Raw genomic sequence first — 60,244 nt, 5'->3', positions numbered from 1 at the left:
TGTTCATTGCTTCTAAATAAATACTTTTTGAACCAGACCGACTCTACCATCTCTACCTAAGGAAAAAGAACACGACATTACACACAAGTGACCAAACCAAAGTGGACTGCAACTACCACAACACCAAAAGGATCCAGGTTGCCAACACACACTATGCAACCAAGAAGTGATTCAACAAATGCAGAGAGCAGTTACCACAACACAAATGGTCACATACACAAGATACTGGAATCAGATGCATTAATCACAGCTCCACAACACAGTGACCACACAAAATGGAGTCATCTCACAAGAGATCACAACCCAGGTGCTGTGCTGAGGGGTCTCAAACCCCATCTGCCTAATGAGATGGCTAACTAGCCTAGCTAGTCTTCAGTGGCTCCCCAGGAGGCTTCTTTAAACGTTTAACTCAGTAAGTGGGCAACAGACCCAAGACAAAGTCCCCTGCCACACCCTGAGAACGTACCCACACCCAGGTATACCACTAAAAATAAGAAAGGCAAGATAATAAAGTGGCAAGGCCCAATGGCTAAATACGTGTTAGGATGCGCTCAAACACCCAGCACCCAGTCAAAAGCATTTGCACATTGCAAAAACAAGTGATCTAGAGAGACGACCCCTTTACTAAAACAAAAGGTCATTAGAGACAAATATACACACGCATTTACATGTCATTTCATGTCATGGATGTTCTATCCAGGACGAACCCCAATTTGTTACGCCCGACGATTATGTGGGGCTATGAGGCGAACAACATGTAAGATCACTGACACGAATCAACAACACCAAGCCTTTAAAAGAGCCCAAACCACGGGATTTATTAACATTAAACAACACAGTACATACAATGTTTAAAATCCCAGGCTGCAGCCCAGCAGCACCAGCAGTCCCCACACTGGAAGCCTCTTTTCTGAGCCTGAAACAGGAGCTTTTAAAGAACCTCAATCCACTGGCCAGGTGCCCCTCATTGATGACTGATCGGTTTAATCGGGGTGGAGCTAGAGGAGAGACAAGAGAAAACAGGGACACAGAACAGGAACACATACAGCCGCAACAATAACAACATAACAGACCTCACTTGTCCTCCTCATTGGAGGCTTCCATCATCAGCAGTTTTTGGATGATGTGGAATCATAGGACAAATGTTATTCAACAAAGTGTTGTATAGTACACCCATTATTTTAACTGATGAGGCTGCCAGGAGCACGTCTGCATCTTCACTGACCTTCACCAATCACACTCAATAACTCAAACTGGTTTTATCCGTGACCCATTTATCGTAATATAAACAGTTTCAGTTATAAAGCTGAGAGAGTAATGATAAAAACATCCCATCAGTTTTAATATTAAAAATTATTTTCAAATCTTTTAGAAGAAGAAATTAAGCTCTTAGTTCAGACATGACAAGGGGATGATTCATGCCACTTAATGACTAAACACCACAATCGAAAAATGTTTTTGATTGTTTATCGCATTACACTACATCACATTGAGGAAACACTAGAGACACACTGGGACAATTTCTGTATTTTGTTTGCTAGTTCTCAGGCAGACTGTGCAGCAGAGCCCCCTACTGCACATTTTATGTACCTGCAGAAGTGGCTGAACTCCAACTAACATCAGTAGTTGTTTCAGTTAAGGATGGTTAATGAAGCTGTGATATCGCATGTCCTCACCTCATGAAGGACAATACCTTTAGGACAAATCTGGTGTTTATATTTTTCTGTCTGTCAGCAGATCCCAAAAGAAGACCAAAGCCAATGTATTGCCTCTCAACTTTCAGACCTCCCTAACCTTTCCTGTGGCTCTCAGCCCCAAGACTGTTAGCTCAATGTTTAAAACTGGATCACAAATATTATAAAGTCTTAATTGAAATGTCCTGTAATTTCCTTAATCAGCTGGAAAACGCTTCTGAAAGGATACTACACACTTGTTGGGGTCTATTTTCAGCAGCGGATTTATACACACTTGGTGCTGCAGTGAATATTTACAGCAGCAGGACATGGTACGAGAGATCAACTAAAACTACAATGCTCATGTTCATCATTGTGAAGGAACATGTCACCCAGGGCAAAAGTGTGGCTCATCAATGTGTTTTAATAGTTTCTGGACAACAATGAATAGGACTAAAGGGCACAGAGGACACAGCACACAGACAATACTTTGGTTTACTAGTTTTTGGTCTTTCGATGGTATTTGATGACAATGAAAACACATTGAATAGCATTTGATTTTTCCTTTGAGGTCCAGCTGTATTTTTTTTACACTTTATTAAGGTTCCTCTCATGGGTTTATTTAAACAACCAGTCTGTGAAGCAATTCATATTTTTTTAAATTTCCAATGTACCATCTTCAGTTGAGCTTGACATTTTTTTGATCAACCATTCAAGGGCATTTGTATTGATGACGTGATATCTGAATTATGTCGGAATTCTGGTCTGTTTAAATGCAGTAGTTTATTCCATGTTTTAAAAGAAATTATTGAAACTTTCATATTCAAGTGTTCATGTTTGTAATGTAAAAAACCTAAATCAGACAGTCAAAGTATTCAGTTACAGGTATTTTCCAACTATTTAACACACCTTGTTTAGCCTTTCGAGAAATGGACCATATAATGGTCAAGTGCAGAAATCCACTTACCATTACAGTACATGTGATTATCTCCAGACACTGATGCAAGAGAAAGCTACAACTTATACAAGGACACACACGTGGATTTAACTGACTTTTTAAAATTAGATTCATCCTTTGAATCTCAACATTAAAACAATGTAAAGGCTTTAAAAGTGGTGTAAGCGTAATAAAAAATGTTTTACAATGCAAGTGGAAGGAGTTTCACTTTCAGTAGCAAAAAAAAAAAATCCTCCACACGATCTTTCTTTATAACGAACACTATATCCTTTTCATGTAACCACGGAGATGCCATCAATGCAGTTCGATGAATTCCGTTTTAAAATATAGCCAAGGAAAATCTGTTGAGGATTATCAAAAATTACAGTAACCAGCAATGGAGTCCAGAGGAACTTAAAAAAAAATCCTGTGCCTGAAGGCCATGTATGAAGTCAGTGATACAACTTTACAACTCTGACGCTTTATTGCTATAATGCTGGCCGTCCGTTCAGTTTGTCATGCATGAGCGCAATGGCTCCACCTGTGAAGTCTCTGAGAACCTGCACCGTCTCCCGCTGGAGCTGCAGCGACTCCCGCACAAACTCCTGCTGAGTCTCCGCCAGCTGCTGCACCGACTCAGACAGGAGTTCCAGGGAGCGTGAAACCGTCTCCAGCAGGATGTTGGTGGCGTGTTGCTCTTGAAGGCTCAGCGATGCACTATGCAGGATGCTGTCCCTCATGTTCTGTGAGGGCTGACCTGGCAGCGAAGGCGTGGCTGTTGAGGTTGAAGGTCCAGAGGGCGTCTGAGGTCGTCCTTGTTTCTGGATGCCGTTGTTTACTAGATGGTCCTCTGTTGGTTTTGATGCCTGAGTGGAAGGAGGTGCGTCATCCCTTTGGTCATCGTCTGAGTCTGCAAATGCAGCTTCAGCGTCTTGAGTGACAGAAAAAGGGCTCATCAGTAATTTGTCATTTGTAAAACATGTTATGAAAATTCACTAACTTCATATGTATCCAAAACTTGACATCTCACCTTCCGTGGCAGGTACTTCATACTGCACATCGAAGGAAGGTTGTGATGAGTCTCCTACAACATTCAAATAAAACAACCTCAATGCATTTCTCCTCAATAAGCAATTAAAACAGTTAAAATTAATAGTTATTCTAAATCTGTCACCCACAACATGTACTTTCAAAAGAAAGGTGAAAAATTCTTTGTTATTAAGTAGACATATCAAACTTCAGTGGTATTTAACCTTTTGACAAAATTATCCATTTAGGTTGAACTATTCCTTTAAGCACCCATGAATTAATCTTCTTTGTTACCTGACTGTGCAAGTCCACCAATGGAGTAAGAGGTTGGTGGAGGCATAGATGACATGTCCAACGCGCCGTTAGGAGAATTCTGCATTCCCATCATATCCTCCTCTTCCATTTCTTCTTCCTCATCTGGCACATCGTCATCATCTCCCAGAGGGCCGAAGTCACCCATGTTATGGTCTTCCTCGCCCATCTCCAGGATCTGAAGCACTATTTTCTCTGTCTGGTTAAGGTCTCGGGAAAGACGTGAGTTGAGGCCCCTATTGGGCACTGTCCCTGACCGCATGGCAGCCACTTTCCGCTTGGTGTCACACTTGAGGTCCGACCATTTCTTGATGACCTCAATGACTTCACGTTGACACTCTCCAATCTCATTGACACGTGCGGTAATCTCTGCCCATGTGTGCTTCTTCACATCTGTTGGTACACCACGGTTGAATTTGCCTTTGGAGGGAAAAGATCAAAATCAAAAATCAAATAGACCTTATAAGTGCTTGCTTTTGAATGTCATTAGGTCAATGGTTGGGCCAATTTCAACATTTTATCATTCAGAACGTCACTGTAACTTTCAGTATACAGTTGTGTGCCAAACTATTTTATATTCAGACACAAAACCTTGAGGCACCATCTCTACTTTTAGAAGACGAATGAAATCATTGGGCAGCTAACGACACATACCCACAACAACCATTCGATGCTTCCTCACTTCATCCAACAGTATGTGGACTTCGCTGAATGAGAACCGGGCTTTTCTCTTCTTGAAGCGAGTGACACTGTCTTGGTTGAAGAATAATGATGATGATGAAGAAGACATCCTCCACACACACAGTCAGCAGCTGCTTTGTAGTCTCCTCTGAGCTCTGCTGTAACTCCTCCAGCTGCGTGTCAGGGCTCAGGAGTCTGATTAACAGCACAGTTAAAAGAAAGAAGACATTTTCAATAAATTAAACTATGCAGTTGATCTTTGGGACTGAGAAGCTGGGGTGAGTATCTTTAATGCTGTGAAACACTCGATCAGCCTCAGCACCTGAGCAATAACTGTGTGACAGTCAAAGTGGGTGATTAACTAAATATTAATAAAATCAATATTATCAATAGTTTATTTGTAAGGTCGTTACTTGTACATGCCCCAGGGTTCTCCTACAGTTCAGCAGATACATAGTGCAGGTTTAGTGTGAACATTACACTGTTAGCACTGGCACTGATGAGTGAATGAACAATGGACGATGCTATAGTTATTACTACACATTCGATAGCCTGATAGCTAGCTACATCTGGAGAGCATTCGTACTTATACTGAATTGATGCATTTCCCAGCGTTGTCCTGGTTATTTTAGCATGAAGCGGCCATTTAAATCTTCTCATATACAGCAACATACGTGTATTACGCGGTGTTAAATGTAACTGGACATTTCAGCTAACAGAGGGTTAGCTCTCCCTGCAGCAGGACGCTAGCTAACGCTACATACCAGTCAGAAATGGCTAATGAAGCGGCTAGTCCACGTAACCTCGCTGGAAAAGGGTGTGCGGTGATGGCAAAGATGTCTAACGAGATGGTGAACATACCACAGGACAGAGAAGTTGGGATTTGGTCCAAAAACGTGAAGATTAACTTCCTTATCGCCGGGATAGCTACCGTCAAGCTAACCAGCGTGAAGCTAACGCTAAGCAAAATATGTCCGGTTAGCTTTAGTAAGGTAGCATGTTTTACTTGAGTGCGTAGCTCAAATATTGCCGACTAACATAACATGAATGTGACACCAGCTACTACATGACGTTTAATTATTAGTTTGACGTGTAACTTATACATCAATGACCACGATGATCGAGTCATTTCACTAATTAAGTTGCCGTGTTTGTCTTAGATTTATCACTGTAATATGTGGTTTTATTTTGAAGGAGCAACTCTAACTTCCGGTACAGTCGGCTGACTTTACCAAAACACACACAAACACAGATATGAGTGTTGGTATTTATCACTATACAGCATTAGCAGTTTGTACGCTGGTGCTGTACAAGTTATGCAGATTCTGATTTTATTTCAGGTTTCTCAGAGCAGGGCACCATCACATTATTTTAGCTGTTTTTCTTTCTAATCAAGGTTTACTACTAGTGCACAAGTAGTCTGACTCTAGTTCTCTAGATAAGTATATATAGATTACAAAGGGAGAATGTGATTTGGTTGTTTTGAAACATCATAACATACAAGTTGTAAGTTGTAATTCAAAAATAGCCACAGAAGCACATTTAAGTTACCATTTATTTCAAATATGGCACATATATGTATTTTACCAAACATTTTCAGTAACAGTTAAATGACCACGGCTTGGTTTAAAAAAAACTTTTGCAATCCTCTTTTCAATTGGCTGCATGCATTAGTGGCATACACATCTGTTATATATGATAAATTCACACAGTGCTGGCACTATCTGGCGCAGGCACAGTAAACAGTGAGAAGTGATAATGTGATCAGGAAGTGAAGACAAACAGAATGCTATTGCAAAGTTGCACTGCTAGAATCAATATTAAAAAGCTAAATATCAGCCTGCCCAACTACAACATTGTCCCTCATTATTATTAGAAAGAAGATATAGATGTGGGTAAACTGAAATATATATTAGCGTACTGCCTCTAATATTAGGTGACTTTAAAGAACATTTGGGATTTTAGATATAACTTCTTTGTTAAGATGGTCTACTGGCTGTAGAAAGCATCAGTATCACTGTCCACTATGCATTTATTATACCAATGTAACTGATGCACAATAAACATGTGTACAAATAATCAAACCAAGATCTGCCTGTGACAGGCTGTGGTGCAAACAAACCATAACCCATCACCTTCTTCACTTAATTTAAATTAGCAGACTCGAAGGTTTTAGTGAACTATCTCTCATTCAGTAGTATTGGGCCTGGTTTCACAGAGACTTAATAATGAGGTTTAACAAAAAGTAAGACAGACAATTTATATATAATTTTACATGGCTGTCTCTCAACTATTCTAGTCAGGGTGGATGGACCACAGGGACTTTCACAGAGACTGGTCAAAAGCAACACAGCCATGTAAAACTATACATGAAGCAACTGTTAGTACATGGGATTTGGTGACCTCATGTAATTCTCACAATAGGGTCACCCAACTTCAGCTTCTACAGAACTCTACCTCCGGCAAAATACCTGAAAACACCTGTGGGTGAGCAGAGCCTTTAAACTTAAAGGGCACATTCTTCGAATGTTTAAATCAACAATCTCTGTAAAGACCTGCACACGGTCATAGCTTGTTCCATTTGGTGAGGAAACTGGTTTGTCCACAGGTGGAGGTGGGGTGGAGCTTTTGTAAGGCCAATAATTTCCATAAATTTTGCATGAATGCTACAAATATTCAAACTGTCCTGCCCCAACAGGCGCTAACAGTAGATAGACGGAGATATCCATCATGTAGTTTACATACACCCACAGTCATGAGCCAATGAAGAAAAATAGGTGATAGCTACTTGATCTACAAAACATGGCCGACCAAGCTTGCAGCTACATACCCTAAAAAGGAATCATTCACCTGAGGTAACCTCGAGTGTGCCTTGTGGAAGATTTTTGAAAGTGATGAGTGTCGTAGCTTTTCCTGTATTTCAGCAGCTGACACAGCGTTGACAGAGGATGTGAATGTTCCTTAACCCATCTTTGTAAAACCAGCCCCAGCTACATTAGAATGAGAGATTCCTGCTTTCACATTAGATTTTCAAATTTTGTTGGTTATTAGGCTGATTTTGACTTGTGGGAAGAGGCAAATCTAAAGGCTGAACAAAAACCAATTCAACATACTACCATATTTTAATTGAATTATATTGGCTTCAAACTCGTCCTGAGTATTCAGCTAGGGGTACCTTTGTAAGTGCAGGTTTGTACCTTTTTCTGGCAAGTACTACAGAACAAAGAGTCCCCCAACACTCATTGCATTAATATTCCAAACAAGCACGCACAGGGGATTTTCTGATTATCACAGGAAGTATGGAGTAAGGATAGTTGATAAAGTATTGTATTGTGTAGAGAAATAAAGTGGTTCCGTATAACAAGCAGGAGAGACGTCGTCTGGACTCAAGAGTACATGGTCAACTGAAGCCACTGAAAAGACACAAGAGCAGAGAAGATGACTATTTGAAAACAGCTACTTATTCCAAAAAACAGAGCCACTGCTTTTAGAAAATCTGAATTCCAGTTAAAACCCACTAATGTTGAAAATATCTGAGATGACTTTACCTCCTGGACATTGACTTTGATAGTCCCATTGTTATCTTTATCCAGGGTTTTGAAGGAACCTGAAACAGAACAGATATTAAGCCTACTATACCTTCAGGTCATGAGATTAAATCCCAGGTCAGTCATTGTTATCACAGAGATAAAGCTGACTTACTAATAAAGAGATCAATTGATTTTAGGACTGGTCTTTGAAACTTACGGCACATTGCATCCAGCCTCACAAGGCAGCCAATGTAGTTATCAAAATCCATGTTGCCATTTTCATCGCTGTATCTGCGAATTATCATCTTGAACAGCTGGTCATTGAGGGGGAAACCTGATAAAGAGATGAACAGATGAAAGCACAGTCATTTTAATATTAAATAGGAATTTAAGTTATATGTACATGGGCTCCATGCTCCCCATGCTGCACTCATTCATACAAATATATTCAAACAACTGGATAATATTCAAAACATTAACCCTTTATACAGCCACTCAAACCCATTTGACTGCTCATGTCTGTCAAGGTGTTTACATTTATATAACTATGTGATGAGAAAAAACACACACATTTGATAGAATAAAGTAGTTTTCTGGCTCATGAAACTACTTAAATCCAATATATTCTTTGTTGAAAACATGCACCGACTAATAGTTAATAAAATCCTAACTGCGTTTTAAGTTAGTTCGGACCCATCTTTACAGTAGTTGGGCAAAAATTAGAAGATCAGTTAAAAAAAAAAGGCTCACCTGCAGCTCGGAAAGCATCGGGCAGCTCATCTTCACCAATGACACCAGATCCATCTGTGTCGTAAGTCTTATACACTCCCTAAATAAGAACAATATAAGAATTTAAAACATCATTGGCATCTGAAACATTTCCTTTTAAGCTGCGTTACTGCCTAGAAAGACTACAAGTAGAAAAAGATAAACTAACAGTTACTTTCCAACAAAGCAAATAGCTGCCAATATGGTTGTAGCAACTGAATAATCAAAAAGCATTTAAGTAAAAATTATAATAAATTCATCATCTAATTCAATTTCAATAACATTTGAGTCATATCACTGACAGAATATGTTTGACAGGAAATAAAATGTCCTGCAATGTAGCCAGTTTAATGTGTGGCCATCAGTTAACATAGTAACAGATTCAAGTTAACATAAAACATGGCAGTTCATTTTAATAAGGACAAAAATGGGATGCTAATCCAAGTTATTTTTAACCAGAATCAACAGCTGATATGTATACACTTCACTGCAGCTTCATCTGTGTTCACTGTTACACAAGACAATTGACCACAGGAATGTCACTGAGCAACTGCTGTGTAAACCCCCCCCCCAAAACAAATTCAAAATGGTCTACTTGCCTGCCATTTCTTTATGTTGTTCCAGAGGTGTTTGAACTCATGAAAGCCGAGTCTCCCTGTGCTGTCACTCTGAAGAAGCATTAAGGACAACACAACAGTCTTCCTTCTTTCCTCCAGCTTTGATCAGCTACTGCATTACACGTGGGCATGCTGTATTTGCCCAAGGAGTATTTTTATATGCCTTCCTCGTGACATTCCCTCCCTCACAGCAGGGAATCTATGTCAAACTTTTCATCTAACATGTTCCTACACTACATATGACAGGGATCACATAACACCCATTTAGTTTCACACAGTTTTCAATATACTATTCATGTTTGTTACTATTGAAAAATGTAAAGACTTTACTTCAAGCTTACAATACAGAGCTATGAAGCCCCGGTTTCCAAAAACATGATGTCAGAGCTCTTTTATAGCACGGCCCCTTGCTTTTAGTGCAGTACGCCAGAGGAGATCTACTCATTTAACCCGCACACATTTCAAGGTCATTAAACCTGACTATACCGGCACAACAGGCAAAAATGAACGCAGGCTTAGCCCAACTTTTAAAATCTGTCAGTTACTTCCCTCAACATTTCGATGTATGTTCTCAGCCTTAATGAGCTGTGGGGTGTGATGGAATGTGGTGAGTCAACACAGCTCTTTTTCCCCCCAACCAAATGCTGATGTATTTGTTCTGTGTATTTAATAATAACTTCACTTTTATAGCACTTTTCTAAGCATGGTTACAAAGTGCTTCACATAATACATGGCAAAAAAACAAAAATCAATAAATTGTATTCAATTTAATTTTAAGCACCATATAACGTATTATGATCGGCTTTCTACTCTGCGGTCAACTGTCAGCAATTTACTGTCGACCATACAACTCAACAAATAAAACCTACTTATGATAGAAAGGATACATCCATGACTGCCACCATGCTCCTGCAAGACTCAATGCTGAAACCATCTGTCTTCAGATCTCCATCTGAAATATGATAATATACACATACAATGAGATCATATAATGCGGCAGATACGTAAATCATTTAAGGACTGAATCACAACAGAGAAAGGCAGACTACACAGAAGTATAAGAACTACACACAGGGCTGGTTAAGAGAAATGCAAATGCAAACGTGTCTTACGCTTTCCAATGATTTTATTCAGGATGTCCTTGAGCTCAGTGGGGCTCACTTCCATGTCCTGTATGACAAATATTATTATAACAGTTAGGACTTCAGAAAGCTGTACAGACACCCAACTGCATTTTTTTTTTTAATAATTCAAATTACAGATCTTCTTGTGTTAATTTAATGGAGTAAAGGGTGTGGTTACTGCAGAGTACAGCAGAAATCCAAAGTACAGGTAGACTCACATCTCCAGCGAGCTGCTGGAAGACCTTGCGGAACTGTTTCTCCTCATCATTCTCATGCTGCTCTGCATATGCAAGTGGTCTACGTGGAGGAGGCTGGGGGACAGAGACATTGGCAAATAGAAATTAAAACTGTTCATCTACAGTACAGTGTTGGGCAGATAGAGCTGGTAATGTAATGTGTCACTCACAGGCTCAGAAGGCACAAACTGGGCTGGGTCGATGTTGCTAAAAAGACAGGACGAAGACAAGTGAGATGAAAAGTCAAAACACAAGCCACAACTCTTGGTTTGAGCTGGTACTTCGGGCAGATTCTTACCTCACAACATCAATGACGCCTTTGAAGAGTGCTTTGGCAAAAAACATCTTCTACCAACTGTGAAAGTGCAACATAAGTCAGAAGAAATTATTTACACCACAAATTCAGATTCTTGAACATGCTCCATAAAACCCCAGGCAACATTAGAATCTACTTCTATAAAGGAACAGCTAACAGTAAGAGTTTAAAAGCAGGAGTAAATGGCTTATAACATATGAATAGAACACGGGCAACGCAAAACAAACATGAATGTCAACCTCCACAAACAGGAACTGGATTCAACGTCATTGATTAGTATGTAGCTATCATGCTAATGCTATGTTAGCAGCTTTAGTGTTTGTCTAGCTAGCTACAGCCGCACCGGTTGAGCTTGTTATAGATCAAGCAATGACATGCCTTGTTTTTGTGGTTTGAATTACACAGTCCCATTAGAGGCGGAAGCACACCCACTAGCCCCTCTCACATTGTTTCCTGTTATGGAAACATTTAAAGTACAACAAAGACTGGAGATAAATGACACTTGAAGGTTGTGTCAGTGTGTTATCGGCTGTTCCGATAACATATTAGAAGTTTTAAATACCAAGTAGTTCGTAAAAAATGTCCTACTTTAACGTCACTGCCAAGTTTGGGTGAGCTCGCAACGAGCTCTACACCCGACAGAGCTAACGATGCAGTTGTAACGACACATTGTGTTGTGGTGTTGTTACTAAAAACAGCTGCTTAATGTCATTAAACACAGTGGAACAGTGGCGCTTCAAGCTAGCACGGAGTGGCGTTAGCTTGTAGCTTTGAGCTCATAACTAACTTCAGCGTTAGCTAAGCTAACATCGAGCTAACGGACATGGCTAGGTGCGATATCTGTCAAAGTGCGCAAGACTCAGAATAAGCGTGATGAGCAGATATCTAATCCCACAGGCGAGGCTCGTCTTTACATCTGACATTTATATTTACCGTGAGGCGACAGCAGCCAGGGAAGTAGTGGGAGGATTCGGGCTGAGCAAGTTCCACTAAACTACAGAGAGAGAACAGGAGGCTCCGTCAACAGCGACACACCCCGAGACGGACGCTGCGCACAGGAAGTGAGGAGCCGGAGAGGAGCTCACCTCTTCATATACAGTCTATATCTTCATATACAATCTATAACTTCATATACAATCTATATCTTTATATACAGTCTGTATCTTCATATACAGTCTGTATCTTCATATACAGTCTATATCTTCATATACAATCTATAACTTCATATACAATCTATATCTTTATATACAGTCTGTATCTTCATATACAGTCTGTATCTTCATATACAATCTATAACTTCATATACAGTCTATATCTTTATATACAGTCTGTATCTTCATATACAGTCTGTATCTTCATATACAATCTATATCTTCATATACAGTCTGTATCTTTATATACAGTCTGTATCTTTATATACAGTCTGTATCTTCATATACAATCTATAACTTCATATACAGTCTATATCTTTATATACAGTCTGTATCTTCATATGCAATCTATAACTTCATATACAGTCTATATCTTTATATACAGTCTGTATCTTTATATACAGTCTGTATCTTCATATACAATCTATAACTTCATATACAGTCTATATCTTTATATACAGTCTGTATCTTCATATACAATCTATAACTTCATATACAGTCTATATCTTTATATACAGTCTATATCTTTATATACAGTCTGTATCTTCATATACAGTCTGTATCTTCATATACAATCTATAACTTCATATACAGTCTATATCTTTATATACAGTCGACTTCATATACATCATTACACTTATATCTTTATATACAGTCTGTATCTTCATATACAATCTATAACTTCATATACAGTCTATATCTTTATATACAGTCTATATCTTTATATACAGTCTGTATCTTCATATACAGTCTGTATCTTCATATACAATCTATAACTTCATATACAGTCTATATCTTTATATACAGTCTGTATCTTCATATACAATCTATAACTTCATATACAGTCTATATCTTTATATACAGTCTGTATCTTCATATACAGTCTATATCTTTACATACAGTCTGTATCTTTATAGACAGTATATATCTTTATATGCAGTCTGTATCTTTATATACAATCTATAACTTCATATACAGTCTGTATCTTTATATACACTATATATCTTTATATGCAGTCTGTATCTTTATGTAGTCTATATCTTTATATACAGTATATATCTTTATATACAGTATATATCTTTATATGCAGTCTGTATCTTTATATACAGTATATATCTTTATATACAGTCTGTATCTTTATATACAGTCTATATCTTCATATGCAGTCTGTATCTTTATATACAGTCTATATCTTTAAATACAGTCTGTATCGTTATATACACTCTATATCTTTGTGAAAGTGGGAGGGATGAAAACAATAGGGAAAAACACTAGAGAACAAACAGTTATATCAAGGCTAAGAATAGGACACACAGGACTAAATAAAACAATGCACTTAATAGGGAAACATCCATCAGGACAATGTGAATGGGGTTTTGGGGAAGAAACTGTAGAGCATGTCATCTGTCACTGCCAGAAATATAACACACAGAGAGGAAAACTACAGAAGGAGCTGAGGAAGTGTGGGGTGGAAGAGTTAAACCTGAACATTTTGCCTAAGACAAATATAAAGTATTGTTTGAGTTTTTAAAAGAAACTGGTTTAATAAAGAGGATCTAAGTTTAAGTTAGGGTTGTTTTAATTTTTTTTTTTAATTTATGTATTTCCGCAGACCAAACACTCTGACCCACACTCCAGCATAGTAGGTGGCGTTAATGCACCTTTAACGTTAGGTGCCACCCGCCATTAAACAACAAAAAGAAGAAGAAGAAGAAGTATAGCTTTATATACAGTCTATATCTTTATATACAGTCTGCATCACCTCTCAGGACTGTGTGGGTGCGACTGGTGCTTCACTCGTGCAAACGCTGCTGTTCGCCACACAGATCATGGTCAAATACCTTCATATGTGTGGACCAACATTTATTAGCAGAGACCATAGACTGCATATAAAGAGGCAGTAACCCCGCTGTTTTCATGTCTGTACATTCACGTGCTCCTCGGAAGATCCCTGTGTCTTCTGAATGTGGAGACAAAAACATGGATGTGCTGTATTTATGTTTGGAGCATTGAACCCCGTGTTTATACATAGCAACGAAGAGCAGAGAACAGTGGCCATCAGGTGTGACTGACATATTAATCATTTAAACGTACGCAGGCTTATTATAAAAACGTGGTTGTAGGCTAAAAGGTGATGTTAAGTGCTTTTGAGTTAGGGTCAGTTTGCAACTATCAACAGTGTAACATATTATACCAGTTTGGAAAAATGTTTTTCCGATTATTGCGACACCATTGAATGCATCATCAATTGATTTTGCTCAGCGTGTGTGAACTGGTGCAAAGCGTGTTCCTGCCACCATGTGGTTTGGAGTGCCATCGACTTTGCTACAGTAGTTAGCTGCAGTAGATAGCCTTATACGGTTATCCAGTATTTACTACAAAAAGATTTGATTATGTTTCTCTCCTCTCGGTCCTCTGAGTGTACCGAGCCAAAAACATATTTACTTACATACTGTTTACAGAGGCTCTAAGTGAACATAGCAGTCCTCAGTATGAACATATGGCTGCAGTATATATGAAGACATTTGTTTTGTGCTGTGATAACCGTCATCTGGGCACAAAGTTGGCCGTCTACAGTCAGTTATAAAATAGTCTAAAGGGAAATTATTACCAGGGATCAGAGAGAAACAGCATTTCAATCCCAGCTACGTCATACTGTACAAATGGCACAATTGACAATAAAGTTGAATTTGACTTAGCAAATATATTCATATATACATGTCTATGTGAAATGTATGGTCTATGTCTACTGCAGGTGTACGACAGAGAGTGAGTGCTCTGGCCAGGGGGGTCATTATCTCACCCAGCAAACCATCACTGAATGCTGATATAGCACAATCACTCTGATCTGCATTTAAACCGAGACCCTCAGGGACCCACTTCAAGAACCCAGGTGGGTCCTATAGTTTGACAACCATTGTATTGAACGACTAAGGCCCCACTAGAGCGACAGCAGAGCCTTGCATCCAGGCATGTGGCTATTTCCTCCCATAAACCATTCAATTTCACTCTGCTGTATCCATAAATGAAAGATTTCTTTAGAGAAGCATATTTTATGGCAGTTAAACAATTTCACAGAGAAACTGGAGCACTGTTAAGAAGCCTAACAATCCCTCAGAAGATTTGCCAGTGGACTTGGGGCATGTTTAAAATTGATAGCACAGCACACTGAATAATTAAACACAGTTTAATGAGAAGGGAGAGAAATTTGTGTTGTCATTTATTTTGACAAAATCCTATTCTCTGATAATTGGATCTCATAAGTACCATTACCCCAGACTCAGACGTGAGTGTGCCAAACTGACATGAGAAGTGTTTTTTTTCTTGTTGTTGTTAGTGATCAGGACTATGTGGAATAATATCAAGACCAAGTGCTTTTGTTTTTAGAAGTAGAGACGAGCCTGATGTATTCACAGATACGACTGCCAAGTCATAGGGTCTGAGGTGCAGACCGTGTTCCCTATGTCTGTCCTGTCATTTCCAGTTATCTCTCTCAAACACCTCATTAATAAAGAGAGATAAAATAAAAACAAGCAATACATTTTCATAAAAAGTTTTCATTCACTTTACAGGAAGATAAATCAGGGCACAGTTGATTAATTGCAACCTTTACAGGATGATGTATCAGAGACCAAACCTTGTAAGCTGTTTTCTATTTTTAAGCTTTTACAGAACATGTTACTAAAATTACTGATTTGGCATGAAAATGTGTGAGTGGGAATCATCTGAATACTGGCACAGGGATCAAATGTTGGCTCTCATCACCTGCCTCTCCTGCCACAGCTCTGCACAGGCCACAGAACAGCGCCTCCCTCAGGTTGATCCGGCTCAATATGGGAGGGAACACGGGTTGAAAAGATTAGAAATATAAACAGCTTATTTACCACACTTTTACCACAGCCATTCACAGGTAATAGAAGACGATCTTTGAACATGCAGTGTTTCAATTAATTTGAGAGTGATATATGTGTAGCGTCAGTGCTGAATAAATCCAGCAGGTGGAGACAGAGAGCATTTGACCGAGCTGAGATGGAGCAAACAGAAGCATCCTCTGTGTTCACCGTGCAAATAACTGAGGTCCAAGCCAAATAGATAAATGTAAACATGTCCACAATAATATAAATATGATTATATTATTATTAGTTTGGCTGCCGTTAATCTTTCTGTCTGCACTGTTACATTTATTCTGAGGTGTAGGCGTGTCTATTTGATAAATAATAATATAAATATATGATCCACAAACTGTCATTTTGAATAAGACAAGGATTCTAATCGATGATTGTTTCTAAATAAATCAATTCTCATGAGGTTATAAATACACCCAGGTCTGGAACAATCTGGTAAACATTACTGAGCAGCAAGTCCATGAATAGGTCTTTTGAATCCGATACATTTTTCTAACATTTAAATTGATGGAAAAAATTTGCCAGGTAAAATGAACCACTGTCTATTTCCAATGACTTTGTCCAGATCTATGACAGTAGCTGGTAAAGACGTGTAGTTATCCAGGGTAGTGTTCTGAATCTCAGATACTGACAATGGAATCTCTTGTTTCTTGACTTTAAGGAACTGGCTGAGCTCGTCTCAGTGCTGCTCTGTTTTTATCATAGCTACATCTCCTCTTAATCCCCGGTGGCCTGTACTATCATGGTTGCCTTGACAGTGCCGACACTTCCCCTGCTCTCTCCTCAACAGAAAAAGTCTCAGTACTACTATCCTGAACTCTCACCTCACACAGAAATGGGATTCGTAAAATGCAACAGCAACAAATTATCTCATGGCTGCTGATGCTGTCATTTGCATTTCTGTTTGAAAACACCTCGGTAGAATCACATAGAACATGTGAGCATTTTCTCAGGGAAGCTACAGCTTTCACAGTGATCTTGATTCAGATTTAGATTTTTTTTCTCCTTCTCTACAATTTTCTTAGTTTACTGACATATAATCTGCAAAACCATGGGCTTGATTGTCACAACTGCTGTTTGCCAGGTTACAAAATTATATATACAGTACTGTCAGACATGGCATCACAGACACCTGCTTGGATTCTGTGAATGTACCTTTGTTCCAGCAAACAAAAAAAATTCCCCAATGTCAGTGGTTAACTGTCCTGAGCATTACACTAAGGGATGTCTTATTATCACCCCATAGCATACTGCATATACTGCATTTATACTGTTGAATGCACTTATTGTAAGTCGCTTTGGATAAAAGCGTCTGCTAAATTATATGTTATGTAATGTAATACTGCATATGAAAAATATGATTTTAACAGTAAGACTAAATGCATCAGTAACCTGCTATTTAAGATGCACTAATATATGATGTGCACTGCAGAAACAGTGATATCTGTCCTTCAGGTCCCACTCCAGCTAAAATTACTCCATCCATGAAATAGAGGTATCCATGGTTACATCAGGAGCCATGTTAAAGGGTGCCTCAGTTTATCTCTGTTCTCTGGCAGTCCCCACCTTTTTCCTCATTCATCATTTGAAAGAAATCACGGTGCCACCTCAAGGTATCCAACAGCTATGATTTGGTTTTGCAAATGAGATTTGCAGTGAATAATTTTAATAATATTGATGAAGATAGACTGGCTATTAAATATCTCTGAATTATGAATGCAAACCGTATTACATCTGCAGATACCTGCTCGACTTGGAGGGAGTGAAACACAGAGCTCGTGTCGAGGCTGCAGGTTGAAATATTGTATAGCAGCATCCCCAATACGACATATTTGCAGTCTTCAGAACAACCTGTTACCTTGACAACGCAATTTTATCATTCAAGCCCATTGCTACCTTCTCTCACAACAGGAATCGAATGTGTCTTAAATGTATACTACTGCAGGGTTCTACACCTCGATTCAAGGTTGAAATGAGACATGTGATGGGCTGAGAACATTTTCAATTATGATTTCATTCAGATGCGTGACAATTGACTATGTAAGATGCTTTCTTGCCTTTACTTTTAGGAATGTGCTTTTGGTCTGTAGTGCTAAACAAAATGCATATTGGATTATTAGGGCAAGTGAAAGGAATGTTTTTTTAGATTATAAAGACAGAAAATGATCATGCATTTCATACAGAGATATGTTTAGCATTCCAAATGCTTTTGTTATGGCATGGCATTAGGGGGATACATTGTAAAGGATTACATAGAAGAGTTAATTAATTCAAATTGGAAACAAGTAATTCCCCAAATACCAGTGACCTCAGGGTGGTTGCTATTTCCAGTGACTTACTTATGCAGGTATATGCTTAATTATTGGGGCATATTTGCAAGTTAGTCATTCTGATCATTGTTATTCAAGCTACGTGCGAGCTTTCCACAAGGCAAGCCCATCTGCTCACTGAATTCCACAAGCATCCATGGTATTCAATTGTTTTTCCAATGGTATCTAAATCAAATTAGCAATAAACTTTTATCTCTGGGCTCTGGAAACTAACTCAGAGCAGAGGGAGGGAAGCATTCAGATATGACTGAATGCTACAGAATAAAAACAGGGTGTTATCTAGAATTTTATAAATATGGAGATCGTGGGATCCTTTTGTTTTTCATTTGAAAGCATCAGTTCCCGACATGCCCTGATGTCTAAATGTTCTCCTCCACGAACCCTCTTCACACTTCAAAACTGCCAGAAATAACAGTCTTGTTATAGAAGCTACTGAATACCTTCATTCTTATCTCTTCCTCTTGGTCCACATAGATCGAATTAAACATACGGAGCCCCAAAAATACAGAGACAAGCCTGTAAGACTCCACCAGAACTAGTTGTTTCAACTGCAGCATATACACTGCATTACAGGTGGCTCTCATACAGCTACAGTTCTGTATATGTGATGTCACTTTCGTTGCTTGTGTAGTTGAGCTCAGAAGATTAGGAATGTATTTCCTGGATAATGAGCAAGGTCAATCAATGTAGGAGGGATGGCTGTGTGCCCGGCGGCTCATGTAAGTCATTACACAAACGTCATGTCAGTCTGAGATGTTCAGGAACTTTGATTTGTACCCACTGACTTCAAATTATTTTTTATTTCTCTATTATGTGCAAACTTAGCTGTAATTCTATAAGGGAGGGATTGTGCTCAGAGCGTATAACGTTTACACTGCTTTTTCATTGGATACATGTAGCAGTGCACAGATCAGGGAGTGTCATGCTGGTTTAAAATGTATCTGTCAGATTAATATGTTGGACCCACACTGGCTTGCATTGTATATCGACGTTCTATAATTTTATCCACTTCTGATGTATTTCCCATCTGACCACATAATTAACTCCCAAATGAAATTTGCTTTCTTCATCTTGTTGCTGTGCTTTGAATGGTGTAGTGCATCACTCTGCCATATGGAGCTTTAAACAGTGAAAGGTTTTCACTACCCTGCAGGACATCATAGGGTTGAATGTGCATTAATGGTCTAAATGCTCACTCGGAGGAAAATGCTAGGGAAAACAATAATTATGTTTTTTTAGCCGTGCTACGAGCTCGACTGTGTAGATTGCAATGTCAGTCTGTTAGCTGATCCACAGCTTTGGCTGATACTAAAAAATGTGAGCAACCAAATTGATTTCCATTAAGTTTAGTGGAAATATTCATGATCCAGAGAGACTGAATCAGTCTAATCTTTCTTTACTTTTCAACCTGTGCCACCAGCAGGTCAAGGTTAACCACCATCCATTGAAACATCTATTGGATGGATTGGCATTAAACATTCATGGTTCCCAGACAATGACATTGGCGAGTCCCTGATGTGCTGACCAGTGTTCTCCTCAGTAAAGTTTCACAACTATTGGATGGATGAGCATGACGTTTGGCACAGGTGTGTATATCCCTCTCATTTTACATCTGGTGTCATCATCAGGAGAAATGTCATTTTGTCCAGAACTTTGGTTCATCACCAAACACATGTGTAACTAATGATATTCACATCACCCTGAACTGGATTTAGTGTATTTTAGCATACTAGCACCCTTAAACAACATGGTGAAGGTAGAGAACATTGGACATTGTGATACCAAGCTGATGTTAACTTTAAGATTAGGGTACACTGCTAAATGTGCAGGTAGTCTTCATGAATATTGCTTATTAGCTAATTCACAAATGTTAGTATGTACACACTCGAAACTATAATGGTCATTGTGAGCATAACACACACACATGATTCCAAGGTTATTACATTGACTTACATTGATTTCCTGGAGACTTACTCTAACCATAACCATAGTTACCACCTGCTTAACCATAACCCTTAAACTAAACCTAAAATGGCCCAGATTTAGGTCCCAGCAACATAATAAGATGTATGGTAATAAATAGACCACACACACACACACACAGGTGTTTGCAGTTACATGACTTCGCTAGATCTCCTCTGCGGGTGTGTGTATGTGTGTAGACGTTGTGTTTGCTGGGGTGAAACAACACCTTTATCATCCTTATTAGTTTGCTCAGGTAACTCCTTGCATCGCTGCAGCCCTTTAATCAGCTCACTGCTAACCTGATCTGTGCTCGGCATTTAAGCCTCAAATAGTGGAGCGGCCTCAGCCTGTAAAACCCTATAATTCTTCAGTTTACTTTGTCTATGTTCAAACTGTGATCACAGATGAGACAAAAGTTCGTAGCTATCCCTCACATGCTTTATGAAATGAAACAAAATGTTCATGTTTGCAGATGGGCTGTGGCCAATGTCACAGCTGCTCTGGTGCAACTAAACAAGCTTTTTAATCTGAACAACATAATGAGCTATGCAGTATCACCCTGCTATCGGTGCACAAGTGCAACCACCAAATAAAAGCAGGCATGGATTTTATACTGCTTTTCACCACTTCACTACTACACCTAAATTGGATTCCTCATTATATGGGGATTATGTGCATGTAAACAGAGAAGTGATTCCCATTTAATATGTTCTTAGATTAAACCCTCCAGAAATCAATCTGGTCATAAACATGTTGGTTGTAACCCTATAAACTCTTGAGTATAGAGAGATGAGGTGGAGAATAAAAGCAACAGAAGGCAAGTGATGTTAAAATGAACATTTATAATGACTCTTTGTTGCCGTCGCAAAAATAATCTTTAAAAAACAATTCAATTATTAACACTGAAATGCTGACTTCACTGGTAGTCCACGAGTCATAAAACACAACTCACTGAATTTCTTTTACAAACACAGTACTACAGTTACATTAAATAGTCATTACCGTTAAATCTATTAATGAATAATGTTCAAATAAACGAATAATAAAAACAATGACACTTTTAAAATCCTCTCATTCCCTCTCGCCATAGTAGCTGCTGTCTTTTTATCAACAGTGTATCATTTAGAAAATATACTGCTTCTGAGATGTTTCTCTGACAAAAGCAGAAAACAGACTGGCAGCATAACAATAATAGTACATGAGCTCAAACGTCGTACAATTAGGGTGATGTCTTTCAAGGGGAGTGGAGACAGGACGTAACCATTCCTGTGATCTAACATTTACTTATGTAGGCTGGTAGCCTTTTGGCTCAGTATGGAATTATTTGGCACTCTTGCTGACAAATATTTGCCATTTAAAAGCTTTCACTTTTTCTAAAATGGCACAAGAAGGCATTTTCCTCTCATTTCTGAATATTCAGAGGATGTTTTCATTTTAAAAGACATATAAATGCTGTCCTAGAAAGCCCTTTTTAGTAGTTAACACTGTGGACTTTCACAGATTCCCCTATAACAAACGAACCACTGTCATTAATATCCAAGAGAGATGTACCCAATCAACAAAACATCACTTTGCTTAGGTCGGAATATATGATCTTATGCTGTCAGTCCATTTTTTTCTGAGATGGAAAGAACAGAGGTTAAACGAAGTAAAATCGATCCTAAAGAAAATCGACAATGACATGAAAATGTTTGCAAGGTACTGGCATGCTTTCTTCAGTTTACACTTGAGCAAGCGTTCAGCCCTGCACAATTGTCCAGATAACGAAAAGAACAGCCTCACAGACTTTGACAGTAAAAGTGGTGTAAAATCCAACACATACATGAGTTTTCTGGGATGGAGAAGGTCAACTTTATGTTCATGGGAGGTTCAGAGGGTCAAAGACAAAAACGGCCTCATGTCTGGTTGGCAAGAATCCTGTATTTTCTCAGACGAAAGGGCTCAGAAATACCTTAATCCATTTCAACAGTGGACACGGTAGCGGGTGCTCATTGTAATGAAACACAAATTGTGATATCGTGTAGGCTGAGATTGTGACGCTCAGGTAGAAGAGGTTTTAAGAGAGGAGCAAGCAGCCTTATAGCCAGTTTGTAGCGGTTAAAACCAGTCGTAGCCTTCCTGTGAAAGGGCTCCGTGGGGGTCCGAGGTGGTGGTGGTGGATGAACGTCCGGAATACATTTGGAGTGGAAATAAAAACAAACGTGACAACTTTTGGAATGATGTTGTAGTTCGTTTGGCATTCAGGTGTGAAGCAGTAAATGCAACAACAGGGCTTTGTAACATAAAGTAATGGGACAGAAATATCATTCACGTCACTAGGCTTTTCCAAGTCTAGTAGGTTTCCTCTGTGGTTTTCATTATGTTGAGGTGGCAGAGGCAATCTTCATTTTGCTGGTGCCAATTATGTTTCTCAGATCTGACAGTGTATATCAGCCAGATGTCCAGCCTGCATCCCGCAGTACATCCACCCCAGTGCTTCCATCCCACCTTACTGGAGAAATGAAAACCACCTTAAATAAAACAAATTTAAGTAAAAAAAACAAAGTAAAAAGGACAAAAGCATACACATCCCCCATGGTTTCACCTGTTGGTTAAAAATACAGCACTCAGTGATTGACACAAACCTCTGCTGAAGGGAATGTGAAGGAGAAGCCTTCAAGTGGGGGAACAGGTGTAACTTTTCTATTTTGTCTGAGACTCCAGCCCTTTCCATCATTCATGAGACCCAACGGGATCAGGGAATAAATAAATTAAAGTAACATTAGTGTAACAGCAAATAATGGCAGGATAAATCAAAAAAAAAGATCAACTGTTGAAAGACAACATGGTTTGCTTCATTTCACAGCCAATATGACCACTGATCAGTAAAGTGCATTTATGCAACACCAAACAAACAAGATAATGTTGACAGCGAATCGGAAGTTGTGTTAAAACATATCTGGTTCATGACTATGGCCGTGTGAGGCCTACCTGACTATAGCTGAAATCTGTTATTGACATAGATATTAACTCTACATGTATTTGACATTCCTGCCCTGAATTTACATTGAAGACCAATAACATTCGACAGAAATAAAATTAAAAAGTGTAAATGGGTACATTCATAGATTAGATCTGGGCTTTCAAGCTGTGACATAAAAAAAAAATCTACAAATATCATGGGACAGGTTATATGAGGTTCAACCTGTTAGTAAAACAAACGCATGTCTGGTATCTTTAAAAAAAACTAAATAAAAAACACAAGGAGCCAATGCACTGAATAACATTTTCACGTTTGCTTGTCTCACATTTGTAATACTCCCCACTGTACCTAAAATTGAAAATATCTTCTCTGATGATGTAGAGAGATGAACTCGATGAACCGATGAGAATTTGATCTGAGATGTGTGTGTGTCTGTGTGTGTGTGTGTGTTTCTGTGTCTTTTTTTTTTCGGGCCAACATGACAATAATGAGCTCCCTCCCAACTCACAACATTAAAAAAAAAACCAACTTTTTTTTTTTTTTTTAACATGAGGCGAGAAAAACTTAAGTGCTTTACATTTGACTTCATGCAGTGTTATGTCTCTGAATGTTGCGAGAACACCTCGCAAATTTTTGTAATTTTTTTCCTCCATAATTTACTTTGATACCATGCAATAGAAGACGTGCAAAAAGATAACACCTAACTCCACAAACACATTTTTGATTGTTAATGTTATGTTATGAATGCTTATAACATGTTATGCTTAGTCCATGCTGGCCTATAGAGACATTTGTGAGAAAACAGCAGTACTTAAGCCACAGGTCAAACAAACACACAAGGGATGCATGGAGTGTAAAACAACATGGATCCATAAAAATCACAATCTTTAACTCTTAGTCTATGTACCTATGGGATAAAACAATGCACAAAAAGTTCTTTGTCCTTTGTTTTCTTAAGTAATGTATTTGATTATCTTTTCTTAACTTAAAAGACAGTGTTTGATTGGCACTTGATCAGCACTTCTAAACAAGTTATTGATATCTAACATTTGATCGCACATCTACAATTTCAGAAGCTGCAGAGGTCTAGTTTGGCACAGGTTGTACTATGGAGTCTATTATTACTTTTACTATCTTACCAATACTGTATAGTATTCTATACACCTCGTTTTATGCTCCAGCCTTGTGGAGCATGTTTCTAAACAGACCAGACATTTTTTTCAACTAAAATATTTTTGTATAGTTTACTTATCAAATAGCAGCATTTTCATAACTTACAAAAAGTACATGTAAACCTATTCATTCAAAATCTTAGTAATTTCAAAGGTTCATACAACAGACATAAAACACAAAACAGGACAACATGCTACTATATTGCTTCCAATATTCTTTACATTTTCTTACTGTCAAACTAAATCATCAATGACAGAAATATGGACACCACCGGCTGATGATGAGTCATCATAATGCACAAACAAATCGCGAAGCTAATCTTAATCAGGCTTAGTTGGCACTCTCATCATCCACACAAATATAACATAGTTCACATTGTATCGACAACGCTGGACTGCATTTGGACTACAAACTAGAATAGCTACAATAAAGTACATATAGATCATATGACATGACATATTGTATTCCACAGAAATGAATTCTAGTCATTTTCAGATAAGAGGATATGCATAAAGGATGTCATTGTTTCGGCTTGAGGTCACAAACGAGTTCCCACCTTACACTCGCTATCTTATGCATTCTGTTCGTTCTATGCTTTGTTTAGAGGCTGAGGCTTGAGCTCAGTTTGTTCAGCCAACATATGAATATTTATTCAACCAAGATTTGCCTTCTTCTGGAAAAAAACAACACTTTCTCTTTCCTTAAAAGGCCATAGTTCACAGTCTGAACCTTTCTAAACCCTACTTGTTCTTCTTATAGAGGGAATTTGATACTTTGAGCTAATGTTGCTGGTTGGTTTGGTGGGTGTCACAGTTTTGGAGGCAGGTGTTTTCTGTGCATTTTAGCCTTGTGAACTCCTGCGGCCTGGGAAAATATTTTCATACCCTTATGACCTGTAGTGCATAACTCCCACCAGCAGCACACCCGACACACCACCCATGAGAAGACAAGACAGGAGGAAGGAGAAAGAGGGGGAGAGCACAGCGTAGGAAGAAGCACAGACAGGGATTAGGACACAGGAGGAATTTTCAGAACGGCGAGAAACGGCAACATGCAGGGGAATAAAATGTCGAGAGAAAGAGGAAAGCTAATGAGGCGCAGAGAGAAATAGTATTTGGCACAACGTATTGATCAGTATTGATCAGGCAAGCAGTCCAGTTGCATTGATAAAACACCCCCTTGTTTTGTGCTTGTATCCTATTATATGCTTAAAATCTTGGGCAGTAAAAGGTTATCTTACGCTAAGATTTCACTAGTGGCCACATTGTAGTTATGGATGACTGTGAAGCCTTTTAGACATGTAGTGAAAGGAACGATTTCAGTTAGGAAGAAAGGCTTACTGTTGCAATTGGCACGCACAATGTTCGGACACAAAGAGTTGTTTCAAACACTTGCAAATCCATTTACTTTCAAACAAGAATTGTGATAATGAAAAAAGACAAGGCTATTCATTAAATTTCCCCAAAAATGGGAGTGGTTCTGATTTTCTTGGAAACTACTCAGCACCAACCCTCACAGCCGTGTACTCAGGAAGCTGATCATAGAGCTTGGGTTGATGAGGAGAATTGAAAGATGTCTCGATACAGTGTTGGAAGTGGACGCAATAGGGCTGGAGAATAACAGTGCAAGAAAATGTGGTTGGGGGATAATTTGTGGTTCTCTGACCAGAAAAATGTCCGCTAATTTAAATGCAGTGCATTAGTACTAGTAAACAAAAACATCACAAGACGCTGGAGTGAGAATGCTCTTGTGGTGATATCCCTTTTGTCAGTATTGGTACGTCTTGTGTATGTGACACAGATGTGCACATTAAAATATACTCACATCCCATGCAGGGACAGACACGCTTTACATTGTGTTTGTAATGTCTCACAGTGCAGTCTTCAGAGACCCAGTGTACTCAGGATGAACACCATGGATAGCAGCACAGAAGGAAGCCAAGGTAATCTTTGCGTGCTTGTAAATGCTCTAGATAATTTGCCTCCCTGCATTAGACAAACAATTGCCCGTAACAGACAATGATGCCAAAACATTTTGCTATGTTTTAATATGTGCGCCACATGAAGTTAGTGAGCGATAACATGTTTCGGGAACGATAACAGGCATGAACTACAGAGTTGTAGTTTTTTTATGTCTTGATGCAAATTGGGAAGGATGGCTCAAAGAAAAAATGAGCCCAAACCTTCTTTTCAAGTGTCAGTCTACTTCCCTTTCATTAGTTTACGTCTTTTGACTATTTGGTACCCTTAATGTAAAGGCAATCGCTTCTTTGTTCACAGATATTGGTTCATACAGCTTTTCTTCACAACATGCTTTTGTAGTGCTTTGTTCCCTTTGTGAACTAAACTGGTTAGACACTGCATCAAGGTAGACTGAGCTTTAAGTTATTCCTCTTGGGTTACAAATGTGCGACTGAGGCAAAAACACTGTCAGGTAAAATCTAGAGAATTTTTGGAAAAAAGAAGACCTGCATTGGGAGTTTAGATGGAGACTGGATTGCTTTCCATCATGAAACGCTGAAATCAGTTATTTTAGGGGAGAGGCTGGGTCAGATCTAATGGGCTACTAATGGCTGGATGATACATCAGCTTATTTGTCTAATCAAGTAACGAGATTGGTCGCCAGAGAGATTTCATGTTTAAGGAGATATGAACCTAATCCTATAGCACCAAGAAAGGGTTAAACAACAAACATATTTCTGTGTTGGTAGCTGTGGCTGAATATGCAAATATGTTTCAGTGTTTGTGCATTTGTGGGAGCATTATCTATGTAAGTTCATGTAAAATATATTTATACATTCCTGTGTGTCTCCTCTATCCTCTCACATTGATTATTTAACCCCTGAACTATTCTTGCAGACAGCAACAGTGAAGTTCAGCCTGGGTTTGAGTTATACATTTCTTTCACTGCAACACAATGTTTGATCCCTGTAAATAAAAAATAGCATCAGGCTAATATTGTTTTTACATTCAGATCAACCTGCATTCGCAGGTTTAAATAATCTATTTGTGTTTGAATGAGACCATGTCAATAAATAAAGGATGAAAATATAAAATACCCAAATTTAGAAACGTCAATCATGATATGAGCCAAAATTCAACTTATGTGAAAGTAGACATGAATATACTCAGATTGCTTCCCCATAGATTGAGATGACCTCAGGTGCATGTCATAAAACCTGTCGCCTGTTAACAATGCCTTCTGCATTGTATACAAAGAGCAAGGTTTGTAGAACAGCTCTATTAGCTGGAACTTCATCTGACCCGCTCAACTCGCCGGGAGCTGAGGTTTGCAACTGAAATTAAAACCAACAAAACCAAACAAAAAATGGAAAATAAAACAGCTATGAGGTTTTGGAGAAGTGTGAAACCCTGCGGCTTCACCCTTGAATCTGCAGCTTGGCAGTGGACCAGTTCAGCTTACTCTGATCACCATCATCAAAAGGACTCGAGACAAACTTTTAAAAAACATCAGGACGTCAGTCCTTAAAACACATTCACATATCACACACACTTATCTTGGTTGTCTCCCCCACCTCCTCCTTTGTGATTCTCTCATTTGTTACTGAAATATTGAACAGATATTTGGACATTTCTTTTTTCTATTCATCGTGGCCCTCTCAATTCCCTTCTATCTCTGTCTTCATCCTTTCCTTCTTTCCTCTTCTTTTTCCTTTTAGCCCACCTTTTGTGGGTTGGTAGCACGCACACCCTGCTCGTACGTGATCCTCTGGCTGATCAGATACTGCGCTGCTTGTGTAGCGGCTGGCGACCCTGTTATGGTAACTTTACGGTTCCGAGTACCAGGAATGAACTCTCCCTTTTTGGAGATCTGGATTCGGGCTCCTGTTAGCTCCTGGTACTCGACCAGCGTTTTCCCTCCTTTCCCCAAAATGGCACCAACCAGATTTTCAGGAACAGCAATCTCAACCACGTCCTTGGCCCCATCTCCCAGCTTCTCTGCTGCCAGTAGAGAGGAGGCCATCAGCGGGGATGAAGCATTTAGGTAACCATTGGAAGCCCCTGTAGCAGCTGCTAGAGAACCCAGGGAGAACCCACCAAGGCCTGCAGCAGGGTGGCCAGCACTGCCTGAGGCATCGCTGGCATAGGAGGCCAGCAGGTTAGCTGCAGCAGCAGCAGCTGGGTTAGCGCTAGCTGCTACTGCAGCAAGAACCCCAGAGGCAGCTGCAGGGTTGAGGCCAAGGCCAAGGGTGTTAGTGTTGTAGCCATAGCTGGCCAATGTATTGAGGGCTGAGGTGATGGCCAACAGGTCATTGCCAGAGAAGCTAGACATGGCGGTGGGGAAGGCACCCATTCCCGTCAAGCCGGCCTGACCCAGAAGGCTGGAGGCAGTGGCAGCAGCTGCGGCCGCGTTGGGCATGACCTCAGCCGTGTTGGCGTAGGGGGATCCAGTGGGGTTGGAGTTGGCCACTGGACCCGAGACGTTAGAATAGCTGATGTTGAGACAGCTGCTGCTCTGAGGGTCCTCCTGGATCTTCTGCACTATGATCTCCACAGCCTTGCGGTTCTGTTCAGGCTCCCCACTGATGGTTACCACTCGCTCCTGGAGGTTGATGCCCTCTGGCTTCTGGGAGAGTTGCACCCAAGCCCCTGACTGCTCCATCACAGCTTTCACTGTGGCTCCACCCTTGCCAATGATCAGCCCAGCCGTGCTATTGGGCACGATCAATTTGGCCTGTGGAGAAATAGAAAGATTGAGGTAGCAATAAAATGTAATAAGAGACAGATTTAACGGCAATAAATGGCCAACAGAGAAAGTGATATCTTACACTGAGTCAGAGTACTATACCAGCCCCCGCTTTACTCAGCGGTTTGTTAATCCCAGGGGTTTAGGCTGCAGCTGCCACACAGCTCTGTCTAGCTATGAAAGATCGTAGGTAAAAATAACCACATACCCTCACATTTTCCTGACCCTACCAGACTCTGGGTCATGGCCCAGAGAACAAATAAGACTAATAAACAAGGTCTCCTGGAAGTGACCTGTTCCTACCACACAGTGACCACACACCCTCAGACCCACTGGCTGTACAGTATCTCACCTGTTTGACGCGGTCAGGGTTGACGGTGGTCTGTGGCTGCAGTATGCTGACAGGTTCGGGTTTCTGGGCGCTCTGGGGCATCTCACGGACTTTCTCCGCAATGAAGTTGTGAACACCATTGAGAGCTTCGACTGTACCCTGTATCAGACAGACACGTTCTGTTGTTCCTGTGATGACAGAGGAGGAAGAGGACAAACATAAGTCTGTTACATCGGTTACTATAATGCTTTCTGAGTGCGTACTTGACGAGCAGATTTGAAGGACTTGCTCAGGCTGGACCGGAATCTATTTATATTAAGATGTCTTGGCAATGAAAAATGTTCACATTTCACAAAGAGGAACCAATTACTAAGCCTTTCCTCGCTACTTCCATTTACACAATCAACAGAGAAACATCCCAAAAAATAACCATGCTTAGTTAGGGAGCCATGGGGTTGGGGTGGTTGGGAAGGGGGTGCAGCGAAGGGGCAGCTCATTCCTCTTCAATGATGTAACTCTTTCAGTGCTGTAATGCTGAGCCTTGCCCAGCAGCTCTAACAGACCAAACACACACACTTGTTCCTCCTCTAGGCTTCTCTCTACACCCACATTGACAATCCAACTGGCATTCCGTTACCATGGTAAAGGGGCTGAGTTTTGGAAACAGGTGATGCAACAGCGAGTCTTTTATACTTCCTCACAAGATATTTAAAACGCTCCCCCTTTAGTATCAACCTTCCGGCCTCGCTCTCTTTAACATTTGACCGTTCTTTGGCTGATTTTCTCAGATGACTTAAGAATGACATAAATCTGTATGATTTAGTGAGAGTAAAGAGTCGCATCTTCCACATTGATCAGGTATATTTGCAAATGGCAAAAGCAAGCTAATGAGGTGAACACTTGTCGGAGCAGCGCTGCTCTACTGCATCGCTCAAATTTTCATCTGTAATTCAGTAGAATCTCAAAGGCACACATCTGTTCTCTGGGCATTTATCAGGAAATCACTCAGGAAATGAATGAATTAATTCAAAGAAATCAGTCAAAGTCAGACTGGATTGGCTTCATACCATTGGCATGTCTAATAATGGATTTAAACAATCAATAGGTCAGTTTAAGCCTATCAGGAGAAGCAGTAGAAAACTGTAATTGGGTAAAATGGGGGAACGGGCATCTGACCTGAAACTGACCTTATTTTCTTAGTTACCCTGAATATTCTATAATAGCCATATGGTACTACATGTTGCACTATAACTTTAAATAACACTGCTTGAGACAGTAGTCCTGCACATGTTACCACATTTCTGACTGTCAACTTGGGAGATCAAAATATATCCAAATGAATTCCTACTGAAAAATACACAAACTGGCTATACATGAAGTAGAGCTTCAGGGAGAAGCACAGTTGGCTCCTTTGTGTGTTACTGTGCTTCACCTGCCTTCCATTCTTAACTTTGACAAAGTGATTACCTGTTGTGGATTTGTAAGCACATTATATCATTATGACATTATTTCCAAAGTGATAATGCAATTAAGTATTTTAATCACATGCATGGACATTTCAATGAACTAGTTACAGTGGATATTTAGAAAGTCCCATATTAGTCAGTTGCAATTGTTATAAATGAATCAGACATTTAAAACAGTGGTTGTTGTTTCCTTTTACTCTCATTTTCAATGATTTATGTTAATGTGAAGTGTGCTCTTGTGTATGCAGCCATGGATACAAACAATACACACAGAATATAAAGTATGAGAAAGTTAGAACCAAGATGTGGTCACAGTGATGTCTGACTTATTGGAAATTTACTTGGATCAACCTCTTTGCTTGCTCTACCCAGATGTAACAAACGTGGCCATACTGAGTGACACAACATGTCCTTAGAAGGCATATTGCCCTGGAAAATCTATGATATATCTTACATCATGATGAGGATATCCATTTACTTTGGTTGGCACAGAAACCTCAAGTTAAACATCTCTGAAGCATTTAGACTGGTCTTCACACAGTGACAGTACAGCTCCCAGGTCAGAGGGAGAGTTTGATGCATGTACCATGTACCATGATGAGTGACTACAACCTTTGTCAGTGGCATGAAACCGTGAAAAGGACAAACTATCTAAATTTCAAGTTTTATTCTCCACCCTTTTCACTTCCTGAATTGCTTGCATCAGCTTTTGCCTTCTGTCTTTCTTTGAGGATGATGAATTGCACAATAAAAGCTCTGGGCTTTGAGTTGCACGTCCGCTTGTTGGCAGGTAGGGGAGAGAAATGTGTCACTACCCCAGAGAGCACACATCTCAGCCTTCAGCTTTCTCCCAAGAGACCAATGAATCCCAGGTCTTCTATCTTGATCCTGAAGTAAGAGAGTTTCAACACAACTCCAGTTGCTTGAGCTTTCCTGCGATTTCAATCTGGCTCTGGGTTGTTCTCATTATTCAGACACATAATGTATCACTGTCATCACATCAGCAGATTTTTAAAGTAATTGTTCACACTACTAATCGAGCTGGAATGTTTTTGTTGAAATTCCCACCACTGAATATATTAATGGCGTCACAGTGATATCATGTGGCACTTTACCAAAATGTAAACACAGATTTTAAATCCTGGGATCTTTTGTAACATGCCATTTTTATCCACTAAATCAGATAGTCAATTGGAAAACTTTTACATCAGATCACATTCTGACCAGTAGTTCCAAACAATATGTGCTGTATTTAAAAAAAACTAAGATTCTTACAACAGAGCAATAAGCCATTAAACTAAAGACTGATTTGTTTCATATACCTGATTCTAATAAGCTTTAAGACAGACAAATGAACAGTAAATTGTAAATGGGCGAAGAAACATAATACTATGGGACTCTTTAGAATACTAGATAGCATCAAGAGGATTTGGGATGCTGTAATGGAGGATCTGTGTTACATTAAAATACATCAGGGATTTTACTACTAGAAGGAGTACAGACACAAAGTGCAGAGTTTCAGGCTCGGATAGATCAGAGCTAAACGGCTGCAGCTGTTTGTAATCTTTGGTCATTTCATGGGTTTTAAAGGTTAAGGCTGGTCATGGTCTGTATTCTTCCTTAAGGTCAAAAAATATCATGTCAAGACAAAAACCAACAAAGCATTGGTCAACAGCTCGACACCTCAGTGCCTTGTCTGTTTGTGGCTCTCAGCCCCATGCCCACTGGTTTCTACTAAAGACTTACAGTACATCTCCAAACACAGGTCACAAATACATGCAGTAGTTTCACTTTTAATATAAAACAGGTGACTACTGTTGTTTTTAAGCATATATGACTCGAACAGCAGGAAATACAGCGTTTGTTGGGGACTAATTTTAGCAATGGATTAATACACTTTTGGTACGGAGTACTTACAGCAGCAGGGCGGTGTTGGTGATCTCAATGAGGGAATGACTCAGAAATAAATTACAGTGCCCATTTTTTTGGAAATGAGGGAACATGTCACCCAGTGAAACAGTGTGGCTCACTGTTAGTGGCTCACTGTTTTTAATAGTCTTGTGGACAACAATGGAGCCCTATGGAACAATTAAGAGATATCTGACCCTAAATACACTGACAGTAGATTTGAGTTGAGTTTATTCATTGTTGGTTTTGTTCTTTTCATTCGTTGAAATTTGAAAAGGGCAGACTATCACCAAACTTAACTCCTTTAACAAATAGGGCAACCAAAAGGAGTATAGTATAGTGAATGTCAGAAATACACAATTTGCAGAGTAAATGAGCGAGCTTGTTGAGTGTGGTTATGATGGACACTGTATACCGTAATGCAACATGCAACATAAATGGAGGAGCTGCACAAAACTAATAACATGTACACAAGCTGTGGAGGGTGGTGTGATGGCTCCAGGGACATTTTGCCAAACAAAGAAACAGATTGAAAAAACTGTTTTACTCGCAAAATTCTGAAATGTGGCAATGACTGCATATCTTGTATTGGTTGCTATTAGTACAAAATGATAAAGTCATTTTGTGATGGAAGTGATGGAATCCTGACACCCGGGTAAATGGGGCAATTTGCAAGACAGCGAGGTGAGAGACCGCCTTAGTGCGCTCGTACATGGCGCAGTGGGGATTTGAAGAAAAGGAAAACCTTCTACTGGCAATGGGAAAGGAGTTAATCGTTAACAAATTTTGGCGTAAAAGAGGTATAACATTGGAGACCCTAGCCTTGTTTCCTCAAACTGTTCCACAACCTTAACTGCCTGTATACTATTGTAACCATGACGACAAAGGTTATCTAATTGTAGGGAAGTACCTATTATCACCTAAACCATAATCTTTTCCAAAACCGAACCAAAGCATCACGTCTAGTAAGCTTTGATATTATAATAAAATCATGACGAAGAAGGTCAAGTACACTCTGCATATTTGTTATTTTAACAATGAAGAAGAAGGTTGGATACCTAGGAGCGATAGTTCAAGAGATGCTGCAACAGGTCGCACAGGAGGATAGGGTCAAATCACCTATACAATGTTTCCGGTCTGTTAGGTTGGACACTAGCGGGCAGTGGGAACTCAGTAGTTGTCTGCCTTTTCTGTGAGCTCTGAAAAATGTGTTTCAAATTCAAAATGGTCCTATCTATTTAAAAAAATTATATTTTAATCTCTAAGATTACTGAAGATGAATTTAGGAGTTCATTAATAGAAGAATCAAATCACTTTGTTTGCATATAGCTAACAATTTAATGTACATTATTGTTTCCTGAGTTGTAGTCTCTAAAGGTGGCTAGCATAGTTGTTACAGTCAGCAGAGACAGTATGGGGAGTTCTTGATTTTTTAAAGAGCTATTCTGGAAATTTAGTATTGCACTTTCATAATAATGGGGGAGTTGAGAGACAGACTTAAATTGGATGGCAACTTTTGAAGCACTGGCTCCAGCTCCCCCCGGAATCCTCAGAGAATAAGCGGCGTATGGATGGATGGATAGATGGAACTTTTGAAGTAGCTTGGGCCAAGGTATTTCAGTCCTCTCAGTGGAGTCAAAAACACTGGATAGCATCTTGTAGACCCTTCCTGCTAAATGCCAACATCCTGTTAACACCACACCTCCAGTTTTGTAACACAGGCTTTTTGTTAATAATTTAGAGTGACCAAGCCCAGCCGATATATAAAAGTGATGTCATCATGGTTATTTTGCCAGACTTTTGAAAGCTCGCTCTGGAACCACTGAAGAGATTACTCAACTGTTCACAAGTAATCCTCATGACAAACTTTTAGTATAACATTGATGGAGTGCCCATTTAATTAACTCATATTTCCCAATCCAAAAAATGTCAGCAGCTGTTTTGATGTTGTGCTTTCAGATGCTCTGATGTGTTCTGACACTATGGTTGTGTCTTAAAGCAGAGATATGTTGGAATACTGCAGTATAACAATTTACACTGTCACCAGGAAGAGCTGTTGTTCACTGGAGAAACAAAAGGCTGCAGTTTCCATTTGTTTGAAATCCCCAACCATGACATCACCCTAGACAGAGGTGATACTGTCCTATATGGATCATGAATGAGTGACTGTACACCACATATGGAACATGTTGGAAAACAACAGTTCCTGTGCTGCAGTTTCATTGTGTGCTCTTTTAAAAAAAAAAAAGGAACTACCTCAGCTTACTCTGAGGAATAATGTGTTTTAAAGCATGAGGTCACATATTGGGACTGATATTTTAATGATCTGATAATGGAAAACATACTCTCTGTGTTTCTGTGACATCATAACACCCTCATCTGTTCGTGCTCTACAAAGTAACTCAATACACGCACTTGGCCGGAGGCCAGCTGCACAAAACAAAGGGTTTGAAGTTTTGTTTCTAAGTTTATGTTCAAATCGCGGACTCCCACGGCTCGCTCCCTCTCAGCTGCATAAATATGAGGATGTGTGTAAGTAGGTGTTAGTGGGTGTGTGTATGAGCTGAATGCACATTGTGAGTGGGTGAATGCATAGCATGCTGCATTTACAGAGGCTCAAGTCATTCAGCCAATACTCGATGGGTTCACACTAAATAATGAAGATTAAAAAGTCGGCACCCATGGATTAGGAGGAAAGCATGCAAACAACTTTTTAAGAGAACAGTGATGTAATCGTATCTGGCCTGAACTCTCCCAACTACCAGGAACCAAATCAGAGAGAAATAGTGAGTGGGGAGGAGGAAAGAGGAAACTTGGCGTGTGTTGGAGCAGCTTGAGTACAGCTGGGAGAGGGGTCATGTCCATAGAGAGGGATTGAAAGAGGCTATTTCTAGGCCTGCCCCCCTGTCCCCTCGCTCACATACAATCATGCATCATACACAGACTTCACTATCTCTGCTCATCCATCTCAGTCCGCCACATCAGGGCCCAAGTGCACAGTTCCAATCAAGACCTTCGAATTCACGGTTTCATGTCTTACACTGACGGATGGAAGACGTGAGGTGGGTGGGAGTCTCAGACTGAGCCATCAAAGAGAGGATTGCAGAAGAAAATGGCTGCATCGGTTGTTGTCCCTTGATTTCTCTAGTGTGTGATTGTGCTGTGGTTGGAGTGTGCTCAGGTTGCCGCAGGATGAGAGATGGGGGTATGAACTGTGTGTAACGGTATTAGCATGCTACGTTAGCCTAAATCTAACCTGCTTCACCACTGAAGGAGGGTAAAACATTTGTGACTGATAAACATGTTAATCATTCTCAGAACAGCAGTTTTATAAAGGTCTACCCTCTTCTGATTTCTCAGGAAGTAGCACTCATCTACTGTGAAGTTTACAGTAGCAGTCGTTTCATTTTACTTGTGTGGGCCAGAACAACCATCCAATCAAATCCTTGCCAGCACCCTCTCCCTGAACTCCTCTTCTCACTCATCACCATAATGAGTAGGGGGATGGGCAAAGCAGGTGGTGGCCTATGAACGCATCTGCAATCCAAAGAGAGAAGTAAAGATACCCGTCCCTGCTTTCATTTGTTCTGATGCCAGTGAAGTAGTCATATTCTCTCCCTCAAACGTAGCGGGCCTAGCATGTGGAGAATTTCGATCAAAGCCCTCTGAACAGGCGTCATTTCATTGCGACTATAGGAAACATGGTGGGGAAAAAAAGTATGGGGAAAAAAATTGAAAATCCTTCTCTTCCTCTCCCCTAGCGTTCAGTAACTCCGTAACACCACGGTTCTGTATGTCTAATATATCACCTGTAACTCCCAACTGGACAGGTCAATATCAAACATGACATGCTGTTTGTCTGTCTGTAGTGCGACATGTTGCCTTCTACATTAGAGTAAACCAGGGACTCTTTTTCAGCTATAACCACAGAGGAGGTGTCCAATAATCACTGTAGCCATTATGATGGAAAACAAAGTCATGGCAATCAGGCAGACAGTAAAAAGTATTCTACTACTACTACAGAGGGATTATTTTCTGGCATGTGCTATCACAAAAAACATCTGGACCTAATAAGCAGCGGAACGCTCAGCACCTGTTATTTTTCACCGGGCTGAAGAATCCACTGAGGCATGAAGGACAAACACCCAGACTCCTCTACAACTCAGGCATTTGTGTTTGGAGGATAAGATGGCTCAGCTTTGACCTCCATGTGATAGGGGTCACCAAGCCGCTAGAGCATCCTTCTCCTGTTGACATTTTTGAGTGAGACTCTCCCGGATGATTAATGCTACCGATGTACGCTACATGTCTTCTGCATGACACAATTTGCACTTGATTTTGATGGGGATAAAATGGCAGCACTGCACAATTCTTCCGACTTTACTCGAGAAAAGCGAGCCATTTCTTGTTTTGCAACTACATGGTACCATGAGCACTGCAAAAAGAGCAACCCTGCACTGAAGGGTGCAACCTGCTAGAGAGGCCATTTAATTGAAATTGAATATGCCTGCAGACTTGAATGCAGCATCTAACAGCAGTAACATCGGCATGCATGTTTAGTCCTTCAAGGACACAAGGATAACCACGTTCAAAGTGTTCATGATTGGTGTGTTGTTAAAATGTAATGCAGCTATTTGTGGAAAGCCAAATGAAGAGCTCTCTCACACCAAACCATCACTCCTTCAGCTGGGTGATGAGTCGAACTCTTCCTCTCATATATTTATAGATTGATAGATTGGTTTTAACTAATGACTGTTCATTCTTACCTGGGTAGAAGTCTTTGGATTTGGACAGCTTAATGGTGGCACCCGTCTCTTTCTGCAGTTGTACGATGGTCTGGCCGCCCTTGCCAATTATAGAGCCGGCTGCATAGCTGGGGATCAGCACCTTCAGGAAGTACTCGCCCTCCTCTGGGGGGGAGACACACAAAGTGGCAAAGGGTCACATAATGTAAAGTAGCTCAGTACAGCATTACATACACCATACTGGTACCCAACCCCCAACACCCTGAACAAGCAAAAACTCACAATGGGCGCACACAGCTTTGACATATATATGATATAGGGGGAAATGCATTAACATTATGATGTGTCTGAATTCTTCTGGCTAAGGGAGGGCATCTGGAAGAAGATTTTACCCTTTGAATTCTTTATAGTTTTCAGCACATTCACATTTTATTGGAGATTGGTGGCATGTTCTGTGTTCTGTCCCAGATTTCTTATGGAGTAAATGATGACCTCCTTTCCAGTTTGCAGAGGTCTAATTTTAACTGTTTTCAAGGAGTTTTAGCAACCTCTGGCTAAATACATAGCCAAGTCCAGTGTTACTTATCACTGTTCACACATGAATAAAAGGAATGTAGAATTAACACTTCAGTCCGAATGTAAAATCTATCCTGTTTTTCCTGGAAGACAAAGTTACAAACAGAGGACTATATGCAAACACATGAAGTCATTATCCATGCAGTTTATTAAAGCCAATCCAAAATGATCCTTCTTAATTAACAGACGTAAGAAGAACATATGGGAACCAATCCCACAGATTTGTTCATAGGGTATACTGCCAAGATGGTCTAAATCTCCTCCATTTTGGAAGGGGGCTTCTGTAGCTTACAGTGGCTCGTAGAATTCAAACTGATGTGATTGACAGCACATCAGTTTGAAGAATTTGCAGCTTTCATGCTTCACCCTTTCAATAGGGAAAGTTCCTTTTCCCAACAGTTTCTAATTAAGAATTAATCAGCACCAAAGTGGGAGAAGTGTCTGTCCAGGAAAACCCTGAACACACTAAGTGCACTAATCTAGTAAAACGCAATCAACCACCTATTGAGCTTAGACCCAAATATAATCAAAGAACCTGCCAACAAGACATCAAAAATATTACATTTATGGATGTTGAGCGTCCGTGACTCCCCTGTGCATTCATATATCATATCGATGACGTCATGGTAAACACTTGGTACAGGTGCTTACTAACTACACTAACGCACGGATACAAATAATCTCCTCTGCATGCTGATTTCGATGCAATGACGTCATGTTCAATTCTTTTCAGCTGCCTCAAGGGTGACGCCACTGAAGCGGGCAGAGATGCAAAAAGGAACTGTCCACCTTTGGATGACGAGATTTCTCGTGCATTTCCAAGTGATAAATCCCTCCGATTTCTGATCGTGGGCCACAAGGTCTGTCACCATGTCGCTGCCTCCTGTGGGTTGTGGAGGGTGTCGAATGTAAGGGCTTGACCGGCATGGTGGGGAGGAAAGATGGATGGATGGAGGTGTACCACCCTGCATTCAAACAGACCTGTTGCCTCTATAATGCACTCATTAGATTCAGATGTGAATTAACATGGCACTGTGACATAAGGAATTTCACAGCCTACAAGTTAGCTCCTCTCCTTATTGCATTAATATGCTCCTCATGTTCCATTCAGACACAGGCTTGTTTTCGTGCACATCACCCATAACCAATGGTTCTGACAATTATTGAGACAATGACATAATTGTTAATAGAATCCCCTTTTCATTTTGATTAATTAGCCATGGTTGTGGAGAAAATCCCAAATCCCAGACCTTATTATATCCACATTTACGTGACAGCACAAAATTTACTCCCCCATTGAAAGCTTGTATATACTGTACGTCAGGTGCTGGTCGATTTTTCTGTGATCGTCCTAACAATAGAAATGCGAGATAAACCTTAACATGGACATCACATAAGCAGCTCTATTCATCTCCGGCCATTGTTCGATCTTTACATTTTCATACTATATTGCAGTCAGCTCTCTGTTTTTCTCAAAACGAATAACAATAAAATGACCTTGGTGAAAAAATAAAGATCATGCATGACTGACATGGTCGCCATAAAGCTTTTGAGCCCTCCCTCCTATCACAAGATATCTGATGCCGTAGCCACACAAAGAATTTAATTTGAATGATACTGATTGCAAACATCCAAAGACCTGTTGTTGACAGACAAGCCCAAACCCACTGCGTAACTTTCTGCTCATCTTCAACGAGAGTAAAGCCACCAGGGGAGGAAGCCACTAAGAATCCCTCCATTACCCTCACAGCCACGTTTGCTGTCATTACTCAATAATTAATTCCGTCCTAGTGTCTGAGATCACAGTAACAGGTTTTAATGGCGTCATGTGGTAGAGTAAACATGGCAATCTGTTGCTGCAGTCCGCCAGGGAACGGGAGCAGTGGGGCACGTTGGGAAGCTGAGCCAGTGGGGTGTTAGTTCAAACCCCTGCTTCCAATACTGGAAGGATGGCTCGGAGGAGAGACACAGACGCTGAGCCAAATGTGTTTAGTTAAGTCACTCAAGGGGGGTGGGTCAGGAGGAAATGCCTTGTGACCGTCCTCCCTCCTCCTTACTACCCGTCCAAGTATCCATTCTGCATGTCAATGGACTAACCTGCTGCTGACAGACAGCAAGGACGGTGGTACAAAAATGACCAATAATGGACAAATGAGCTTGCGGTGTATGAAACCGCATGTAGTCTAGCATGATGGATAAATTCAACAAGTCAGACAAAAGAGAGTTCGAGGCTTACCCATTCTGAGATCTGCTGCTTCTCAAGTCCTCTGTCAGATCGCCATCAATGCCGGGACACAATCTCTAAAGGGGATCTTAACATTAGCCTAGGCATAGGTGCAATGGTCGTGTTGAGGAATGCGGCCGGTCGACCTTTTTCACCGAGGTTTAATTCATCAGTGGGTGCAGAAAAAGAGATTTCACCGCAGCATCCGAGCCATGCCTGCAGCTGGCCAGAGCCTCAATTGTCTGAGAAAATGCTAATGCAGGCTCTCAGTGTTTTCAGTGAAAGACGGCACGCATTGTTCAAGCCTGCATCGGTTTGAAGGGGGGGGTCTTCCCTGCCGCATCACCCTTTTCACTGCTCTCATCCATATTCATCGAGTGGCCTGTCCGTCTGCAGCAGCACGCAGGACTGACACCTCGCTCGGCCAATGGGTGGCCTCCTCCCTCCAGCACGTCATGTCCCCACCTCCCGAAGCCGGTCCCAAAAAAATTGAATTTTCTCCTCTACTCCGCCTCTTTTGACGCAGCACTATAAAGTATGGCAGTCCATTCACTCGCTTTTTTTAGCGAAAAGTGACAAAGGTGAAGTGGCTGAGTGAGCGGGCTTCAGCGTTGAATGGGGACGCATGTAGAGTGACCTTCAACAGTGGCTGAAGAGGTGTATGGATAACATAAGCAGATGATGAAGGAGGTGGAGGAGGAGTGATCTGAGGCAGCGTGCCTTACGCCACCCACCCTCCTTTCCTCTTTTCCCCCACCCCCAATCCCTTAGACGGCCATGTTTGAGAGGGCGGAGGGGCTCATCAACCATTGCAAATGGCAGTGCCGCAGAATGGTGGAGGGGGGGTGATGAAGCCAATCACTACGCCTATAAATCTTACGCGGAGAGGTATCTTAAGTGTGTAAAAACTGCAATGTGCATGTGTGTTACTGTCTGTGCATGGACACGGGGGTGGGGGTTCAACTTCATTTAACAGTGCCTTCCAGGGAACCTGTAAAAAAGGAACTCCTTTTTTTCCTGGCTGCTTACTGCTTTCATCCACAAATCAAACCCTAACACTGTGGCCCGTTTTGTTTGGTAGCGAATGCCTTCCAGAAAATTCTACCGGTCTCATTCACTGAGAGATGCTCCGGAATATAGACACAGCCTCCCTGTAGACTCCACTCCCTCTCACGGTCTATCCATCTCTCCTTTTCTCTCCATTCTTCTCATTCTCTCTTTCACTGCCACCTGGCAAATTCACAGTCCGCTCACGTCACATCACTCTGCAAGGGCACCTGTGTCCTTCCCACCAAAAAAAAAAAAAAAAGAAATACAGCTCACATTCCTGTGCCAACCTTTCCATTAGCTACATTACGAGATCATACCTAATCCCTCAGCTACACAACCTTTTGGAAGGTGCATGCTTGCCAGCAACATGGGCTCAGAGTATGGGTAATTAGACAGAGAAATGAATGAAAGATGCTCACTCTGAGGCGAGAGGGGCAATGCTGATAAAAGAAGAGTAATTTCCCTCATTCAGTGTCCACAGCTCTTAATGCATAATGAGGGGCTCGGCTCTGAAAGAGCATGCACTTTCTTCTCTTTGTTGTAGCTGCCAGTCATGTTAATGATCAGTTCGGTAGGAATAACGTGATCAATATCAGTCGTAGTCAAGGGGTTGGTGATTACAGGGACAGCTAAGGATTATCAGGCTCTCTACCACTGCTAGCAGACAGGCTGTGGGTCTGCACCGTTACATATAATACATGAAGATCACATAAAATGGGAGGTGATGCTAACACACATTACATAAAGCCTTGGATGACGAGATATATATAAAACATCTGTTTGGTGTAGGCGTCATTACAAATGATCTAAATGTGCATTTCATGTGAACATTAACAGGGCGTCTCTGTTCCTGAGCTCCGTCTGTGGAACAAAGAGTCACCCTTTTAGATACTTATCATGTGAGCAGTGGATTGGCTGCATTTTCACCTCTATAAATCACATTTTGGTGAGCTACTGCATATGATAACACTTTTCGAGAAGTCTAAGCTAATTTGTACAATTGAAATGTCAATAATGCCTTAAATATGTTTGCAGAGCAATGTAGAGCTCCAAGACTATCATCACGTGATACATGTAACCATGCGTTTAACCACTCAGGTCAAGCAATTTAATGTACATGGGAAAATCACACCTTTTTTACGCAATACTCAAGGTTAATAACCTGTGCTTCTCAAACCAGTTACCATGGACTTGGAAGTGTGTGTCACTATAAGATTTTAAAGGGAAATAAGACAGCAGTTCTATTCATTTTTGGCCCTGTCAGGTCAGCATTACAAATCATAACAAATTCATATACTGAAAACTAAAAAAAAACTAAATATGCTTTAATATGTCCAGTTCAATCAATTCCTGACACTTCCTGACACATATTCAAGATGATTGTGGTGACAAAACGTATATTATATATTATACACTGCACCTCATTATTATTTGCAATATGAATGTGCCTGAATATGAAGAAATAAGCCTCTTTGAAGTTATTTATTAGTTGAAATATTTATTTTCATTGGCACAATGAATCTCCTGATTATAAAAGTCTGGCAGTCAGAGATGCAGCGATGTCTTCAAAGAGGATGGAGTCAGGCTGGTAAAATGATGTGTGATAACATTATAGAAATGACAGCACTAAAAAGTGTGTGTGAATTATGACTTTTTTGTATCTTCTGTTGCGATTTTCCAAATGCAATTTCACACTATCTAGCCATTCATATCACCCTGATATTGGATGGGAAGAACACCATGCGACTTTCCTGTTCGAAAGTGGTTTTCGGAGCACTAACAGTGGACATATGGAGGCTGGATCCGCTCTAAAATACTGTCTGCTGGCACAAGGGTCTTTATGTGTCCTGCTGAAATAACAATTCTGAGGTGCAGTGAGGTGTGGCAAAGATGCACTTGTGCTTTTCGAAACAGGATATAATGGTGCTGTCACAGAATGGCAGCGTGTGTGTGTGTGTGGGGGGGGGGGGGCACAGAGACAAATTTCTGCAACATATGGTGAAGAAACTGGTTTGTCTCTGTGGACGTCTAATTAACATTAAGTTGTTGGATAAGTGGTCCCTGTGAGCTGTGCACGCCATAACAGTCACAAGCTGAAATAAGACTTAACAGTACTGGCATATTGAATCAGCCGTCATCCTCACCGACATCTTACCGATGACTAATAAAGCAAGTGTGCACACACCTCATTGTTTCTATATTTGCCACCATCATTTCTCCTCCACAAAATGAAACCAGAGGCAATCTGCTAAAATGGTGCTGCAGTGTTTCTGTAGTTTCCTCCTTCCACACCCACCAAGTAGTTCTCACTATTCCCTGATATTCCGTTTCATTTTCCCATCTGTTAATATCAATTAATTTAAATGATTGTTTTCATTTTTCATGCAGGGAGGGATGAAACCAACTGCTCCCCCCCCCCCCAAAGAAAAATCCTAATTTGACACCAGCTACACCGCCCAGCTCTGCATGTGGAGCTCCAGCATGTTTTTAATTAGAATCATTTCAGAATCATAATTTGTTCCTGTGTAGTGTGTTACAGTGGAGGCTTTCTAAAAGCTGGTGAGTCAAACATCAGGACGGGGGTAACAAAAATACAAAACAGATGCAGAGATTTGGCTCATCTCACAACCTATAAATAACCTGTGTTTGATAGGGATCTTGGCTTCAAGTGCTGCAGCGTGTGTACCCTGCTAGTTGTTCAGGGTTGTGTGAGTTTCACCTGTTGGTTTTCTTCCTCAAACTGTACTTCAAATGCACATTTAGCTCCTGACATTGTTAATTTACCAGCTCTAAATCAGCATATTTTCAACCCTGAAGCAGAAGGAATGTCCCTAAAGTCTCCCACATAACTCACAGTAAATCTACTAAAATCATGCATACATCTCATCTCAAAAGACCACAGGGGCCCCTGCTGTTACTTGTCAGTGTTTACAAATCAACACTGAGGCCAGTTCCCTTTTTGATTGAAGAGCCACTGTCCTCTGGGCTATTAATGTATCATAAAGCCAAGGTTTACTATTTCAGTGGGAGATGCATTTGTACGGGGAGTGGATCCCACTCCCAAGGATCCAGGATTCACAGAGGAGTTGCAGGGCAAGATGTTTGACTTGACTACCAGTGTGGCCTCTGCACAAGACAGTATCGGGGGATCCCTGTGTGTATGAGGACAGCCACAGAACTCATGGACTGAGGGTGAGTGTAAACACCTCTCTTTTGTGATATGAAAGTCTCTACATACAAATCACACTGAATCAAAGTGTTCCCAGCAGAGCTCCAGATGTGGAGCAGGCAGGTGATCGGGTTCATGTGGAAAGCTGACCTGAGCTGAGGAGTTCACAGGCTCAGTCGGACTGTCTGCTCTCCCTGCTGGGGGATGGAGCTGAGTATGAAGTCACAAACACAAGTCAGGCTTTCAAAGTGCACAGGTGCTGCAGGATACTGCGGCCCAGATCTGCTTCTATAAACTGTGAGTGGCTCCTTTGCATGCAGCTACGTGTAAAGGCTTCTACAGCAACACACTGGCTGCTGTGTACGTCTCTTACCTCCGGTGTTGGTCCGCTTGGTGCAGCCGGCCTCCTCCGCCGGAGTTTCCAGCGGTCGTTTGCGGGAGTCCGGGTTATCGGGCTCCATGAGGGGCTGCTGGAGGCTGTGGAGGTCGGCGTAAATCCCGTTATGGTCCACGGCTGCTCCGCCGCCACCGGCCATCATCATCATCTTTTCCCCTTTTGGAGCTGGAGAGAAATTTGCGCTATTCCCCCCTTTTTTTTTTTCTAACACACACACACGCGCACACGCACACACCCTGATAACGCACAGCGCGGTATGAACGCCAAGTTTTGGGGTCTGGAGACGCAGAGAAAAGGCTCAAAATGTTGGCCACCAGTGGGATCGGGGGGTCTCCTCTCCCCGCTGCCCCGCTGCTCCTCCAGCGCGTCCCTTACCGAGCTAAATATAAAAATCCCATTGAGTGAAATGCGCTCATTTCAAACGCGTCGCTCCAGCAGCGTGCTCCTTATTGTTGACGCGCAGAAATGACACCAGCCAACAACCCCGCGCCTTGACATAAAGCTGCACAACAGACTGACAACAGACGAGAGCCTGGAACAAGTGCAACAGCTTCACGGGGCTGGAGGGAGTGAGTGAGCGAGGAGCGGGAGAAACACCTCTCTTTCTTTCTGAATGTTTCTGTGTCAAGTCCTCTCAGTGTGATAAGTGCAGCTGTTGTTATTGTTGCCTTTGTAATGCAACACGGACCCGATGAGAAAGAGAGGACCACAGTGCCACTGACCGGCCAACACACGCGCCCCCCACTCAAACATCCCCGCCGTGGATTCAATTCACTGCCAAAGTACAAATACCTGAAACCTTCTATAGTTGACCTCAACGGTTCTGACGCCACTTTTTGTTTGTTTTCACATCAGAGCAACTCAGGTTAAATGACTTCAATTCAGTTCAAGTCCATTTTATTTGTTTAGTCAGGTACAGACCTTACAATATTATTATGGCAAACACTTTGGTGACTGTGGAGAGTAAAAAAAACCCCATCTGCCTTGACCAGTAGGGGTGAGAGGTAAAAGGGGAGAAAAGTTAGATAGATATTTTTGTATTAACTTTAGTACTTTAATAGTGATACTTAGAAGAGGTGGGGGTGGGGGGGCTGTGGGCCCTTTATGATTATGTAATAGGGTCTATGAATAGGGTCTGTAAATATCACGTTTGGTCTCAAGTCTTAAAATCTACATCATCAAAACTCACCGACTCGTGTTAAAAGACAAGATAGTCAATTTAATAGTTTAATATCATTGTGAATTTACGACTGTTTGACAGACAAAACACAATATCTGAACATGTTGACCTGGGCTTCAGAACACAGAATTTCTGTTGACATTGACAGAGCAAATGGAGAACACAGGAGAGAAGTCATTGCCCATTTCAGTGATCCAAAAGTAATTGGACACTTGGCAAATGAATGTTTCTATGGAACCCGAGTATCCTCAGAGTATTTCATGCATTTCACGCAGGAGCTCGCGAGTGTTTCCAAGCTTCCTGAGACATCAGAGCTGTCATTTATATGGTTGAGAAGTGAAGAGGTGAAAATAATAATGAGACTCAAAGAAGAAAACAATTCTGTGCCCACATTGAGACAAATGCATCCAATGTCATTCCATCTGACAACATTTTATCACTCAGCAGGACATTGATCAATAGCAACCAGATCTTTGCAGGATGAAGAGGTGGAAAATCCTCAACTGGCAGAGTCATCAGTCACCTGATCTGATCCGATTGAGCTGCAGTCCACCTGCTGAAGAGCAGACTGAAGACAGGGAGACCCCACAACAAGCGAGAGCACATAGTAACTGACTGCAAACGATTTTACATTAAATATTAAAAACATTACAACCCCTAAACTTGGGCACAATGTGTTAAAAGGGCCACAACAGTTCTTTCAAATAGTGACTACAGCTGTCATCTAAAACTTAAAAAAGGAGTGAAAACGGCCGTGGCTTGCTTTGTGCCATCACCTCTGAGTGGTCAGTGTCAAATTTAATGACTGTTTGAGGAACGTTGAGAAGTCTGTGTGGAGGAGGCTCAGTGAGAACCTCCAGGTGAACCAGGGAGAGGGGATTGGCACAGCTGAGAGTATAGTTGGCCACCAACTCTCCCTGGATTAAAAAGGCAGCAGGGGAGCTGACACAGGGGGAGAGAGAGACACATGAGTAGGAACACAGAAAGACACACATGAGTGAAGCTCATGAAACAGAGACTGAACTGAGCTGAGCTGAAAAGCTAGACGCCAGCTGAAATAGCTGGCAAGTTTAGTTTTTGTGAGTTTATGTTTGTTCACGTGATTTAGTAAAGTACGCTGAAAAGCAACACGTTTGTCTCTGGTTGTGAGTGGGAGACCTCGGTGGCATCGGACATTGCCACAGTCTGTTGTTTTCATTTATTATTGTTTTAGGGACTTCCACAACCTGCAGAGAGAGGTGAATGTCACCTACAGCTTTTCAACCACTTGGAGGACTGAGGAGAAGACACAGCCAAAACAGAGCGAGGCTGCTGAGAAAGACGAGCAACTCAAGAACGAGGAGCTGATCAGCTGTGTCAGAATCATCCTCTGAAGCCTGACACCTGCAGCATTTGAAGGTGCGCTGACTCGATGCATTGACACAGCTGAAAGAACTTCCTGTGGAAACAGAGGAGCGTGTGAGAGAAGTTGTGGATGTCGTCTTTGAGACAAACCTCTGCAGGTCTCTATGCCAACATCTGCCGCTGCCTCTCATCAACACGTAATGAGCCTTTGACGACAGGCTACTTTTATATTTTTCTTAGCATCCTACTTATGTTAGCATGTTCTGACCTCGATTTGCTCAAGTTATTAGTTCATTTTGAGTTTCCAAAGGAACTCAAATTAGCACACACTGATCACCGTTGAGAAGAATCAGTGATCAGACCTGTGTGATTTACTGATCAACTGAAGAAGAGGCCAAACCTCAACGTTGCTTAGTCAGCACTATAGGCTCATTGGGGAACACTTCAAATCACATATATTGAATAAATATTATGCACAGCTGCATCCGGAGACTCCTAAACAACCAGGATGTAGTGTCTGTGTGTGCTCCTCCAAATCATCTACCAGCATCTGGAGAGGGCCACGGCCAAGGAAGTCCTGAACTCATACTTTGAACAAATGGATGCTCTTTCCAAGCAGGAGAAAACATCACGCAGGATTTCTCTCCTGCTGAGAAAAACAGTGGACTTGAGGAAGAGAGCATCCTCAGGACCAACCAACTGCAGAGCTCCTCAGACTGAGGGTGCAACCTGAACACACTTATCTGAACAGTGGTGGCTTGGAAGACGCCACGAGCTCTTCGGAACAGCAGAGAAGCTCCTCTGTCCTCCACGTTTTTTGTCAGGTCCTCGGTAGACTTGACATTCGACTGCAACAGTGACTGTTGGGGGAAGATGGGCCTTTTGCTCCTTAAACCAGAATCCTGTCAGCAGATAAGATAGTTTAAAGGCTGCAAGACATCATTGAAACAGCTGTTTACATTAATGTCGAACATCTGGCTCTTCCTCGCTTAGGTGATCAGCCCCTTGCCTCATGAGGTGTCTTCATTGATTAAACTCCTCAACAGGCTAGTGTGCGGACTCAGTCCAAACCACACCTCTGCCATCCCTCTGGTTGGACTCCCGACTAATCCAACCCCTTTTTTTCACTTGTGAACCCGACATCTAAGGAACACCTTGAAGGAATTTGGTACAAATGTTAACCTGGACTGGATTTCAGATTGGATTTCAAAATATATATATATATAAAACAAAAGATGGAAATGACAAGAAACACAGATGGTAAAGATCATTTGCAAATGCACATCCCCTAAACCTTTTTGGGAGAAGTTTGGACGGGAATGGAGGATGGGTTTTGAAGGAGTAGCCGGACACGATACACAAACCACTCTCCAATTATAGTAGTAGGAAGGATAGGATACTAATGTAAACCTTCTCAAATTAAAGCTGAGACTTACATTAATGAAGTAAGCATTGTTTTTATTTTAGTGTTCCTGTGTGGACTGTAATTGTTCACTGTGTAGGTGTTAAGTGTTAACCTGTTCACTTCTTACAAGGGCAGTATTATTTGTTTCTGGATGTTTTTAGTAACTCGTGTCACTATGCAACACTACATGGCTCCAGTCTAAGTGTGACATTATCCAACTTCACTGGCATCTGTGTGGACAGTCTGGAATTAAATAATAAATCTATAAAATATTAGTACACAAGATAAATACCCAACAAAAAGTTTATGGATCCAAATGTGTCCTTTATTACCAGCAAATTACTGTACACTATCTACAGCACATCTGTCTATTATATCATTACATACAGTTACAGTGAACTCTATTCATTTGATTTGAATTCTTCTTGAATCCACTATGAAACCGATAAGCAGACTTTCACCATTTTGAAAGGTGTTTGTGATTTGGTTCTCCGAGTGTCTGTCCTCACAGCTAAGTTTAACTCTTCACACACGCACACACACGGCTGACAATACAAGGCACATACTTCAGTCTGAACCACTAAGGCTATACACATGACACATGGAAATAACTGCTCTGCTTATTCTGATGGTGTGTGAGCCGCACACTCTTCGTTCTTAGCTGGATCATCTCTCTCCTCGATGTCTGGAGCTTGGGCTGACTCCAGCTCAGAGCCAGCTGTCAGTGCCGACACCCTCTGGCTGAGCCGCTCCAGGACCAAATCAGCAGTGCAGGCGAGACTATGCTGAAGAGACAGAGAGAAGTTCAATTACACAACTTATAATGATATATATAGTAGGTGGTGGAGATTTGAGGAGGTCTGTTGGTTTTGAATACAGAGGGTGACAGAGCTGAGATCTTTATACTGTAGTTTAATATGAGATTGTGGTGACTTCTTTTTCTTTGGAGGTTGTTGGTCAAGTTTAGCAGCTCATTGATAAAGAATGATGGCAAAAGATGCATCAGACTAGGGCTTTAAATCCTCATTGTAACAGATAACAGAAAATGAGAATTTATTGTTTCTGTCAATCACAGGCCATCTCAGAGCGTAAATAATTTAACAACCAATTCAATCAATTCTGCTGGTGACCAGTAGGAGTCAGCAATTTTTCTAGAATTGCTTCAGTTCACCTCTTCAGTAGAAACAACATATTTTCTCCAGTCTACATGTTTGTGTTTACAATGGAAGCAGATGACCTATCTGCTATACTGCTGCTCTTCAGCATCATGGATCTCTGCTTTCTGCTACACACCTGTAAGATATGCAGCCCCTTTAGTGTGAGGACAGCCAGCTCTTTCAGACCGTCCCCGGTCAAGTCTAAGTAGATGATGGACAGCAAAGGACTCTTGAAGCTCCGCCGCCACAGCAGCTGAAACTGTCTGCTCCCCACCGGATGGAATTTGTAGCACAGAAGTTCCTGCAGGGCCGACAGGTGGATAACACCATCATCATTAACACCTCACCACGTCAGCCGGCAATGAAGGGCTGACGTTCCATCATTTTTAATTCCTCTGGATTTCCCTTTGCATTCGTGATCTTACTTCAGTGGTGAGGCTGGCTATAATCTATATAGTTTCTATTGTCAACAAATCCCATGAAAAGACCGAAACAACCAACAAGTATTAATCCTCTGAGCCACAGAGACAGAGAGAAAGTACTGAGAGAGAGATGGACTAACACATTCTGTTTTGGTCTTTTCATGACTTTTAATGAGATTAAAAAACAGAATATCACCACTTTAATCCTTTAAAGTAATATTAATGAAGTCCATTAGTACAGAGACGCTCTGACCTGTCCGTATGTTCCCAACAGCACCTCCTTCTGCCCGTCAAAATCCAGGTCAATGACTAGAGCGCAGACCACTGCGTCCCACTGGTCACTTTCTGAGAGACACGTGGAGCGAGATAAACCAAACTCCTGGACATCTCTAAAAGAACATAGACCCACGAGTAAAACACCAAATTCAAGTTAAACTGCACAAAAGAAAGCGAGTATTACACTGAAACCTTTACAAGTCTTATCTGCTTCTGACCTGTAGACAACTGCCATCTCAATGGTACTGGTTACCAGAAGGTTGTAGCCCTCCATTTCCACACCTGAAGAAGAAATAACAACAGTGGTGAGGATTACTGCAGATTCAAACTAGAGGCAGAGGCTAACTACAGCAGAGCAGTGACATACTTGTCTCTCCGCTGGTGTGGCTGGGCTCAGTTGGGCATCTCAGAGGAAACAGCAGCACTGTAGAGATCGGACTGTCAAACTGGACCCGCCAGCTCTGCAAAACCTCTGTTGGAAAAACACACAATATGATTTAAAACACTCGAAGGAATAGTCCGAGGGTATATTCATGATTTCTGCCACTTTTAGTTAAATGTACAAATAATAAATAACCAAGATGGAGACAATGACAGCAGTCATAAATAATCATTACAGCTTCCTTCAGACAAACATTTAGGACCAGTTTTCATGCTCAGACTTAATAACATGAAAATATGATCTTTGCTGTCAACATTTATTTGTCTAGTGTCACTACAGTTTAAAGTGACACACTGCTGTTGACTGTGTATGAACAATTCCTACATCACAGATACAACATTGTAAATATAATTCTTCCCATAGTTGATTAGTGCACAGATGTGGTCCAACTGTGCACTGAATGAAATGAATGCAGTTCTGTGCCAAACATGAATCCTTAACACAATATTACATGTACTGTAACTAAGATTTTACCTCTTCACTTTTAAAGGCCACGAGGCACCCACACACACGATTAAACTCTAATCTAAAACTATTCTCTATGCACTTTATAGTGCACTAAATGTACTGTTCCCCATTTTACTGTACGGATGTGTGAAATGTATGCACTATATACCTCCAAAAATCCCACAGTGGAATGAATCTAGCCTTGTCCATGGCTTGTACTTTCTACTAGTGACCACAAAGTTTTATTGAGCCTGTGTCTGAAATCTACTCCTTCATTCACTCATTCCGTAATCTCTATATAATTAGTTCTTTACTTTCGAGTAAGCAGTTTATTGAGATTTTGGACACTTATTAATCACTGTCATTAATCACTGTCATGCTGCATTCATGTTATATCTCTCACAAGCAACTGAGGGGGGAAAAACATTCACGACAGAAACCGAGTCCCAGATATCAAGAGTTACTGACACTGATCATCTCTCTCATAAGAACTACACACATGTCAACAAACTGGTGTCTCAAAAAAATAACAGCACAACTGATCCAGCTTATTTTACAGGAGCTATACACTGTTTGTTTAGTGTTTGTATCTACTTTCACTTGGTAATAAACTGCTATTCATATGTAACACAACAAAAGAAGCCGTTTAGCTGCAGCAACAACAAGGTTATTAGCATCAGGGCTAACTGCCTTGAAATAATGTGTGAATATTCACAAGTCAGAATATGGTAGATTCCTGTTCCTCTCATTCTGCTGACATTGCATGAACACAGCATCATTTTGCATCATCAGGACAGGTGCATTGCACTGTGGGATTGTTTAGAGAAAATATATGGCATGGACACTACTGTTTCTGTTGCATTGTGCAAAGTTTTGAGAACACTATACAGTGCACGTGAAATAGTCAGCAGTAAAATCTGTGCATGATTCAGTAAACAGGGAGTGAGCTATTATATCAATAATGGGTCTTCTTCACTGGAGATATGCTGACATGTCATAGCAAGAACAGTAGTGTGAAATAAAACTGGTTGCTGGTATTGTGCAAGCAGAGTTAGTGTATGGCTGACTGGGACATTTGCAAACACAGAGCCACCATTGATGTTATCATTGATTTTCCTTCTATGACAAGTGAAAATATCTGCTGTGAAAACAGGTCTGTAGTGACTGAGTGAAGAACAGGGAAACCTCTTGTTATTGTGACCTTGAAGATCATTTCAAGATGGCTACTCCCACTGCTAAAAAGCCTAAATTATAATTGCTGTTGTGTATTTGTGGCAGTTCTTTTTAAAAGTAAAACCAGACACAAACAGTGAATGGCTCTTTTTAAGTCAGCTGAATTGACTGTTATTAGTTTTAATATTGGATTTAATTTGCAACAGAGTGATGGAGGCTTTGCAGTCACAGGTTCATTGTTACTTCTGAGCGTGGAAGATTTTGTAGCTGTCAGACATGACTGAAATGATAACTACATGGCTGATATGTCTTTTTCTGATTTGACTGTAACCATGGTGATAGCGATGAAACGTGTGTGTGTGTGTGTGTGTGTGTGTGTGTGTGTGTGTGTGTGTGTGTGTGTGTGTACAGATGTTGTTTGTTGCAGCGGTTAGTGCAGGACTAATGACACCTTTATCATCCTAATGAGTCGTGTGACCTCACAGGATTCCCAAGATACGTGAACTCTTCACACATTCAACGTGAGCAGAACTCTAATCTGTCACAAAGTGATTGCAAACATACTGCACTTTCCATACGCCATAATTACTTCAACACAGGAGTCTGTTCAAAGACACAGAAATGTGACCGAGTGGATCATCTTTAATTCTCTACTCTGTGAGTTTGTGCCTCACCTGGCCCAGTCTGATTCACCATAGCCAGTCCAACGCAGCCGTTCTGACAGCCGAACGCTGAGATTCTCCTGTTGCCAGCTACACTCAACATGTCCAACCACAGCACACTGCAGAGAGGGAGGAGAAACCCAACAGGAGGGTTAGGATGAATCATATATACACTGAAATGTATGTAGGACTGATAACTGGCAATGTGCTGCTGCTACAATGAAACATTTACATATTATATACTTTCTTTACTGTTATGAAAAGTGTGTTAACAAGGTTCTACACATTTTAACTTCACTGACAACAGGCAATTAACATCAACAGAATGTGTAGCATCATGTAACACTGGTCAATCATAAACAGATAGTATGGTCAGGTACTATTTCTAATTAGAACAATAGTGATGGGGATGTCCTTGTATTTTCAGGCAGTTCCAGAACAGTATATGTGTATGGTCACGGACTAACCACAGTTTCTCCAGCATTTGTTGGTGTAGTTGTTTTTTTAAGATAAAAACTGCCAGAATCTCATTTTGGCTTTCCAGTCAAATTCCAATCCCCTTGCAGCATCTTGAGTAAATGTATTCCCAGTTATCATAACACACCATTGTATTCAGCTGCAGTTCCCATTGTCCCTTAATATGAAAGGTGCAATCAGATGTGTCCAGCATGTACTTTTCCTACATGGGAGATGTATATTTTTTTTATAAAATAAGCTTTGACATTGGTTGGTACTCTTCTAATAATGTCCCACTACACATCTTATTCAACGAGATATTTTTCATGGTATTAATGACACAGTTTAATACGAAATAGAAAATCTTTTCATTTTCAACCATTTCTTGTTAAAACAACATATGACTTTCTTTTTGTGTCACACATATGCACGTCACTATATGTTAAAATAGTTGGATATGTTATAGATAAAAGCTCTGTTCAATATCTTTAAAGAGCTAATTAATTGTGTAACATGATTTATCGTGTAACTGTAGAAAATCATACAGTATAGCACTGTAGGTAATAAACAGCCTTACCAGTGCCTATAGTGTTGGCTACCAGACCACAGACAAATGTTGTGAGTCAGATTAAAACACAGAAAACAGAGAGACTTACAAGTTCCTGATGTTCTCAGTCACTCAAACCCTCACCACACACAACCAACCAAACAGCCACATGCACAGCTAACACACGTGCACACAGACTAACTTGCTGGGCAGTTGTTGTAGTTCAGGGAAGAGTCTCTCCACTGGCTGCTCTTCAAACTGGTGGAGGGAGGCGTTCTGATGGAGACAAAAGTGTCAGGCTGAATGACTGATATTTACATCATGAATCAGAGTTGACCCCTACTATTCTTAATTTATAAGATATGATTCAAAGGCTTTACACAGACACAAATGACACAAAACTAATGTTCTGTTTTTTTGAAATTTACAGAAAAAAAAGGACCATTTGATTTTAAATAAATGTGATTAAAGGACAAAAATGTGTTACGATAAAATAAACAATTAGAATTAGAATAAAATGGCGAAATTTTTATAAATATCTTGAACAAAATCTCATCACAGACACACACACACAAACAAAGGGAGACAGAAGTCTGTGGGCTGACCTCCTTGTACAGGTGGATCCTCTGGTCATGGCCACTGAGCAGAAACACCGTCTCGCTGCTGCCATCGTCACACTGCACTCTGACAGAGAGAGAGAGGTTGCTGACATTTATCATGCAGACAGATACTGTCTGAAAACAGCTGCCAGACGGGAACCCACTGATAACACTAATATTAATTCATGAATACTTGCAAACAGTCTCATTAAAATGTCACCATTTATGAGCCATTCATGCAAAACTATTTGCTCAGGAGCAGAGAGGTTCATATAGGATGAGACAGTGATGGCAGTGGAGACACAAGTAATAACCGGAGTAACTATTATGGTACATTAGTATGGAAATCTCATATCACGTCATGTTAAAGAGAGTGAAAAAATCCTAAATCCGCCCCCTGATCCGGATCCTCACCAAAAGTGAATGGGTTCTTCCCTGAGCCAGTCTACATCCTTCCAATAAGTCTTGCAGAAATCTGTATAGTTGTTTATGTGTAATCTTGCTTACAAAGAAATATACGAACCAACAAACAAACGGATGAGGTGAAAACATAACCTCTTATGAGGAGGTTACAAATTCTAGAAACAGATCCACAGCTGTATATTAACTGAGATAAGATAAACGTATTGATACTCACAGGGAATCTGATGAACTAGTGTATGAGAAATTAAAATGTTATCAAGTACTATAGTAATATGTTATATATATATTATTATAGGACTCAAGCCAGGGTTGACATTTAACTTGCTGAGTAGCTGGAATAGTAATGAAGCTGCTCTTGATTCTCTTAAATCTTTTATAATTAATTAATTTCACACAGTGATGTTAAGAACTGCAGATTGTAGAGATGTGTTAAAGAAAACAAGGCTTTACAATTTACTTATGTATTTAGGTATGTATGTTTATTTTTCCATAATTGAGTCGCTGCATATTTAATTGTAGATTCTACTTATCATTGACACTACTACAAACTTTCTATGAGATATAACTCTCTCTATATAGGGAGTTCAAGTTATAACCATAGTGAACACTAACTGGACTGTAAGCATTAATTATATTTCCAGTTGGACAGATGAATTAAATCTATCTGCTGGTTTGTAATGGTGTCACTCTTCTATGTTGTACTTTCACTGTCCAGTCCTGTAGAAACCTCCATCTTTCTGGGACTGAAAAGCCAGGGCTCACCACAAAGTTAGCTATGAGATGCTTCTGTATTTCGCACTAATGTTGTGTATTGTCTCACAGTGTGTCACAGCTTTAACTTACTCTGTGTGGTACAGCTGGAAGGGCGTGAACTGCAGCTCCAGATTCAGACAACTTTCTGTTCAGAGAGGCACACCAACAATCAGCAAGGGACACATCTGTGAGAGTGATGAGGGCCGTACACATCTGGACACTGCTTCACTCACGTGCAATGGAATCCAGGTTGAACTCTGAGCCGGGCTCATAGTCACAGTAGATATTCAGGAACGGAGTGGCCTTGTCCCCAGAGTCCTGCAGGAGATCAGTCATAGGTCACAACACTGCTGTCGTTGTAGAAAGAGTTTACGACAGTTACACTATACACATGCTGGGTTTATTAACATGGAAATACCTTTATAAACGTGATGCCCACCACCAGGCCTCTGTTGGGTGGAGACTTGGTGAAGGCGTCAATTGATACAATTTCTGCATCAACTAGAAAAAGAAGGCAGGATGAAATGTTTGACAAAATTACTTACAATAACTGCATCGCTACAAGAAAAGGTCATTCCATGTCATACCATCACTCTTTTAGGCTGCTCCATGTTGATAACCTTTTTCATGCTGATTTGGTCTTATGATAAAAACCCATGGAAACAAAATTTCATTTGTCTGGGATCCTAATCAAGGGTCCGACCAAGTTTGAACTCTCTGACTTTGACTTGTCATATCTCCTTACTTATAGGCCACAGAAGATGGTTATCACGTCATTTGTAAGCTCTGTTCCAGCTCCATATTCCATAACTCAAGATAATGCTATCCCTAATATAAAAATAAGAGTATTATGAGTTATAAAAGGTTAGTTTATAAAGTCATGGAGACATCCTGAAAGTTAGTTGTTTGGTTTTTGAGTTGTTGCTGAGATATATCGTCACTCATCTGAAGTGGCATCACATTACTAATCCTTTACAATGTTGTTGAACTGCAGTTAGCGATCAGTGCAGGGTCAGACACATGCAAAGTATTAATAACTATGTTGATGGGATCCCAGGTCACTGGATATTGTCCTCAAAGAAATTCAACATGGTGGAATCATATTTTTTTTTCTAAATGTTAATTCAATTTATTGCAAACTACACTGCCAGAGTTTGAATGTTGAGGGGATAAAGAACCTCTAAGAAGCAGTGGCCTTTCTTCATTTGTGCTTCTTCAGAGTCTTTGATGCAGTAGCTGTGTCTTTGCTCAGCTTTGTTTGTCCTGTCACAGCTTCAACTTCCACCTGGTGCATCACTAGTTCAGGGAGGCATGAGAATATGAATGATGGAGATGATCCATGAGGAAGCAGAAAGTGACTTTGCCACCATCAACTGTTACGTTGTGGCTGTACATATTAACAGCTGGTGTCTGGGGTGTGTTGAGGAGACTATGCCCAGCACTGGACAACTGAGACTCAACTTTCTGCGTCATTGTGGAAAATCTCCATCCTAAACACTCCCATTCTGCCCTGATGTCCCAGTGGCAGTGAGACCTGTAACAGGACAAACATACACAATGTTGAGTAAAGACACAAATACTGCATCCAAGACTCTGAAGGAGCAGAAATGAAGAATGGCCTCAGTATTTGAGAGGTTCATTATCACCTGAACAATCAGTCATATAAGTGTAGTTTTTCAGTGACCTGGGAGCCATGAACAAAGCAGTACACTGGTATTTCGTATGTGTCTGACCAGATCACTAACTGCAGTTCAACAACATGGCAAAAAATGATAGTGATGATGATACTTCAAATAAGTCATGATGATTTGACATGGAATGACCTGAAAGTCCAATTAGCAAATTATATATAAGTATAAAAGTATATAATTATACTTCAGACAACAGGAGCTATGTGTCTATCTATCTATCTATCTATCTATCTAAACTGCTTCAGTCAAAGTGATGATAACAGTGTACAGGTTAACTCTGATTATTTAAAGCAGGAACAACAATTTCACTGTAATTAACAAATTTCCCTACCACAACCTGAAAAGACTAAAGAGGAAAAGTAGCATCGAATGGGAATATTCAAGTGAAATACAGGTCCATTGTTACTTCTGAGCGTGGAAGATTTTGTAGCTGTAGACATGACTGAAATGATAACTATATGGCTGATATCAGTCTTTTCTGATTTGACTGTAACCATGGTGATAGCGATGAAACATGTGTGTGTGTGTGTGTGTGTGTGTGTGTGTGTGTGTGTGTGTGTGTGTGTGTGTGTGTGTGTGTGTGTGTGTGTACCTGGTATGTATGTGAACTGCACCTCTTTGGCCACAGGTCTGCCTTTGAGCTGCAGCTCCTGGTATCTGAAACACACCACCTTCCCTTTGAGTGTGGCCGTCAGCAGCTGCTGCTCCCCGGCCTGACACAGCCCGTAGATGTTGCTCTGCGACGGGAAGCGGCTGAAACTGTCCTCCACGAAGGGGAACATCTCCCGGAGCCTCCTGCGGGTGGAGGTCGGCTCACTGGTTTGAGCAGAAGGGACGAGAAGAGTCTAAAGTTGTCATGCTGGTTTAGAGGCACCTCTGCTTTCTGGCTGTGGTCACAGCGTCAAGCTAGCGAAAACGAGAAAAAGGAAGTGTGGGTGATTCATTTCAAAACACAGCGTCTCCACTCGGTTTACTCAGTGTTCTAATGGCTTAATCTGCGATCTTGATTCTTTTATTTTGAAGACAAACTTCGTTATTTTCGTTTTGTGGCTATAAAAAAAAACTTGACATCAGAAGGAGGGAGCAAAACATCCGGGTTTGAGTGGAGCTGCGTTCACTGCCATCGGATACATTTTCATCGGTGACTCCAAACGATTCAACGAAGTAGAAAATACGGTTTTCCATGACAAGAAGTTCCCTAAGATTTAAAAATGCATCTCCTATATCATCCTAAAATGTTCTTTCGTTTTTTAAAATCGTATCATGTTTTGTAAATCACCAAAAAGAGTGTAAATAACAATAATATAATCATTTGCACGGCTGATATCTTAATTATTTCACTATGAGTTAGCTCCTTTATCCATTTTAAGCAAATAACCTTGTGACTGTGGCAAAGTGATTTCATTTTGAGGTCACTAACTTTATGACTTATCTTCAATGTAAAATACAGAGTCACCAATGCTCTAGAAGGCGGCGCACGGGTTCTTTTCTTCATGTTGTAAATTGATGACGTATTTGACACATCACATGCACACTGCTACCATCTAGCGGTCATTGTTTTTATTTCAATACTTATGTGATTCTTCCGTCAATGAGTTGAATCTTTCCTGTTCGCATCGGTCTCTGCTCCACTAACTCTCTTCTGTTGTGCATTTCAATCACAGTCATGACTCAAACAGATCATTCTACAAAACCACATCTCTCCATGTGTTTTGATTTATTAGAATAATGTACAGCTCAATAAATAGCATGCACTATTGCACTATCTTGTTAGATTCATTATAAACTCATATTCCACGGGCATATAACTCCTATCGTAAAAATGTGTGTTTTCTTTAGGGCTGGCAAACATTTATACAACTTCAATGTATCCTGTCATAACACGACATGTCCAGCAGGTGTCAATAGAAACTCACTCATCAAGCTCTACTAACCACAGAACAGTGGGATGTCACTCTCCTGCAGGACAGCTTCACTCCTCAGGA

The 60,244-nt window shown here is 40.7% G+C and overlaps 4 protein-coding genes across 6 annotated transcripts; all 4 read right to left on the bottom strand.

Annotated features, from left to right (window-relative positions):
* Positions 1–796: 796 nt before the first annotated feature.
* Positions 797–6,034, bottom strand: zgc:153990 (uncharacterized protein LOC768125 homolog). Of its 2 annotated transcripts, none has more exons than XM_035178453.2 (5): positions 5,494–6,034; positions 4,606–4,827; positions 3,934–4,371; positions 3,641–3,694; positions 797–3,541 (listed from the first exon to the last, which is right to left on the bottom strand). In XM_035178453.2, exons 2-5 carry the CDS (start codon positions 4,739–4,741, stop codon positions 3,099–3,101), a joined length of 1,071 nt encoding a protein of 356 aa, XP_035034344.1. In that variant the 5' UTR covers positions 4,742–4,827; positions 5,494–6,034; the 3' UTR covers positions 797–3,098. The 2 variants fall into 2 exon arrangements, with proteins under 2 accessions (XP_035034344.1, XP_035034345.1); XM_035178454.2 differs by having other exon boundaries at positions 5,397–5,503.
* Positions 6,035–6,169: 135 nt separating this feature from the next.
* On the bottom strand, positions 6,170–12,284 carry capns1a (calpain, small subunit 1 a). The gene is made up of 11 exons (XM_035178455.2): positions 12,157–12,284; positions 11,206–11,262; positions 11,078–11,114; positions 10,890–10,982; positions 10,660–10,717; positions 10,435–10,499; positions 9,530–9,598; positions 8,913–8,991; positions 8,380–8,496; positions 8,181–8,239; positions 6,170–8,045 (listed from the first exon to the last, which is right to left on the bottom strand). The coding sequence occupies exons 2-11, from the start codon at positions 11,250–11,252 to the stop codon at positions 8,019–8,021; spliced, it is 651 nt and encodes a 216-aa protein (XP_035034346.1). The 5' UTR covers positions 11,253–11,262; positions 12,157–12,284; the 3' UTR covers positions 6,170–8,018.
* Positions 12,285–21,396: 9,112 nt separating this feature from the next.
* On the bottom strand, positions 21,397–46,021 carry nova1 (NOVA alternative splicing regulator 1). Of its 2 annotated transcripts, none has more exons than XM_035179314.2 (4): positions 45,259–46,021; positions 37,888–38,031; positions 29,769–29,935; positions 21,397–29,404 (listed from the first exon to the last, which is right to left on the bottom strand). In XM_035179314.2, the coding sequence occupies exons 1-4, from the start codon at positions 45,428–45,430 to the stop codon at positions 28,385–28,387; spliced, it is 1,503 nt and encodes a 500-aa protein (XP_035035205.1). In that variant the 5' UTR covers positions 45,431–46,021; the 3' UTR covers positions 21,397–28,384. The 2 variants fall into 2 exon arrangements, with proteins under 2 accessions (XP_035035205.1, XP_035035207.1); XM_035179316.2 differs by lacking the exon at positions 45,259–46,021 and adding an exon at positions 40,679–41,015.
* A 3,493-nt stretch (positions 46,022–49,514) lies between these two features.
* Positions 49,515–59,378, bottom strand: kptn (kaptin (actin binding protein)). The gene is made up of 12 exons (XM_035179369.2): positions 58,852–59,378; positions 56,987–57,069; positions 56,802–56,886; positions 56,659–56,713; positions 55,399–55,477; positions 54,996–55,069; positions 53,803–53,909; positions 51,434–51,538; positions 51,285–51,348; positions 51,044–51,179; positions 50,505–50,669; positions 49,515–49,996 (listed from the first exon to the last, which is right to left on the bottom strand). Exons 1-12 carry the CDS (start codon positions 59,039–59,041, stop codon positions 49,832–49,834), a joined length of 1,308 nt encoding a protein of 435 aa, XP_035035260.1. The 5' UTR covers positions 59,042–59,378; the 3' UTR covers positions 49,515–49,831.
* Positions 59,379–60,244: the final 866 nt, after the last annotated feature.

This window comes from Hippoglossus stenolepis, chromosome 15 (genome assembly GCF_022539355.2).
Source record: "Hippoglossus stenolepis isolate QCI-W04-F060 chromosome 15, HSTE1.2, whole genome shotgun sequence".
Lineage (NCBI taxonomy): Eukaryota > Metazoa > Chordata > Actinopteri > Pleuronectiformes > Pleuronectidae > Hippoglossus > Hippoglossus stenolepis.
Note: the sequence above shows the minus strand (reverse complement) of the source record. Positions and strands in the feature narration are given on the sequence as shown.

Excerpts from the sequence above, each read along its gene's own strand:
- capns1a (XM_035178455.2), bottom strand. The coding sequence starts at position 11,252 with ATGTTTTTTGCCAAAGCACTCTTCAAAGGCGTCATTGATGTTGTGAG. Across the intron at positions 10,500-10,659 it reads GAATAAAATCATTGGAAAGC|ATGGAGATCTGAAGACAGAT; the intron begins GTAAGACACGTT and ends ATCATATTTCAG. Across the intron at positions 8,046-8,180 it reads TCAAAGTCAATGTCCAGGAG|TGGCTTCAGTTGACCATGTA; the intron begins GTAAAGTCATCT and ends GTGTCTTTTCAG.
- zgc:153990 (XM_035178453.2), bottom strand. The coding sequence starts at position 4,741 with ATGTCTTCTTCATCATCATCATTATTCTTCAACCAAGACAGTGTCACT. Across the intron at positions 4,372-4,605 it reads GCATCGAATGGTTGTTGTGG|GCAAATTCAACCGTGGTGTA; the intron begins GTATGTGTCGTT and ends TTCCCTCCAAAG. Across the intron at positions 3,542-3,640 it reads TGAAGTACCTGCCACGGAAG|ACGCTGAAGCTGCATTTGCA; the intron begins GTGAGATGTCAA and ends CTGTCACTCAAG.
- nova1 (XM_035179314.2), bottom strand. The coding sequence starts at position 45,430 with ATGATGATGATGGCCGGTGGCGGCGGAGCAGCCGTGGACCATAACGGG. Across the intron at positions 38,032-45,258 it reads CAAGCGGACCAACACCGGAG|AGGAGGGCGAGTACTTCCTG; the intron begins GTAAGAGACGTA and ends TCTCCCCCCCAG. Across the intron at positions 29,936-37,887 it reads ATCCAAAGACTTCTACCCAG|GAACAACAGAACGTGTCTGT; the intron begins GTAAGAATGAAC and ends CTGTCATCACAG.
- kptn (XM_035179369.2), bottom strand. The coding sequence starts at position 59,041 with ATGTTCCCCTTCGTGGAGGACAGTTTCAGCCGCTTCCCGTCGCAGAGC. Across the intron at positions 57,070-58,851 it reads GCAGTTCACATACATACCAG|TTGATGCAGAAATTGTATCA; the intron begins GTACACACACAC and ends TTCTTTTTCTAG. Across the intron at positions 53,910-54,995 it reads CTACAACAACTGCCCAGCAA|TGTGCTGTGGTTGGACATGT; the intron begins GTTAGTCTGTGT and ends CCCTCTCTGCAG.